The 72,089-nt window shown below is 45.7% G+C and overlaps 1 protein-coding gene across 1 annotated transcript; it reads left to right on the forward strand.

Annotated features, from left to right (window-relative positions):
- The first annotated feature begins 1,292 nt into the window (after positions 1 to 1,292).
- Positions 1,293 to 39,600, forward strand: GPS1 (G protein pathway suppressor 1). The gene is made up of 14 exons (XM_044297785.1): positions 1,293 to 1,425; positions 1,545 to 1,637; positions 7,153 to 7,334; positions 11,153 to 11,317; positions 11,745 to 11,880; positions 14,269 to 14,346; positions 15,112 to 15,172; positions 28,430 to 28,515; positions 28,594 to 28,688; positions 28,774 to 28,879; positions 32,087 to 32,167; positions 36,381 to 36,518; positions 37,505 to 37,639; positions 38,917 to 39,600. Exons 1-14 carry the CDS (start codon positions 1,366 to 1,368, stop codon positions 38,989 to 38,991), a joined length of 1,491 nt encoding a protein of 496 aa, XP_044153720.1. The 5' UTR covers positions 1,293 to 1,365; the 3' UTR covers positions 38,992 to 39,600.
- The last annotated feature ends 32,489 nt before the right edge of the window (positions 39,601 to 72,089 follow it).

Here is a 72,089-nt window from a genome sequence, read left to right on the forward strand (position 1 = left end):
CTAAATAGGGTTGTCTGGACCCTGAAAAAAAATTGTGGTGGCTGGGCATGCTGTTTAAATATAAAATAAAACACCTTCTCTCATGGCCCAGGAAGTCTGGCTGGAAGGGTGATGTGCTGCGTGTCACCGCTGCTGAGCTATGAATTGCCTCAGCTGTCACGTGTCGTGCCTGCTCACATCAGCTATGAGGTCACTGGCTGTCAGTGCTGACTTGGGGGCGTTGGCACATCACACTTCCGGCCAGGCTGGTACCGGAAGCTGTGGGGATGGAGGTGCTAAGCAGAAATCGGGATGACTTCAAAGGGACAACCCCTTTTGAATAAAGTGATAATCTGATAGCTTAGATTGCTGCCAATTATGTGGACATTATTTACATAATGCATTTTCTTTTCTTTTTTTTAACATTAATTATATTTACTTGTGTTTTTTTTTTTTCCGTTTTTTTGAAGATCCGTCTGGGGGTAAATCACTATTAGGGGACTCAATCACTAGTATAATACACTGCAATACAAATGTATTGCAGTGTATTATGCCTGATAAAGGGCATCTGTCACCAGATTTGTACCTATGACACTGGCTGACCTGTTACATGTGCACTCGGCAGCTGAAGGCATCTGTGTTGGTCCCATGTTCATATGTCTCTGCCTTTGATTGACATGGCCAAGTGTGATAACATTTACAATGTCTGGCCCTGTCAATCAAAGTGGAGAGGACGCAGCAGTTGCAGAGAGAGCTGAGCCTGTAGGTGTAACTGCAACGCCCCCATTGCTCCTAGAGGTTCATTTGCATAGATTAGCAATGCGGGCACATATGAACTTGGGACCAACACAGATGCCTTCAGCTGCCAAGCGCATATGTAACAGGTCAGCCAGTGCCATAGGTACAAAACTGCTGACAGATGCCCTTTATGGGTTGATGAGATGATAGCAGCTTAATCGTTTTATTGGTCAAGACAATCGCTGGCAATGACCTATTCCTCTTCCTTAAAGCAGCTGTAGTGAGAACACCCTGTAGAATCTCAGCTTCTCTCTCACTCCTTTTCTTGCTCCCTTCTTTACATCACCCCATCTTGCGGTCACAGCGTTTAGCTTTAACAGCACAGTTGTGATCAATTAGATAATAGCCTGGACTCCCGGACATTATATGTGATTCTTTAGAAGACTCCCTTAACAGGGCTCCTGTAGTGTGCGGCTATTGTCCAGCCCTGCGCTCTATGTATGCCTTACCTTCACTAGTTTATGTGACAGCTGTGTTTGCTTCCAGCAGGTGAGCGCTATGTCAGGGCCGAGGAGTTCAGACAGTCAGGACAGACTAAAGAACAGCTCCAGTTCAAGCTCCTCAACTTTGTCAGGGACAGATCTCTACATGTCGGGTGCTTCCGGAGAATGGATCCTGAGCCCCGGCCAGTCCAGCCACATGTTTGAGGTATCAGGGAGGGACAGGCTTCAGGACCACCGCAGTATGGCTGTGTGCAGATGTGTATTTTCTACTCACACGTGTGAGCGGACATAACATTGCCTCATTATTCTGTACTGTTCCTCCAGGGAGCCGTGGAGCCCATGCAGATTGATGCTGACCCCCAGGACGACCAACAAAATGTCCCAGACATCAATTATGTGGTGGAAAACCCTACCCTGGTAAGTGTCCGTCTGCCTGTGAACAGCCTCACCATTAATATTGGATTCATTGTATAGATTGGAAGAAATGAAGACTATTTGCCATTTGCAATGATCCAGTAAACATTTATTACTTACATAGTATGGTGCCACCTAGTGTTCAGAGTGTGCACTTCCATTCACTGAGCTGTGTGCTGCTGGTGGTCGCACTTGCTCAGTCCCTCTCCCCACAGCCAGGTCTCCCAATAGTAATAGCTTTTTCCTGCTCATCAGGGAAGGAGCAGGTCCCATGTAGTAGACACAATACATGAGGAGACTCACACAGGGGGAGCAGGAAGAGACTGTATTGTTAGCTTCCAGAGGGGGAAGGAGACTTATTCTGCCGGCAGCACTGAGCTTGACTCTTGGAAGAGAAAGATGATATGGTTATTAAAGTTATGGTGTGAAACCTCAGACATCAGAGGTGGAGCATGTGTGCAGATACACGTAGCTGGCGTGCGCACCTCCCTTCCGAATGGTGAGATCCCGGCCCATGTGAGACGCTGCTTTGGCTGTGGACCGGCTGACTCCCTAAAGTGTACGCTATGTGGCCGCTCTGCTTAATGCCGTGATAACTAAGCAGTTGAGCCCCAGTTGGACTTCTGCCATGTGAGACGCCGTTTGCCCTGGAAGGAGTGTGGGACCGGAGCACTTCGGACAACGCTACTACAAGGATCACGACTCCATCCTGAAATCGGGCCTCCGCCCTCCCACCTCCACCCTCCTGATGAGTACGGGTATAAGGTGAGACGGGCAGCTCCTAGCACAGCGCCGGATCGGAATCTGCAGGCAGCGCAGCTCCTGAACCGCGGTGAGGCAAGCTGTTTTAAGGGGGATACTTGAGGGGGGTCGAGGTTGCCTTTAATGAGATCTCTTAAGGCCTCTTTCAGACGGGCGTTGCGGGAAAATGTGCGGGTGCGTTGCGGGAACACCCGCGATTTTTCTGCGCGAGTGCAACACATTGTAATGCGTTTTGCACTCGCGTGAGAAAAATCGCACGTGTTTGGTACCCAAACCCGAACTTCTTCACAGAAGGTGTTCTGTAGATTGTATTATTTTCCCTTTATAACATGGTTTTAAGGGAAAATAATAGTATTCTGAATACAGAATGCATAGTAAAATAGCGCTGGAGAGGGTTAAAAATAAATACAAAATAATTTAACTCGCCTTAGTCCACAAGCTCGCGTAGCCCGGCATCTCCTTCTGTCTTCATCTTAGCTTTGTGTAGCAACAGGACCTGTGGTGATGTCACTCCAGTCATCACATGATCCATCACCATGGTAAAAGATCCTGTGATGACTGTGACGTCACCACAGGTCCTAGTACTGCACACAGCTAAGATGAAGACAGAAGGAGATGCCGGGCTGCGCGAGCAAGTGGACTAAGGTGAGTTAATTATTTTATTTTTAACCCCTCCAGCGCTATTGTACTATGCATTCTGTATTCAGAATGCTATTATTTTCCCTTATAGCCATGTTATAAGGGAAAATAATAATGATCGGGTCTCCATCCCGATCGTCTCCTATAGGGCTGCAACGATTAATCGATGTAATCGATTATATTCGATAACTGGATTCGTTGTCGACGAATCCAGTTATCGAATAATCGCCGATTCGTTGCTATTCGGGCGGGCGGGCGGGCGGGCGCTGCATCTTTATTTTACCTTTTTACAATGACGCTCCCGCTCCTGTAACAGCCAGGCAGAGCGGACGGCGGCGTAACGTCACTCAATCACGTGACGCGCCTGCTCCGCCTCCTTCATTCATGAAGTGGGCGGAGCAGGCGCGTCACGTGATTGAGTGACGTTACGCCGCCGTCCGCTCTGCCTGGCTGTTACAGGAGCGGGAGCGTCATTGTAAAAAGGTAAAATAAAGATGCAAGCGCCGGGGCTGTTAGGGGGAAGGGGGGTCTGTGTATAGCACTGCTATGGGGAGGGGGGAGGATCTGTGTATAGCACTGCTATGGGGAGGAGGGGGGGTCTGTGTATGGCACTGCTATGGGAAGGGGGGTCTGTGCACTGTTATGAGGAAAGGGATCTGTGCACTGTTATGCCCATAACAGTGCACATATCCCCCTCTCCATAACTACGCCGTCCACAGATCCCCCATAATAGTGTCGTCCACAGATCCCCCATAAGTGTCGTCCACAGATCCCCCATAAGTGTCGTCCACAGATCCCCCATAAGTGTCGTCCACAGATCCCCCATAAACGCCGTCCACAGATCCCCCATAAACGCCGTCCACAGATCCCCCATAAACGCCGTCCACAGATCCCCCATAAACGCCGTCCACAGATCCCCCATAAACGCCGTCCACAGATCCCCCATAAACGCCGTCCACAGATCCCCCATAAACGCCGTCCACAGATCCCCCATAAACGCCGTCCACAGATCCCCCATAAACGCCGTCCACAGATCCCCCATAAACGCCGTCCACAGATCCCCCATAAACGCCGTCCACAGATCCCCCATAAACGCCGTCCACAGATCCCCCATAAACGCCGTCCACAGATCCCCCATAAACGCCGTCCACAGATCCCCCATAAACGCCGTCCACAGATCCCCCATAAACGCCGTCCACAGATCCCCCATAAACGCCGTCCACAGATCCCCCATAAACGCCGTCCACAGATCCCCCATAAACGCCGTCCACAGATCCCCCATAAACGCCGTCCACAGATCCCCCATAAACGCCGTCCACAGATCCCCCATAAACGCCGTCCACAGATCCCCCATAAACGCCGTCCACAGATCCCCCATAAACGCCGTCCACAGATCCCCCATAAACGCCGTCCACAGATCCCCCATAATAGTGTCGTCCACAGATCCCCCATAAACGCCGTCCACAGATCCCCCCATAAGTGTCGTCCACAGATCCCCCCATAAGTGTCGTCCACAGATCCCCCATAAGTGTCGTCCACAGATCCCCCATAAGTGTCGTCCACAGATCCCCCCATAAGTGTCGTCCACAGATCCCCCCCATAAGTGTCGTCCACAGATCCCCCCATAAGTGTCGTCCACAGATCCCCCCCATAAGTGTCGTCCACAGATCCCCCCATAAGTGTCGTCCACAGATCCCCCCATAAGTGTCGTCCACAGATCCCCCCATAAGTGTCGTCCACAGATCCCCCCATAAATGTCGTCCACAGATCCCCCATAAGTGTCGTCCACAGATCCCCCATAAGTGTCGTCCACAGATCCCCCATAATAGTGTCGTCCACAGATCCCCCATAAGTGTCGTCCACAGATCCCCCCATAAGTGTCGTCCACAGATCCCCCATAAGTGTCGTCCACAGATCCCCCATAAGTGTCGTACACAGATCCCCCATAAGTGTCGTCCACAGATCCCCCATAAGTGTCGTCCACAGATCCCCCATAAGTGTCGTCCACAATTTGTTTTAATATGGCCTTTGAACATAATTTTTCAAGTAAGATCATATAAACCTCTGTTTTGTAATTTTGTCGTTTTTCCCGATTAATCGATTAATCGTAGAAATTAATCGGCAACTAATCGATTATTCAAATAATCGTTAGCTGCAGCCCTAGTCTCCTAGCAACCGTGCGTGAAAATCGCACCGCATACTCACTTGCTTGCGGATGCTTGCGATTTTCACGCAACCCCATTCACTTCTATGGGGCCTGCGTTACGTGAAAAACGCACAAAATAGAGCATGCTGCAATTTTCACGCAACGCACAAGTGATGCGTGAAAATCACCGCTCATGTGAATACTCGCCCGTGTGAAAGGGGCCTAAGTGTTAACGTGGGAACCGGTTGGTGGACTCCCTTCTCCCCTGAAGTAAACGAGTAGAAGTCAAGCCTGCATCATTAACTTGGAGGGAGAAGGCGGAGGCTCGAGGGTGAAGGGCAGAAAAACTAGTGAATCAGCGGCATAGCAATCCAAAATCTAATTCCTTAATTCCCAGACTAGAGGGGATGCTAGCCTGGTATTCCTAATTTTGGGACCCCTGCAGGAATTGCAGAGAATGGAGTGAAACGGCCGTCTTTAAAGTGCTAAAGCTAGATATTAATTGCATGACTTTATGTTCCCCCACTAACAGATCTTTGGAGGAACGTGAGTTTCTCTAAATATACTAGCAGATCTGGATGTGTCCTCCCATATAAGCATAAATGTATGGCTCCCTCCCCTCTACTAACAGCACTTTGGATGAACTCGAGCTTCTTTAACTGCATTAATTGACTTTTTTTTTGTTTGTTCTACTAATAGTACTAATAGCACCTTCTATGAACTTGAGTTCCCCTGACTATTTTAACTGTTTTGATTCTGGTTTAAGGGCATTGCTCAGTGAGTAGTTAGGGTCACAGTGCTTTTTTTTAACTTTATTTAAAAGCTAGCTAATTATTTGCATATTTATACTGAAGGGAACTAGTAATGTAAAGAGGAAGAAAAAAAATAAAGTTCCAAGAATGTCTAGACAGGGTGCAGAAAAAAAGGGAAGAGGCCAACCAGAATTAAACACCTCAATATCTCCAATGTTCAAGAGAGTAGAGAGATCTAAACAACAACATATAAGTGGACAGATTACCCCCCCTAGGAGGAAGAAGGAGGAAACATCTCAAGCTCAGGAGGGGGGCTGCGAAACCACCCGTTGAGGATCCCCAGTCTGGGGAGAGCGGCAACAAACAAAAGATGTGGAGAATACTACATCTACCAAAGACGAGCAGTTGCCCAGCTTGCAGGACATATTTTTAGAAATAAAAAAATGCAATGGGGCAATACAGGACCTCTCTTTCCAGACTGGGAATGTTAAGGAGGCGGTGGGGCTCCTTAGGGCGGACTGACAAAAATATAAAGACAGGCTAGTCGAAGTAGAGAAGAGAACATCGGATTCAGAAGATCTTCTGCAGACAATGGTCAAAGAAAAAAGGGGTTTAGAAGCGGAAAACAGGGAACTTTAAAAATAAATTATTAGATCTGGAAAATAGGTCCAGGAGGGCCAATCTGAGATGCGTGGGGTTCCCGGAGGGGGTGGAGGGACAAGATCTCCCTGGCTTAATACAAACTTGGCTAAGGGAACAACTGGGGCAGGATATTTCAGATTATAAACATTTTGTAGAACGTGCCCACAGATTGCCGGCTAGGATATCCGGCAGGATATTTATAAGAGGGATAATCACTAAATATAGGATATATTGACACAGCGCAACACAGCACGAAACAACTGTAGCCTGTTCATTCACCTGTGTTCTGTCCGCGTCCACTATGTGTATTTGAAAAATAAACTGCAAACCGCAACTTTGTGACCAGTGGTGAGTGCCGCGGTGCTTTTTTCTTCTGCTATGATATGTATTGTGATATGTACATTGTAAAAAGAAATGAGACAATGATTGTTGATAAACTGTATGTAAAAAGCAACAACAAAAAAAATGAATAAATAAAAAAAAGTTATGGTGTGAAAATGATGCATGTGCTAACCCCTGAGCCCAGGTTAAGGGTTTTCCACAGTTGCCCCTTATGTCTGTTCTTCCATCTCTTCAGGATCTGGAGCAGTACGCTTCTAGCTACAGTGGCCTCATGCGTATTGAGAGGCTGCAGTTTATTGCTGACCGATGCCCTCAGCTGCGGGTTGAAGCTCTAAAGATGGCGCTATCATTTGTACAGAGGACTTTTAATGTTGATGTGTATGAGGAGATTCATCGGAAGTTGACAGAGGCATCCAGGTGACTGAGAAATGCGTGTGCTCATTTCTGCAATCCTCCTATTCCTCCCTTATATCTACTTAGTGACCAGCCTGTTTTGGGCCTTAATAACCAATTTTTATTTTTTTCATTGTTGCCTTCCATCGGCTCTAACTTATTTTTTTTTAAGTCAATGTAGTTGTATAAGGGCTTGTTTTTTTGAGGTACATAAATAACATAACTTTATTCTCTGGGTCATTACGATTACAGCGATACCAATTACATCTATTTGTATTTTTTTAGCATTTTACATTTTTGCTTAATTTTTATTTTATTTTTATTATTATTTTTTTTTAAATGATGTTTTTGCATTGCCGGAGATGTTTTTCTATTGAGATGTCTGAGGGCTTTATTTTTGAGGGACAACTATGCTAACATAGTTTATAAGGCCGAAAAAAGACTTTCCATCCAGTTCGGCCTGTTATCCTGCAAGTTTATCCAGAGGAAGGCAAAAAAAATAAAGGGAGAAGCCAATTTTCCCTGACTCCACTCAGGCAATCAGAATAACTCCCTGGATAAACGATCTCTCTCTAGTAGCTGTAGCCTGTAATATTATTACACTCCAGAAATACATCCAGGCCCCTCTTGAATTCCTTTATTGTACTCACCATCACCACCTCCTCAGGCAGAGAGTTCCATAGTCTCACTGCTCTTACCGTAAAGAATTCTCTTCTATGTTTGTGTACAAACCTTCTTTCCTCCAGACGCAGAGGATGTCCCCTCGTCACAGTCACCGTCCTGGGGATAAATAGATGATGGGAGAGATCTCTGTACTGACCCCTGATATATTTATACATAGTAATTAGATCTCCCCTCAGTCATCTTTTTTCTAAAGTGAATAACCCTAATGTTGATAATCTATCAGGGTACTGTAGTCCCCCCCCCATTCCAGTTATTACTTTAGTTGCCCTCCTCTGAACCCGCTATGTCTGCCTTGTTCACAGGAGCCCAGAACTGTACAAAGTACTCTGTGTGGTCTGACTAGTGATGTGTAAAGTGGTAGGACTATGTTCTTATCACGGCATCTATGCCCCTGCTGATGCAACCCATTATCTTATTGGCCTTGGCAGCAGCTGCCTGACGCTGGTTTTCTACGGCTTAGTTTGCTGTTCGCTAAAATTCCTAGATCCTTTTCCATGTCAGTGTTACCCAGTGTTTTACCATTTAGTATGTACAGGTGACTTGTGCATGACCTTACATTTGTCAGTGTTAAACCTCATCTGCCACTTCTCTGCCCAAGCCTCCAATCTATCCAGATCGCTCTGTAGTAGTATACTGTCCTCTGCAGTGTAAATTACTTTACACAGTTTAGTGTCATTTGCAAAAATGTATATTTTACAGTGCAAGCCTTCTACAAGATCATTCATAAATATATTGAAGAGAATAGGGCCCAATACTGACCCCTGAGGTACCCCACTAGTGACAGTGACCCAATATGAGTATTTACCATTAATACCCACCCTCTGTTTTCTGTCACTGAGCCAGTTACTTACCCACTTACAGACATTTTCTCCCAGTCCAAGCATTCTCATTTTAGATACAAACCTTTCATGCGGTACAGTGTCAAATGCTTTGGTGAAGACCGCATAGAAACTGTTAAAATTAGTTTGACATGACTGATCCCTTATGAAGCCATGCTGATATGGCGTTATTTGCTTATTTTCATTGAGGTACTCCAAGATAGCATCTCTTAGAAAACCTTCAAACAGTTTACCCACGACAGATGTTAAAGGGATTCTGTCACCAGGTTTGGGGCTATAGAGATACGGACATGCACGGCTAGATCGCCGCTAGCATGTCCGCAATATATGTGTCCTATAGGGCTGTGTGGCTTTAATTTCTTTAAAAAAGGATTTTATAGATATGTAAATGAGTTTTAAATGTGTCCAAGGGGCTATACGTAACTTACTTGTGCCCAGCCATGCACGCCTGGGAAGGAGCCCAGCACCGCCTATGTCTCCTCCTTTCATCCACGATAGATAGCCGTAATCTCGCGAAGCACGAGCTCATGCATGCGCAGTGCCGGTATAGTGTTCCTTCCCTGTGCTGGCATCAGCCTCAGGGAAAGAACTGCGCATGCGCGAGTTCGCGCATCACGAGATTACGGCTATCTGTCGTTGATAAAAGGAGGAGACATAGGCGGCGCTGGGCTCCTTCACAGGCGGGCACGGCTGGGCACAAGTAAGTTACGTATAGCCCCTTGGACACATTTAAAACTCATTTACAATATCTATAAAATCCTTTTTTTAAAGAAATTTAAAGCCACACAGCCCTATAGGACAGATATATTGCAGACATGCTAGCGGCGATCTAGCCGTGCATGTCCGTATCTCTATAGCCCCAAACCTGGTGACAGAATCCTTTTAAACTTACCGGCCTATAGTTTCCGGGCTCTGTTTTTTTACTTTTTTTGAATAGTCACCACATTTGCTACTCGCCAATCCTGTGGAACACCCGCTGTCAGTATAGAGTCCTTAAATATCAGAAATAAGGGTCTGGCTATCACATTACTTAATTATCTTAGGAAACAGGAACAGGGGTGTTTGCCATCTGGTCCTGGCGATTTGTCTATTTTAATCAGACAGGGCACTTTTAATGGGGAATTCACTTTTACATTCTGCATTTCATCTGACATTTTATTTGATTCCTTTGCTTTCTCCTCATCGCTCTCTGCAACTCCCCCTCATTACTCTGTAGAGGGCCGACACCTTCAGCTTTATACTTTTTACCATTTATATAACTGAAGAACATTTTAGGGTTAGTTTTGCTCTCTTTGGCAATTAATCTCTCGGTCTCTAGTTTGGCTGCTTTTTTAGTTTTTTACATATTTGTTTTAGTGATTTAAATGCTTTCTTTTTGTCATTTATTGCTTTCTTTACCTTTCTATTTATCCACATTGGTTTTTTTTCTTGTTCTTTAACCTTTTATTACCATAAGGTATGTACCTCTCACAATTAGATTTTAGGGAACATAACACTTTTTGATCACTTTTTATGTTTATATTTTGGTGGTAAATAAGCAAAAAAACAGCAGTTCTGGCATAGTTTTTTACGGCATTCCTTGTATGGTATAAATAAATTATATGATAATTGTGTAGTGCAGATTGTTACAGATGTGCCAATACTAAATATGTGGGTGGAAATTTTATTTTAGCTATATTTTCAATAGAGAAAAGGTGTGTGTGTGTGGTTTTTTTTTTTTTTAAACTATTTATTAGTCCCACAAGGGGACTTTGTTAGACAACCTTTTCTTTGCTTCTTTAATACATTGCATTGCTTATACAATGCACTGTATTATTCTGTTAGTGCTATACTGACATCTACCAGCAGGCTGCGCCAGCAAGGCACAGCCTGCTAGAAATACACTGAAGGCAGGCCTTGCCTGGGCTACCATGCCAGGACGTTGGCACCCCAATGGGAGTCAGCTCCTTCTGTAACGGTTTAGATGCTGTGGTCGCTATTCATGTGAGAGCTGAGCCCCCTCTCTCTGCTGCACAGGCCACCCATGCAGCATTTCGACTGGGCCACTGTGGAAAGACGGCAGCCCAGCCTAAGACCCATAGTGACCACCGTAAAATGGTGTATTGGTGGTTACTAAGGGGATCACTTCCACCTCCTGTAATACCTGCTCTTCTGATTCTGCTGCATTTCTTTACCTTTGTCCTCTATCTATAATCTCTGTTGTTGTCGTACACACTCTAGCTGCATGTTCTGCCCCGTTTGTAGACTTTCACCTTCCACTCTGAATCCACCCATACTATCCTCCTCTCTCCAGACCACTGACTCGTTGTATTTGTACAGGGAGCTGCAAAATGCACCCGATGCTTTGCCCGAAGGCTCTCTGGACCCTCCGCCACTGGACACAGCCTGGGTGGAGGCAACTCGTAAAAAAGCACTTCTGAAACTGGAAAAATTGGACACGGACCTGAAGAATTACAAAGGAAATTCCATTAAAGAAAGCATCAGGTACCAAGAAGTCTTCTAATAACATAGAGAAAGACGTTGAGGTAGATCAGTGAGGGAGCACGGCCATTAAAGGGGTTCTCTGGGTTTCAGATACTGATAACCTATCCTCAGCCTCTGTGTACACTGTGTAGTTTGTGGAACTGGCATACTGAAGCCCAGCTGCCATTCACCTGAATGGGACTTGAGCTAAAGTACCCCGGCACGGTGTATAGAGCCCTCTCTGTAGTGGCCAGAGCACTGGCAGCCCAACAGCTGATCGGTGGGGATGCCAGGTGTTAGACCCCCCACCCACCTGATACTGATGACCTATCATGAGAATAGGTCATCAATATCTGTAGCTTGGAGAACCCCTTTAACTACTATTAAAGGCTAGAGGTAGGTAGCTACTGAAAGATGCTTTTTATTGAATTTATAATTTTTTTTACAGGAGAGGCCATGATGATTTGGGGGATCATTATCTGGATTGTGGAGACCTGAGCAATGCACTGAAATGCTATTCCCGCGCTAGAGACTACTGCACCAGTGCTAAGCACGTCATCAACATGTGCTTGAATGTCATCAAGGTGAAGATCTACCATCATCGTACCTGCTTTTGTCACAACCACATGCTGACACCCTAGAGTTACTTTCCTAGAGCTTGTCTGGCGGTTGTCTTTTCCTATCATCCACCATGACAGCACTCTGCTGAGCTGACCCTCCTCCAACCAGGTAGGGACAGGAAGAATAAATTTGACCCTCCTCCAGCTCATCCTCAGGGTCTTCCTGTCCCTTCCAGGTGGAGAGAGGATCACCACCACCACAGCATTTGACGGTTTGTATTCCTGCAGTAAAAGACCACTATGGGGCCATATTGTCTCCCTGGTCAGACAATTCTTCTGACTCGGAATACAAAAAATACATTTTTTTCATCATTTGACACAAAAGAATTAATCAAAGCTCGCCCGGCAACTATGAACTTATCTGATGAAAAAGGCTGAATTTCTGCTTGTTGCATATTCGCCCCCAAAAAATAAATAAAAACCGGATTAAAAAAAACTTCAAAAATGTTTTCAATACCCCAAAGAAAACAAAGTCGTCCCACATAAATCAAGTCTTCATGGGATGCGGCGATGCAAAAAGGTTTTCTTCATAAAAAAAAAGGGGGGGAGGGGGGTTTATTGTGCAAAAGTAGCAAAACCTAAAAAAATATATATATTTGTTGTTGCTGTAATCATACTGGCCCATAGAATAAAATTAGCTCTAGGAAGTCGACAATAAATTATTATTATTATTTTTTTTTAATTGCTTGATTATTAAGGCCCACGACAGGTCGGTCACTACGGGGTTAAAACTATATTTTTAGTGGCTATTGTTTCAGCTGAAAGGGTAGGTGAGATTCAGGAGAGCTATGGGGTATGTATGTTATGTCTGTTAAAGGGCTTCTGTCACCCCACTAAAGTGATATTTTTTTTTTGGGCTGGTGAAATTAGTTATATTGCGATATATGACAATATAATTGTGTTACTTACTTTGATCCAGCAGTTTCTGCAAAAAACGAAGTTTTATAATATGTAAATTCGGTCTCTACCAGCAAGTAGGGCGTCTACTTGCTGGTAGCTGCTGCAGAAATCCGCCCCCTCGTCGTGTTGATTGACAGGGCCAGCCGGGATCTCCTCCTCCGGCCGGCCCTGTCGGCATTTCAAAAATCGCGCGCCTGTGTTGATTCGGCGCAGGCGCTCTGAGATGAGGAGGCTCGTCTCCTCAGCACTCCCTCAGTGCGCCTGCGCCGATGACGTCTTCTATTTCGGTGATGTCATCGGCGCAGGCGCACTGAGGGAGTGCTGAGGAGACGAGCCTCCTCATCTCAGAGCGCCTGCGCCGAATCAACACAGGCGCGCGATTTTTGAAATGCCGACAGGGCCGGCCGGAGGAGGAGATCCCGGCTGGCCCTGTCAATCAACACGACGAGGGGGCGGATTTCTGCAGCAGCTACCAGCAAGTAGACGCCCTACTTGCTGGTAGAGACCGAATTTACATATTATAAAACTTCGTTTTTTGCAGAAACTGCTGGATCAAAGTAAGTAACACAATTATATTGTCATATATCGCAATATAACTAATTTCACTAGCCCAAAAAAAATAAATCACTTTAGTGGGGTGACAGAAGCCCTTTAAATTAGCAAAATGTTAATAAAAAAGACAATATAAAAAAAAAAGCCCATAGGCTCGGTGGATCAGATTAGCAATTTGTGAAGCCTATAGGGTCATGGATGGGATAGGCCAGAGAAAATGAGGGCTCATTCAGCAAGGGCTATTTCAGAATCCTACAGAGAGAGAGCAGAGGCTTCTATGGGACAGATTTGCTGGTCAGCCATGTGGGCTAGTTCACATATCTTTGTGAAACATCATAGGATTGATGTAATTTGGAGGCAGGACTGCAGGCTGTGGTCCTACCCCAAGTCATTTATCTGGTATATCTCAATGTAGTGCTGTCCTAAAGGACGATAGGAAAAATTGTATTACACTTATCCATCATTTCTTTTTGACGGCACAGCATAAATGCCTACCCAAAACAAGATTGATTTAGAATTGTTTATGGATTTATTAGAGGTTAGACATATAAGAGAGTGCGTGGTGGTGTCAACTCTCTAGGACAGCGATCAGCAACCTTCGGCACTCCAGCTGTGGTGAAACTACAAATCCCAGCATGCACACTTGCTTGGCTGTTCTCGGAACTCCCATAGAAAGTAAATGGAGCATGCTGGGAGTTGTAGTTTCACAACAGCTGGAGTGCCGTAGGCTGCTGACCTCTGCTCTAGGATGTCCGGATCCAGTAAGACACTGAGGAGGAGCTGGAAGGGGCTCACATTTATTCTTCCTGTCCCTCCCTAGTTGGAGGAGGGTCATCTGAGGGTAGTGCCCTTATGTCTTTTCTTACTGTTTATGTTCTTGTCTCTTCCATGTCTCCACAGGTCAGTGTGTATCTCCAGAACTGGTCTCATGTTCTCAGCTATGTCAGTAAAGCCGAGTCAACTCCTGAAATTGCTGAGGTGAGCCTTTTTAGCTGCATACATCCAGAGAGAAACTCAATGGGGTTGTCTTATGAAGGCCACCAAGGCCCATGTGCCCCACTAGAGCCAGTGGAGAGCAGCTGCTATGTATGAGGGACTCCAGTTTTGGTAGACTCGAGCTGTCTTTTCTTTCCAAGGACAGCCATTTCTCTGAATGTCCGCCATGTACTACTACATTTCCCCTGCAGCAATTGCTGCTTTCCCAGGCAAAATCACTTGTTTGATTGGGTTGCCAGGGGTGGGACCCAGGACGGTTTGCCCAGGGGACCTGATTCTGAATAGGGTTATGACTAATGAGACAAGCCCTTGGTAATCTATGTATAACATTAAAGGCAATGATTGCATTCTCAAAAATTGCCTATTTCTGTCAATGCTCGCGAACTAAAAAGTGAAAGAACTTTGCAATAGGTGCGGAGGTTTCCTACCACTTTGTTTCTACAGGTCCTGTTCAGACTGTGCATCTCCATGGTAACAGACTACAAGCGCACTCTTTGCAGTCTGAGCCGTCATAACTCTTTCTAGCTGTTCTCTGCTTCTGGCTAACCTGCCAAATGTGTGTTCGCACAAAGCTAGGTCTTCCATATCTGTAGCCCAGAGAATCCAGTATACAGTAATTACAGCTTTTTTCCCAGTTCTCAAGAGCGAAAGCCATCAATGTTTTAAAGAGGATTTTTATGGGCTGTTGGGTCCACCGTAGACCAGTCATTTCCCATGTCTGACTCTTGTTTCTTTTGGCTTCCACAGCAACGAGGAGAAAGAGACAACCAGACCCAGGCTGTGCTAACCAAACTAAAGTGTGCTGCAGGTTAGTATTACCAGATCTACTGGAAATAAGGGCCAATAAACACTGGGGAAAGGGCGGATGCAAAGGAAAACTGGCTTAGTCGCCCATCGCAACCAATCACATTCCAACTTTTATTTTTCAGAGCTCATTTGGAAAATGAAAGGCTCAATACGATTGGTTGCACTAGGCAACTAAGACCGTTTTCCTTTATACTAGTTTTGATAAATCTCCCCCATTGTGGCTGACTCCTCCTGACTGGCCTGTCTGAGTAAATACTTGTATTCTTCATGAATATATCTGCAGTTTCTTTTCATGGAAGTCTTTATGTAGGAATAAGATGATGGCACCAGAAAACGATGCTTCAGAATTGTTTTATAGAGAATGCAAGTATTTATTGATGCAGACATGTCAGGAGAGCGGGCTGGTCCTCTTTAGTTAGGCATGGATCCTCCACTGTGACTAGGATGAGACACTAATACAGGGTTTGCCCACTTTGGAAACTTGCCTTAAAGGGGTTTTGTAGGTTTTTTAAACTGATGATCTATCCTCTGGATAGATCATCAGCATCTGATCGGCGGTAGTCCGACACCCGGGACCCCTGCCGATCAGCTGTTTGAGAAGGCAGTAGCGCCGCGGCCTTCTCACTGTTTACCGCAGGCCCAGTGACGTCACGACTAGTATCAATGGCCTGGGCGGGGCTAAACTCTGTTCACTTGAATGTAGCTTAGCCGCGCTCAGGCCAGTGATACTAGTTGTGACATCACTGGGCCGGCGGTAAACAGCGAGAAGGTCGCGGCACTACTGTCAGCGCCGCTGCCTTCTCAAACAGCTGATCGGCGGGGGTCCCAGGTGTCGGACTACCGCCGATCAGATGCTGATGATCTATCCAGAGGATAGATCATCAGTTTAAAATAAAATAAAAATGCAGAACCCCTTTTAAAGTTGTTGTTGTTTCTTTTTTTTTTTTCTTTTACTGATAACCTATCTGCTGGATAGGTCATCGGTATCTGGTTGGTGGGGGTCTGACACCTGGGACCCCCGCCGATCAGCTGTTTGAACAGGCACCATCTCTCGCATAGTGCCCCGGCCTTCTCCAGCTTTTCCTAGGCCATATGACGTTGCATTCACCATTCACATGGTGTAGTCTCAGCTCAACCCCATTCAAGTGAATGGAGATGAGCTGCAATACCAAGTACAGCCACTTCCCATTGTACAGCGCTGAGCTTGTTGAGCACGGAGATGGCGCGGTGCTACCGCAAGTTGATCGGTGGGGGTCCGACACCCGGGACGCAGAATTAATGTTTGTTTCAACATGCCCCATCCTTTCAGTGGAGACACGCTGCGCCAGAGGTGTCTGTCAGCATCTTGCTTCCCTCTCCCCATTTAGAATACATGCATGCTCAGCCAGGCCCAGCATAGATGTGTATTGGGGTTCTGGGGCAATAGTTGTCGGACCATTTAGTTCACAGCTGTTGAATGTCTGTGACCCGCTTAAAGAGAACCTGACACAGAAAATGCTGGTAGTCTGCAGGCAGCATGTTATAGAGACAGAGATGATTGATTTTATATTTTTTGGGGGAAAAGATTCATCAAAATTTGTAATTCATACATTTTGCATTTCAGTTCTTTCTGAGCTCACTAGCCAAGTGGGTCATCTCATCAGTGTACATAGCTATCAGACCCACTTGGGTAACTAAGTTCAGAAATAGCTGAGATTTTAATAAATAAAATGCAAGTTTTACTGAATCTTTTCCCATTAAACTATAATCCTTATTTTTAGAGCGACAGGTCCCCCTCTTTAAAAGAGCTTGGTCATCTGCAGAGCTATTATACTGTGTGTTTCTTGCGGTTTTTGTGAATGTTCAGTTAGCGGTTCCAAATTTTGAGGATTTAGTTCTATCAGTAAAAGATAAGAGAATCGTCCAAGTTACACAATGTTCCTGAGCCTCTGAGGCTTTAGAGGAATTGTGTCCGCTTGTCCTCACTCCTTGTGACACTTGAATTAACGCCCACCGCCACCATAATGACGGACACGTCTGGAATGTGCTAGCTACTGTCCTCTCCTCCCCGGTCCTCCTCCTATTCATCTCCAGGACTGGTCTCATTAACTGCTGCAGCTCCTATCTCTGCAGTACATCTTATCGCTCAGATCTTACCTTCCTGAAGTCTTTAAATGAAATCCTCCTCACAAAGTGTGGATTTAGCCGAAGCTTGTCTGTTGGTACTGAGGAAATGACATGAGGCTTTCAGTGTGCGTATGTTGCGTTATCCGGGGAATGTAATATGGCTAGCACTAGTGTTGAGCGAATTTGGGTTTTAAGTTTGGCGTCCAAAGTTCAGGGTATCGAAGAATCTCATTATGGATTCTGAATTCCGTTACCGCCTGTGGTAGCGGAATCCATAACGGTATTCTTCGATAACCCAAACTTTGGACGCCCAACTTAAAACAGAAGTTTGCTCAACACTAGCTAGCACATATCTCATTATTTTACGTCCTGAATGTTTTGGGTATGTTCACACATGTCAGATTTGCCATTGGCTGCCATGTTATTTGCTACAGGATTCACAGAAGAAATGTGAGGCTGATGCTTTGGTTTCTTCTGTGAATGTGCAGTTTGATGTCCCGTTGATGTATAACAAACCACTGAGATACAGAATATATGGGAGTTCAGGAGCACGGCACAATTTTTGGCACTGTATGACCCTGTACTATGGACCGTATTGGACTAGCACTGTAATATTGTGTAAAGGGGTTCCTCCAGCAAATAACACCCATGACCTTATCCACAGGCTGGAACCACACCTGTCACTTGAAGGAGGTTCCCCGATCCCCCATTTTACTTTACCTGCCCATCTGCAACAAGGATGAGTTTTTGTGCTGAGGCTGTGTACAAATCTCATGGGCCTAGGGCCTCCTGCACTTTACCTTATCCGTTTTGCTGTCCGCAGATACAAAAATCGGCAAAATGCGGATGCAGTCCATGTGCATCCAGTACTTTTTACTGGCCTATTATAGAGATGCCTATTCTTTTACACAAAAAGGCCAAGAATAGGGCATGTTCTGTCATTTGCAGCATAGCCACGGTGATGCGGACAGCACACAGATGACATCCTTGTTCTGTCTGCATTTTTGGCGGCCCAATAGAAATGAATGGATCTGCAATCAAGCTGCAAAAAATGTGGATCTGACTGAATCACGGTCGTGTGCATGAGGCCTTACAGAGAGATCGGCATCTTTTTGACAGAAGCAGTAAGACATTAAACCTATGAGACAAGGAAAGTTTCTGCTGATTGCCTTTTTAACTCCATCTTTTTTGTCAAGATGGAGTTAAAAGGGTTTTCCAAGACTTAAATACTGATGACCTATCCTTAGGATAGGTTAACAATCGGTATCTGATCGGTGGGGCTCCGACACCTGGGACCTCTGCCGTTTTAGAAGGCACCTGCACTTGTATAGTGGCTGTGCTTGGTATCTCAGCTCAGCCCCATTCACTTCAATGAGGCTGAGCTGCACCTAGGCCATGTGATCGATGAATGTGTACTTGGCCTAGGGAAAGCTGGAGAAGACCGCAATGCTACTGCGAGCGCTGGTGCCTTCTGAAATGGGTGTCGGACCCCCCACCGATCAGATACTGATGACCTATCCAGAAAATAGGTCATCAGATGTATAAAAGTCTTGGAAAACCCTTACATTCATACTTGTATCATTAGGTTTAAAGACAACATCCAAGTTTCTCTTTAAGCCTCTCTTAATTCTTTCATCTTTTTTGCCATTTTATCCCGTGTTGCTCGTTAGCAGTGATCTCTACTGTAGGAAAATCAAAAATCTCCCCTGCCATTTACTAATTATCTTTAAAGGTGCAGTTTCTTCTATGAAAGCTTCCATCTGAGCGCAGCATTTTCTTTTTTTTTTTATTATTATTTTTTAATCAAATCGTTTTTATTGATCACTTATAGTGAGCATTTTCTGTAATCTTATCCACATTGCACTATAGTACAAAACACAGTAATGTAAAATAACATAGTACATCTACAGGCATCAGACCATTGCGACAATGGACAACGTACATGATCCAGAATAACTGCAATGGTATACCTGACATGGTACAAATTTTTTTTTTTTTAACCACCTCCCGACCGCCGTACGCGTATATGCGTCCGGGAGGTGGTTGCTTTACTCCTCCTGGACGCATATACGCGTCTTCTCGCGAGACGCGAGATTTCCTGTGAACAGGCGCGCGCGCTCACAGGAACAGAAGGTAAGCGAGTGGATCTCCAGCCTGCCAGCGGCGATCCGAATTTTTTAACCCCTAACAGGTATATTAGACGCTGTTTTCATAACAGCGTCTAATATACCTCCTACCTGGTCCTCTGGTGGTCCCTTTTGTTAGGATCGACCACCAGAGGACTCAGGTAGGTCAGTACAGTCCCACCAAACACTACACTACACTACACCCCCCCCCCCCCCCGTCACTTATTAACCCCTTATAAACCCCTGATCACCCCATATAAACTCCCTGATCACCCCCCTGTCATTGATCACCGCCCTGTCATTGATCACCCCCCTGTCAGGCTCCGTTCAGACGTCCGCATGATTTTTACGGATCCGATCCATGTATCCATGGATCCGTAAAAATCATGCGGACGTCTGAATGGAGCCTTACAGGGGGGTGATCAATGACAGGCGGGTGATCACCCATATACACTCCCTGATCACCCCCCTGTCATTGATCACCCCCCTGTCATTGATCACCCCCCTGTCAGGCTCCATTCAGACGTCCGCATGATTTTTACGGATCCGATCCATGTATCCATGGATCTGAAAAAATTATGCGGACGTCTGAATGGAGCCTTACAGGGGGGGGGTGATCAGTGACAGGGGGGTGATTACCCTGATCACCCCCTGTCATTGATAACCCCCCTGTAAGGCTCCATTCAGACGTCCGCATGCGTTCTGTGGATCCGATCCATGTATCCATGGATCCGTAAAAAATCATGCGGACGTCTGAATGGAGCCTTACAGGGGGGGTGATCAATGACAGGGGGGTGATCAGGGAGTCTATATGGGTGATCACCCCCCTGTCATTGATCACCCCCCTGTCATTGATCACCCCCCTGTCATTGATCACCCCCCTGTCATTGATCACTCCCCTGTCATTGATCACCCCCCCCCTGGTAAGGCTCCATTCAGCCATTTTTTTTGGCACAAGTTAGCGGACATTTTTTGTTTGTTTTTGTTTTTTCTTACAAAGTCTCATATTCCACTAACTTGTGTCAAAAAATAAAATCTCACATGGACGCACCATACCCCTCACGGAATCCAAATGCGTAAACATTTTTAGACATTTATATTCCAGACTTCTTCTCACGCTTTAGGGCCCCTAAAAAGCCAGGGCAGTATAAATACCCCACATGTGACCCCATTTCGGAAAGAAGACACCCCAAGGTATTCCGTGAGGGGCATATTGAGTCCATGAAAGATTGAAATTTTTGTCCTAAGTTAGCGGAAAGTGAGACTTTGTGAGAAAAAAAAACAAAAAAAATCAATATCCGCTAACTTATGCAAAAAAAAAAAAATTTCTAGGAACTCGCCATGCCCCTCATTGAATACCTTGGGGTGTCTTCTTTCCAAAGTGGGGTCACATGTGGGGTATTTATACTGCCCTGGCTTTTTAGGGGCCCGAAAGCGTGAGATGAAGTCTGGGATCCAAATGTCTAAAAATGCCTTCCTAAAAGGAATTTGGGCCCCTTTGCGCATCTAGGCTGCAAAAAAGTGTGACACATCTGGTATCGCCGTACTCAGGAGAAGTTGGGCAATGTGTTTTGGGGTGTCATTTTACATATACCCATGCTGGGTGAGAAAAATATCTTGGTCAAATGCCAACTTTGTATAAAAAAATTGGAAAAGTTGTCTTTTGCCAAGATATTTCTCTCACCCAGCATGGGTATATGTAAAATGACAGCCCAAAACACATTCCCCAACTTCTCCTGAGTACGGCGATACCAGATGTGTCACACTTTTTTGATGCCAAGGTGGGCAAAGGGGCACATATTCCAAAGTGCACCTTTCGGATTTTGCAGGGCATTTTTTACACATTTTGATTGCAAAGTTCTTCTCACACATTTGGGCCCCTAAATTGCCAGGGCAGTATAACTACGCCACAAGTGACCCCATTTTGGAAAGAAGACACCCCAAGGTATTCCGTGAGGGGCATGGTGAGTTCCTAGAATTTTTTATTTTTTGTCGCAAGTTAGTGGAATATGAGACTTTGTAAGGAAAAAAGAGAAAGAAAAAAAAATCATCATTTTCCGCTAACTTGTGACAAAAAATAAAAAATTCTAGGAACTCGCAGTGCCCATCACGGAATACCTTAGGCTGTCTTCTTTCCAAAATGGGGTCACTTGTGGCGTAGTTATACTGCCCTGGCAATTTAGGGGCCCAAATGTGTGAGAAGAACTTTGCAATAAAAATGTGTAAAAAAATGCCCTGCAAAATCCGAAAGGTGCACTTTGGAATATGTGCCCCTTTGCCCACCTTGGCAGCAAAAAAGTGTGACACATCTGGTATCGCCGTACTCAGGAAGAGTTGGGGAATGTGTTTTGGGGTGTCATTTTACATATACCCATGCTGGGTGAGAAAAATATCTTGGTCAAATGCCAACTTTGTATAAAAAAATTGGAAAAGTTGTCTTTTGCCAAGATATTTCTCTCACCCAGCATGGGTATATGTAAAATGACAGCCCAAAACACATTCCCCAACTTCTCCTGAGTACGGCGATACCACATGTGTGACACTTTTTTGCTGCCAAGGTGGGCAAAGGGGCACATATTCCAAAGTGCACCTTTCGGATTTCACCGGTCATTTCTTACACATTTTGATTGCAAAGTTCTTCTCACACATTTGGGCCCCTAAATTGCCAGGGCAGTATAACTACCCCACAAGTGACCCCATTTTGGAAAGAAGACACCCCAAGGTATTCTGTGAGGGGCATGGTGAGTTCCTAGAATTTTTTATTTTTTGTCGCAAGTTAGTGGAATATGAGACTTTGTAAGAAAAAAAAAAAAAAAATCATCATCATTTTCCGCTAACTTGTGACAAAAAATAAAAAGTTCTATGAACTCACTATGCCCATCAGCGAATACCTTAGGGTGTCTACTTTCCGAAATGGGGTCATTTGTGGGGTTTTTCTACTGTTTGGGCATTGTAGAACCTCAGGAAACATGACAGGTGCTCAGAAAATCAGAGCCGTTTCAAAAAGCGGAAATTCACATTTTTGTACCATAGTTTGTAAATGCTATAACTTTTACCCAAACCATTTTTTTTTTGCCCAAACATTTTTTTTTTATCAGACATGTAGAACTATAAATTTAGCGAAAAATTTATATATGGATGTCGTTTTTTTTTGCAAAATTTCACAGCTGAAAGTGAAAAATGTCATTTTTTTGCAAAAAAATCGTTACATTTTGATTAATAACAAAAAAAGTAAAAATGTCAGCAGCAATAAAATACCACCAAATGAAAGCTCTATTAGTGAGAAGAAAAGGAGGTAAAATTCATTTGGGTGGTAAGTTGCATGACCGAGCGATAAACGGTGAAAGGAGTGTCGTGCCGAAGTGTAAAAAGTGGCCTGGTCATGAAGGGGGTTTCACCTAGCGGGGCTGAAGTGGTTAAAGGCACAAACCAAATCAAGTCAAAGCCTATTCTCCTGAACCTATCTAGAGGGATCCACACAGGAGCATTATTAAGTACATATAGCAGTTGAGGCATCATTACCATTTTTAAAAGGTTCACTCTACCCACTACAGATAGTAAGAGCCTACACAAAGTCCTTACCTTAAGTCTGAAAGTAACAAGCAAGGGGGTCAGATTTAGTTCTTCAAAATCCAGCAATCTAGGCATTATGTACAACCCTAAATACTTAAACTTTCCCACCCAGGGAATACTACTATCAACTCGCTCAGCTGACAAGGCCTGCCCATCCACCGGCATCAGAGCAGACTTCTCCCAATTAATCCTAAGTCCAGAGAAGTACCCAAACCTATCTGTGACATGGCTGCATCCAGAGATGACCCAGTGTCGCCCCAAAAAAGCAGGGTATCATCAGCGTACATAGCCACCTTGTTCTGTATCGCACCATATCTAAACCCCACAATATGAGGTGACAGGCGTATTAGAGCTGCAAGCGGCTCGATGGCCAGAGCAAATAATAAAGGTGACAATGGGCATCCCTGCCTGGTGCCCCTAGCCAAAGGAAAGTTGTCTGACAGCCCCCCATTGGCTCTAATGCGGGCCCTAGGACTCAAATACAACACCTGCACCCACTGTATAAATCGAGCACCAAAACCCATAGCTTTCAAGACTCCCCACAAGTAATTCCACTCTACACTATCAAATGCCTTAGCGGCATCAAGGGCAAGTAGGGCCCTGTCTCCACAATTATCTGCTGGAATATTCAAACTAGCATATAGTCTGCGGATGTTTATAGCAGTCGACTTCCCAGGCATAAAGCCTGTCTGATCTGAGTGTACAATAGTCAGTATCACCCTGGACAACCTGTTCGCCAGCACCTTAGCTAGGAGCTTTACATCGGCTGTTAGAAGCGAAATCGGCCTATAAGAGTCAGGTAATTTGGGATCCTTCCCAGGTTTGGGAATAACTACAATTATAGCCTCCTGCATAGAGTGTGGTAGCGAACCCGTTTACAGTGAGTGTTCCAGCACCTTAAGCAATTCAGGGAGAAGGACCCCCAGCAATTTCTTGTAAGCCATCTGCCCCCGGAGCCTTACCATTTGCCATACCCCCAAGTGCGGCCTCCAGTTCCTCAAGTGATATCGGTTCTTCCAGTCTCTCCCTATCCTCATCTGACAGCACTGATAACTGCGCCCCCTCTAAAAATTCAGTCAGAGCATCCCCAGAACAGAGGACAGTGGACTCATATAGTGACACATAAAAACCTTTAAGTATGTCCAATATTCCTTTTGTGTCTTGCCTACTGTTCCCAGTTCTATCCCTCAGTTCCTGTATACAAGAGGATCCCCGTTGAGCCTGAGAGACGACAGACAGCAGATGACCTACCTTCTCTCCCTCCTCAAACAATCTTTGTCGGTAGAAACTACTCTTCCGCTCCGCAGCCTGACATCTCAACTGTTCCTGAGCAACCGCCAACTCCTCACTATTTACCAGGGAAGGCGCTTTGCCAAACACCCGTTCGGCCTCCGCCACTTGTAGATGCGCCTTAACATCCGCCTCTCTAGACTTGGATTTGTGCTTACTAATTTCTTTTATCAATACTCCCCTCAAAAACGCTTTCATAGCATCCCAGACCCCATGAATTTAAGCCGTCCCGACATTGATAGTAAAGTATTCCCTGACCGCCATTAAAATCTCAGATAGATCACCCAGAACATTAAGCCAATGCGGGTTGCATTTCCACAACCTCGGTCCCTGCCTGAGCACCCCCAAGCACAAGTCAATCTGCACCAAGGAATGGTCAGACAACGACCGAGGGTGATAGACAACACCCCCAACCAGAGGCAACAGAGTCATTTACAAGCGCCAAATCTATGCGCGACAATGAATGATGCGTAGCGGATCTGCACGAATATTCGCGCCTCTTAGGGTGGCGTAATCTCCACACATCTAACAGACCAGTTTCAGTCATAATATTCCTCAAAGCAGCACTTCCTGGCGATCCACCCGATCCTTCCACCCGACATCTATCCAAAGAGTCATCCGGCGTGCAGTTGAAATCCCCCACTTGTAGCCATGGTAACCCAGGGAAGTCCGCCACAAAGGACATAATCGCACGCACCAAAGGAGAGGCAAACGGCGGGGGCACATAGACTGACACTAACACCGCCTGGATCCCATCAATCTTACATACAATACATACCTGCCCTCAGCATCCACACACTGCTGCACGTGTTCAAATCTAATACTCTTATGCACTAACACACATACACCCCTGGAATGTGAGGAATGCGTCGCATGTACCACGTGTCCCACCCAGTTCTTGCTCAGCCATTGTACAGTATCCCTAGTCAAATGCGTTTCCTGCAGGCAACAGATGGCAGGCTGAAAACGCCTCAAATAGTGAAAAATACTCTGTCTTTTTTGTGCGTCAGCCATACCCCTCACATTCCAGCTCAAAACTTTAATCACCTGTGTCATGGTAAAATACATTGACATACCTGCATCTCACACCCCCCTCAAACCTTATCCATATAGAGTTCTCATCCCAAACCCAACTCCTACCTATCCCCATTCCCCCCCCCCCCCCCCATTAGCAGAATACCACAAATGTGAACAGCTGTCCCCACCTTTTCAACTCTAAACCCACAAACCGGGCACTCTATGAGCAACTTGCCCACTAATGAACAAAAACCATCATTGATGCTATCAAAACACTCTCTCAGGCAGAGAATCCTCTCCACACTTGGGAAACACATTATTGTTCCCTAACCGCCTACTCCCACCTCAGAATCTAACATGTGGTAGCATTGTAAAGTACACTTCTTAACTGCTGCAACATTATAGTGACATCAAAGTGCAAACATATATGGACATTAAGCCAAACTACATATCTGCTTCCTTCAAGTGTCCAGGGCCCCATTTCTCAATTGACGTTCGTGGACGTCCAGCCACTGAGCTGCCTCCTCTGTATCTTCAAAAAATCTAGTGGATCCCAACGCCACCACACGTAATTTAGCTGGGAACAACATGGCATATGGAACCTGCATCCCTCTAAACCTCTTCTTGACATCCATAAAACGGCTCCTCCGCCGCTGCACCTCATTCGAGTAATCCGGAAAAATTGACTATTTGACCCCGTTCAGGACCATTTCTCTATTATCTCTGGACTGGCGTAAAATAGTGTCCCGATCCTTAAAATGCAATATTTTCGCAAGAATAGGGTGCGGGAGTCTGCCTGGCGGCAGCGGCCGTGTAGGCACTCTGTGAGCCCGCTCCAGCGCATTCAGGGAGGACAGATCTTTCTCATGAAACAATTGGTACAGCCACTTCTCCACAAATTCAGTGGCATTAGCCCCCTCTGTCTTTTCCGGCATTCCTACAATTCTCAGATTGTTCCTTCTCGATCTGTTCTCTAAATCATCCGTCTTGGCATATAAGGATATAAGGCAGCAATGTCCCTCAGGGACGTCTTGGACGCCATTTGCAAAGGCTGAACTGCATCCTCCAATGATGACACCCTCTTTTCCAACTCAGAGGTATGTTCAGATATCTTGTGCAGATCATGTCTTATTATGGAGACCGCAGACTGCCGACTTGTACTGTTAGCACTTTAAGTGGGCTATTACAACTTGCCACCGCCACCATTATGTCCTTCAGAGTGGGCTCCTCTGTAGACACGGCCCGACGGCCCCCAGTCTCATTTGCAGGGACTACAGGAGCTAGCAGAGGCTGATCTGCCACATCCAGGCCGTCGCCATCTATGGAACCGTCCTCTTGATCAGAAGAGATAAGTATATCAGTCCCTTTATCAGCGGCCCAGTCTCCCACACTGCTATCTAGACGGGCGAACTTGCTAAGCTTTGCAGCCGCACTCTGGCTCACCACCTCCTGCAGCGCCGTCACCTCACCACCATCGGCGCCATATTGGCCCGCCTCCATCCTGTCTTGTTTAGTGGCTTTACTCGATTTCCTCGGCATGTTCAGGCTTCCAGCTTCAGCACAGCAGCCACCGGATACTCTCCTCCCACCAGGTAAGGTTATTTCAAGAAACCGGAGTGTGCTACCGACAGTTTAGTACAGGATACTGGCAGGAGCGTCTCACTCCATGCGCTCACAGGCCACGCCCCCGCAGCATTTGCTTTTACCTACCCTGCTGACTGCCCTTACATTGGCATTAGAGCTCTCAGCTGGTGGCTCTGCTGCTACCAAGGAGAAGACCTAGCTGTCTCTGTGATGCTGTGCCGTCGGCTCAATGCAGAAATAAACGTCAAGGCGTACAGAGAATATGTTCATTCATAGCCGTCATTCTAGTGAAGAACCCTGACCAAAATATCTGGAGATTTAGACATACTGCAAGTCGTTTTCTCTTATGGCATTGCACAACTATTATTCTTGGTAAGCAGAGGGTATGGAGTTAACCTTAAATGGTCACTAACTTCTCATAACTCAATGGTAGAAAAGGCCACAAGAAACTTTGTAATATGTTTGATAAGAGAGAAATGTATTCTACCCACTACTTTCTTTTTACTTTGAAAAATGCCTTTATTCCTGTCCAAGATGGATCATCCTCTCCCCTGCAGGAGGATCATATTGCACTTTCCGATACAAGACTATGCAAAGGGTAGGGGGGAGGAGTGAGCAGGAGCTGAGGAGACAGGCACAAACGGACTGCACATCTACATAGGAAGTGCTTAATTCACAGTAATACAGGTCAATACATCTTCTGTAATGTCCTTCATTATCCATTGTCCTGGGGCTGCTTCTGAGTGACTGTGAGACAGTTAGAAAGGAGATTCTCCTCTACGTTGTGTGCAAGGGACGGCAGCTAGTCTCCACCCACTATGTCTTAAAGAACTGCAAACTAGATATTCCACAAGCACAGAGAAAAAGTTCTAAAAAATGCCAGGAACATGTGATATAACGGCCAGAAATAGTGTCACTCTACATGTACACACAAGGTACTATTGATTAATGCAAAGTTTGTTGAAAGCTTGGTGACACTTTGACCCTGGAGGAGTCAGGGAAGAATCCTGACAACCATCGGCCAGTATGGCCATACACCTTCAATGGCTATTCCTTCCGCCATACATGTGCACGCTGGGCTTGGCTAATGGACGTGTTCTTAATAATGATAGGGGAATAAGATGCTGTCTGACACCTTTGGAGGTGACATCTCCCGTAGGAATGAAGAATTAAGTTTGTTGGAATCCAACATGCCTGATCCTTCTTTTTCTTGGCAATGGGGGTCAGGACTCCCCTATTCACATTAGATGGTCTGACGGTCCCACTGAAATCATAGAGTTTGGCAGACATTCATCTAGTGTGTATGGTCAGCATAATATGAATTCCTTGCCTTGCAGGCACCATCACCAGAGTATATGTACTGTTTTGCAACAACCTGTATTCTGTCAAGGCGCAGTTGGCAGATGCCGCTGTGATGCCTGGCAGCAGCAGAATTGCTATGTTGGTTGGCATTTCTAGGCATCAAGGGAAGGTAGAAAGTAAAATTCCTTGCCCAGTATGCTGCTGTAGTCTTGTCATGTTATTTGGGGCAGAGATCTTGAAATCACTTGCTGTTTTTTCAGGGTTGGCAGAACTCGCTGCTCGGAAATACAAGCAGGCGGCAAAATGCTTTCTGCTGGCATCGTTTGATCACTGTGATTTTCCAGAGGTAAGCTCCAGGTTCATTCCTTGAACCCCTCATGATACCTTCACATCAGTTTTTCCTCATTTTGCCTCCTCTCCGCAGCTTCTTTCCTCTAGTAATGTTGCGGTATACGGGGGGCTTTGTGCCCTGGCCACTTTTGATCGGCAGGAGCTTCAGAGGAACGTCATCTCTAGCAGGTGAGTGGTGGGCGGCGTGTGGAGCGAAGGCTGGGAGGGTAGCGCCATTGTCTGACTACAAAATACTATTGTGTTTTATCTTCAGTTCATTCAAATTGTTCCTGGAGCTGGAGCCTCAAGTCCGCGATATAATCTTCAAATTCTATGAGTCCAAGTACGCGTCCTGTCTAAAGATGTTGGATGAAATGAAGGTGAGTGGAAGGACAAGCTTTTTTTTACACGCTCGATACTTAAGAACTAGAGCATAACAGAAGAACAATCGCTGAACTGGTGTCCTGGACGCCCCAGGCTCGGTGATGTGGGGAGCGAAGGCTATGCCCATCTGGTCCAGTCCAACAGAAGAGCTGCTGTAGCAAAAAGTGCTGAAAAAAGTTACTGCTAGCTGAGATAGAAAGGCGTCTGGAGCCAGCCCTGTACCTACATGGATCCAGAGATCTCCCTATTCATTGCTCCATTTGTTTTGCTACAGTTATATCAAGCTGGCAGCTCAGGGGCGTGTCCTTTCTGCTGCAGCGCTCTCCTTAGCTCAGGAGGCAGTTAAAGGGTGGAACTGAACATGTATGTCCACCTCAGAGAGGTGGGCAGAGAAATAAGAAAAAAAAACAGCAGGTGGCTCTATACAGATACATTTTATTGAATAGCTCAGTAGCTATGCTAAATCTTTCATTGCATGCAATGACAGAAGTATTCAGAGGGAGGTGCTGGTTTGAAAACTGCAGAATATTTTTCGTGGGACAACCCCTTTAAAAAGATCTGCTGCCAATTACTTGCTACCAGATTCTAGAGGACACCTTAAGACGCTTTGCGCAGTCCATCCCTCAGTGGGTCAGAATATATATAGAGTATTAATATATAGAGACAAATAGGTCTGCATGAGAGCTGTATGTTTTCTTGTAATTGGCATGACCCCACGCCCTCTGGTATAGTGCCATATTGCACCATCTGCCTCTGCTGTGATGAATTGTACAGTGGGCCTTCTTGGTTCTTACTGCTTTAACTTAGTTTACGGAAATCCCAAGACAGGTTATTTTAAAACTGCTATGAATGGGGCCTTAAAGAAGGTTCTTGCAGGACTCCTCAACCCACCTTAATTGATCCTAACTTGCCTGCAGAAGAACATTTCCAATTTGCATGGATCTGCTACTCGTGAACCCAGAAACAACTTCTCTCCAGAAATCCTACATCCACAGACATGACCTCATGCAGGCCGAATGCCAGGCTTTTGGTCTGGTCAGTGGACGGGCACGTCTCTTCTGCAGCCCAGGATGTGGGGGTGCTGTGTATGGGGCCTGAGTTATTCATCTCTCCGGCGCCTGAGCAGATGAGGTGAATTCAGGAAGTTGTATGTGCACCAGGGAAACCAATATTCTGACCCTGTCCACAGCACCTCCTCCATCCTGGCCTGCCAAATTTACGTACCCGTACATCGACCAAACCAGAAACCCGGTATTCTGACTAATACATATGACGGCGGATGTAGTATTTCCAAAGAGAGCCGCACCACTCGACCAGGTTCGAGCCACACAACTTTGAGATAAGTATATTGGACACTTACTTCCTCAGGCAAGTTAAGATACCTCAGTCTTAGGCTACATGCCCACGACCGTTGTGTGTTTTGCGGTCCACAAATCGCGGATGCGCAAAACAAGGATGTCGTCCGTGTGCGCTCCTCAATTTGCCGGACAGCCTTTAATATAACTGCCCATTCTTGTCCGCAAAGCGCAGACAAGAATAGGACAGGTTATATTTTTTTTGCGGACCACGGAACGGAGCAACGAATGCGGACACCACACAGAGTGCTGTCCGTAGCTCTGTTCAAAAATAGAACATGTCCTATTATTGTCCGCATAACGGACAAAGATAGTACTGTTCTGTCAGGGGCCAGCTGTTCCATTCCGCTAAAAACGGAATGCACACGGATGTCATCCGTATTTTTTGCGGACTGCAAAATGCTGAAAAAGCCATACGGTCGTGTGGAAGAGGCCTTAGCCTCTAGGAGCAGGGAGGGCATTGAACCTGCTTCTAGAGGCTCTGTTTGCCCACCTCTTTTCACGCCCTTCTCTTGATTGACAGGGCCAGGGCAGCGCTGCTCTCTGTGTCTGTAGAGTAAGGCTAGGTCTACACGATGACATTTGTCGCGCGACAGATAGGGCACAACTACACTGCAACATTTTGTTGCACCAATGTTGCGCATCAATTTTTATAATGGCAGTCTATGGTGTCGCACAGCAACATGCGACTGCGACGCAACAGTCGCAGAAAAATCCATCTCAAATGGATTTTCTGCGACTGTTGTGTCGCAGGCGCAGCATGTTGCAGTGCGACACCATAGACTGCCATTATAAAAATTGGCGCGCGACATTGGTGCAACAAAACATCACGCAACAAATGTAGTCGTGTAGACCTAGCCTAAATCTTGCGCCATTCAGTATTCAGCGTAGGCGCAGTGAGGAAGCCAGCAGCCACCGAGTGTCCTTCCCTCACTGCGCCTGCGCCGAGATTTACACTGCAGACACGGCCGGCAGGAGGAGAGCAGCGCTGCCTGGCCCTGTCAATCAAATGAAGAAGGACCTAAAAAGAGGTGGGCAAACTGAGCCTCTATATATTAGCGCCATCTCATTGCCTAAAGCTTTTATTGAGAAAAAGAAACTTTTATAATATGCTAATTAGTCTTCTAGGAGCAGGGGGGGCGTTGAACCGGCTCCTAGAGGCTAATTAGTATATTATAAAAGTTAGTTTTTCTCAATAAAGGCTTCAGGCAGTGAGATGGCGCTAATATAGTTATGTTCAGCTGACATTAGCACATTGTTAATGTTAGCCAGCTTTAATACCCATTTTTCAGGTGACAAAAACCCTTTAAGGTCCCCAGAAAACCCCTTTAAATCAAAGCTGTCGGGTGATTTATTCTGGACTATCAGCAAGATATGCTAGAGGGGGATGTCTTTGTTTTGCAGCAGGATTCCTGAGTAAAAAGCAGAGTAAACCCTGACAGGACTCAAACGAGAGTCCAGATTACCCCAGCCACACAGGATGATTGGCAGCCTTCTAACAGGAGAGTGGTCAATCATCCTGTGCGGGGGACACCGTCTCTCTTAGGAGTCCCGTCAGGCGTTACTTTGCATGTTGCACAGAAATGCTGTTCCAAATTATATAAATGCCTATATATCACAGAGCTCAGCTTCTCTCTGTAAGATAGCAGAAATCACCCCATAGGTCTACTTCCCATATGACACGTATGACATATCCACAATATGTGAAATAAAAGCCTGATAGGTATGTGTGTGTGTCCCCATCCCATGACCCCCATTTACCTATTCATGCCAATTTCCCCATAGAAGTTAATTTGAACTGCGTGGATCTTGCTGGATAACCTCATTATTTGACTTATGTCCCATCAGGATAACCTTCTTCTGGACATGTATCTGGCTCCTCACGTCCGGACACTATACACTCAGATCCGGAACCGTGCCCTCATACAGGTACCTTCCACGTACTGCTCTGGTTGATTGCTGTTGTGATGCTCTCTGCTGGGTCTCCGCTGCCCGCTGTGCCTGCTCTTGTGTTACGTCTCATTAAGCTCGCCTGCTGCGGCTTTGTATTTCTCTTCCTGCCATCCTGTGTCTGCCCTACCCTTGTCGTTATTCTATGTCAGTCCTCTGCAGTTCAGTGATTCAATTTCAGCTGACGGTTATCGCTATATTTAGTCTCAAAGTCTCTTCACTATCGGACAGTGTTTTTAGTTTGTTTTTTCATTGCTTTTAGTGTCCAATTTTGTGTTTTTGATAAGTTAAGAAATACAAATTGATGTTTTCCCATGTGGTAACATATAGGAACCAATCAGGCTGCACTATAGATTGGTTTAAAAAATATATATATATTTTCCATGGTAGGCCAATGGTCAATCAGGGGATGACAGGTCAGCTGTGCTGCGGGAACCAAGATAAGCAGTCTTCACATGAACAATTATGGAAAGAACATGCAGGGCTCTCAGGACCGGCTTCTTCTCTACATGTGCTCCCGCAGCTAATGTGCAAATACCTTCACTTATAGGAAGATACTATTGTATTTCCTTCTTTTTACAATCCCAGAGCTGGTTGTTGGCTGCACTTGGGAGATCCATCACCCTTGCCAGTCCCAGACATTATCGATGAGAGAGATCTGGTGATCTAGCTGGCCAGGGAAGACCCTGAAGAGCACGTTGTGTAGTGCGGGCAGTGTGTGGGGAGTGTTATCTTGTTAGAACACCACGTCTCCCGAGTCAAAAAAGCCAGTAGGACTGGATCCATAATGTCCTGGAGATACTGAAGGCTGGTCAGTGTTCCCTCCACAAGTACCAGATGGAAAAGCCATTGTAGCTAATGGCATCCCACACCATGACACTTGGGGTACATTCACATGTCCGCAACTGTTTTGCGGTCCTCAAATTGCGGATCTACAAAACCCGGACACCGGCCATGTGCAGTCCACATTTTGCGGACCGCACATGGCTGGCACTATAATAGAAATGCCTTTTCTTGTCCGTGAGCTCTCCAGTGATCACTGATGTAGCTATCAATGGCAAACAATAGTGTTCAGTGATGAAAGCAGGTTCTGCCTTGGTACTAATGATGGCCGCATCAGAGTCCGCTAGGGAGCGTGTACTGCCATCATGATTAGTGTGGAGACATACAGGACAAACACCAAGTGGGGTGCCATTAGTATGCCCAATCACATCTGGTATTCATGATGGGGACACTGACCAGCCTTCGGTATGTCCAGGACATGATGGATCCAGTCCTACTGCTTTTTTTTATTTTTTTTACCCAGTTAGGAGATGTGGTGCTCAAACATGATAACATCCCCCACATGCTGCCGCCGAGTTCGTGTATATATAAATATACATCTTAGCTACATCAACAGTGTGTATGTATGTGTGTGTGTGTATATATATACATACATACATACATACATACATACATATACACACGATATAAAAAGTCTACACACCCCTGTTAAAATGTCAGGATGTAAAAAAATGAGACAAAGATAAATAATTTCAGAACTTTTTCCACCTTTTAATGTGACCTATAAACTGTACAACTCAATTGAAAAACAAACTGAAATCTTTTAGGTAGGGGAAAGAAAACTAAAATAATGTGGCTGCATAAGTGTGCACACCCTCTTATAACTGGGGATGTAGCTGTGTTCACAATTAAGCAATCACATTAACAATCCTGTTAAATAGGAGTCCGCATACACCTGCCATCATTTAAAGTGCCTCTGATTAACCCCAAATAAAGTTCAGCTGCTCTAGTTGGTCTTTCCTGCAATTTTCTTAGTCACATCCCACAGCAAAAGCCATGGTCCACAGAGAGCTTCCAAAGTATCAGTCAGGAAAAGGGTACAAAAGAATTTCCAAGGCATTAGATATACCATGGAACACAGTGAAGACAGTCGTCATCAAGTGGAGAAAACAGGCACAACAGTGACATTACCAAGAACTGGACGTCCCTCCAAAATCGATGAAAAGACGAGAATAAAACTGGTCTGGGAGGCTACCAAGAGGCCTACAGCAACATTAAAGGAGCTGCAGGAATATCTGGCAAGTACTGGCTGTGTGGTACATGTGACAACAATCTCCCGTATTCTTCATATGTTTGGGCTATGGGGTAGAGTGGCAAGACGAAAGCCCTTTCTTATGAATAAAAACATCCAAGCCAGGCTACATTTTGCAAAAACAAATCTGAAGTCTCCCAAAATCATGTGGGAAAAGGTGTTATGGTCTGATGAAACCAAGGTTGAACTTTTTGCCCATAATTCCAAAAGATATGTTTGGTGCATAAACAACTCTGCACATCATCAAAAGAACACCATACCCACAGTGAAGCTTGGTGGTGGCAGCATCATGCCAAGGGGCTGTTTTTCTTCAGCTGGAACTGGGGCCTTAGTTAAACTAAAGGGAATTATGAACAGTTCCAAATACCAGTCAATATTGGCACAAAACCTTCAGGCTTCTGCTAGAAAGCTGAACATGAAGAGGAACTTCATTGCTTGACAATGACCCAAAGCATACATCCAAATCAACAAAGGAATGGCTTCACCAGAAGAAGATTAAAGTTTTAGAATGGCCCAGCCAGAGCCCAGACCTGAATCCGATTAGAAAATCTGTGGGGTGATCTGAAGAGGGCTGTGCGCAGGAGATGCCCTCGCAATCTCACAGATTTGGAGTGTTTTTGCAAAGAAGAGTGGGCAAATCTTGCCAAGTCAAAATGTGCCATGCTGATAGACTCATACCCAAAAAGACTGAGTGCTGTAATAAAATCAAAAGGTGCTTCAACAAAGTATTAGTCTAAGGCCTCTTTCACACGTGTGTGTGCGCCCCGCGGCCTGCAAAATGCGGGCCGTTATGCACGAGCACAGTCCGTGGGGCAGCCGCAGCGGATCGCAAAAAGATAGATGTTCTATCTTTTTGTGGAATGGAAGTACAGGACGAAAACCTCGTAGTGCTTGAGTAGGGTTCCAGTCCGCATCTCCGGATTTACGGACCCATTGAAGTGAATGGGTCCGCATCCGAGATGCGCAATGCCCACGGAACGGCACCCGTGTATTGCGGATCCGCAAATGTGGTCCGCAATACGGCAACGGGGCGCACACGTCTGTGTGAAAGAGGCCTAAGGGTGTGCAGACATAAGCAACCATATTATTTTATTTGAAATATTTTTAGGTAGAGGGAAGAAAAAATATAAAGTTTGTTTTTCAATTCAGTGGTACAGTTTATAGATCACATTAAAGGTGGAAAAGGTTTTTTTTTTTTTTTACAATACAGAAACCTGACATTTTAACAGGGGTGTGTAGACTTTTTATATCCACTGCATATGGGTTAAAATGCTGCTGCTGAGAAACAATAGAAATGCATTGGGGGGGGGCTGAGAGATCTGTCCGGCCTTGTCTGAGTACATGATGGCTTTGAGGTTTGAAGATAATGTGCTCTATATTGATTTCTGTACAAGGAGCTCAGTTCTGACAGTCTGAAGCAAGAAGGTGGTATGACAGATTTCTCCAGCTCGTCATCCTCATATCTCTGTCATTGCGGTAGTAGTAAACCTGTACATTTTGATAATCTGACATGTTTGGGGCCCCCTAGGTGGGGGATTATCAAACTCTGTGTACAAACATGCACAATGTCTTCTGTGCTCTAAATATTTTTGTATATAAAGTAACCTACATTGCCCGGCCCGTAGGGTCCCATTGTAAAAAAAAATATAAATGTACAAAACAAGGTATAGGAATTCTTCTGAGGACCCACTATATAAGAAAATAGTCGGGTGCTCCTTCAGTAAAAAAAAACTGACAACCCAAGAGTACACTATTTTGGCCTCCGATGGGTAAATCAAGCCCTGTCATTGGAGGCAGCAGTCCTGGGAAGGAACATGTATAAAAGTTTTTATTTATTATAATTTGAGCCATCAGAGATTGTTAAATGGAGGATATTACATGACTGATATAATAGCGATCTACTTTTGGCCTTTTCTTGTTATTTTCTTCCAATTCTGAGATGTGTATGTGTGTGTGTGTGTGTGTGTGTGTGTGTATATATATATATATATATATATATATATATATATATACTCACTCACTCACTCGTTATAGTGCTTTTATAGCTCTGTAGTGTATTTCTCTGACCTGTTTACTGATTTCTCATATATGTTTCAGTATTTCAGTCCATATGTATCGGCAGACATGTGCAAAATGGCGACTGCGTTTAACACAACGGTGTCTGCGCTCGAGGACGAACTGACTCAACTCATCCTGGAAGGCTTAATAAACGCTCGCATTGATTCTCATAGCAAGGTAGGCACTCTGGAACTTAAAGGGGTTATCCCATGATTATTGTTAAAAATTAAAATCGGACATCATATAGTACATGGCAATCTCTTTCTAACAAAGCTAGAACCAGCCCTGGACCTCACATGGATCCAGAGATCTCCACATTCATTGCTCCAATTGTTCTGCTAGATTTATTTCAAGATGGCAGCTCAGGGGGCGTGTCCTGTTTCAGGAGATTCATCTTTTCAGCTGAGCTGTGTCCGTCACAGCTCAGTGGGTGTGTCATTTCTGAAGCAGCTCTCTCCCAGTAAGTGCCACAGTTCTGACCATAGATGGGGCTGGTGGCAGTTGAAGAAGGGAGCTGAGCCTGTGCGACCACCTCAGAGTGGTGGACAGAGAAATAAAAAAAAAAAAAACTGTAGGTGGCGCCATACAGATATGTTTTATTGAATTAACTCTGGCTATAGTAAATTTGTAATTACGTGCAGTTGCAAAAGTATTCAGATCCAGGGGCTGGTTTAAAAAATGGAAAGTATTTTTTGTGGAACAAAGCCTTATGCCTCTTTCACACGAGCGTGACGGATTAGGTCCGGATGCCTTCAGTGAAACTCGCACCATTTTGCAAGCAAGTTCAGTCAGTTTTGTCTGCAATTGCATTCAGTTGTTCAGTTTTTTCCGCGCGGGTGCAATGCGTTTTGATGCGTTTTTCATCTGCGTGATAAAAAACTGAAGGTTTACAAACAACATCTCTTGGCAACCGTCAGTGAAAAACACATCGCATCAGCACTTGCTTCCGGATGCAATGCGTTTTTCACTGAAGCCCCATTCACTTCTAGGGGGCCGGGGCTGTGTGAAAAACTCAGAATATAAAACATGCTGCGATTTTCACGCAACGCAGAAGTAATGCACAGACACCGCACGGAAAACTTGCTTGTGTGAAAGGGGCCTTAAAAGTCATAGTTCTGGGGTCTCCAGCCGTCGCTTTTATGACATTGCCTGTTTACCTGCAGATCCTATATGCACGAGACGTTGACCAGCGCAGCACCACATTTGAGAAGTCATTACAGATGGGGAGAGAGTTTCAGAGAAGAGCTAAAGCAATGATTTTACGAGCTGCTGTCCTGCGTAACCAGATCCATGTCAAGGTAAGGCTGTTTGAGAATGTATGACTAAATATGACTTATAGGGTTTACCCGGGAGCAGAAAATTGCTGGCCAATAGGCAAGGTTCCATAGTTTGGGAGTAGGTGAATAAAACACAATGAACAATGAGTAGGACACTGCCTTCGCTGCTGGGACTCGGACCCACAAAACACTTACCAGTGAAGGCTAACCTCCAGCACTCCCGTTGTGGTGAAACTACGATTTCCAGCATGTTCCATTTATTTCTATGCAAGCCAAGCAAGTGTGCATCTTGGGAGTTGTAGTTTTACCACAGCTGGCGTGCTGGAGGTTAGCATCACAGGCCTATATAGAGGCCATCAGTTTTGTAGTCCTAGATATCCACTTTAAGATGTCTCTGGCCCAGGTCCTTGGTTAACCATGGTAGCTTTTAGGTTAGTTTCAGACGAGCAAGTTCAATCACGTGGCTGCATGATTTCCCATTCTGACCTCTACTCCTCTCACAGCATTGCATGGCATTATAATGATTTACAGTGCTGTGTCCCTGGGACACCTCAGATCTTCTGAATGGTTCTGACATAATGCCGTAATTCAGTAGATACAAGTCTGGCAAGGACACACAGCATTATAAATCATTATAATGCTGTTTGATCCTGTCCGAGGAGCAGAGGTCAGAACGGAAAATCACGCTTGTCTGAGTCTGGCCTTAGGCTTCAGTGGTAGTGCATAGCCCCACTAATGAGATCTTCTGGCTTGGTTCTATATTTTTTTAGAAGTTCATAGAAAGATGAAGTACACTTTAAGGGGAACCTGCCAGGAGCTTTATGCTGGCCCTGCTTACGGGTAGCTTGAAATACCGCCAGACTCCCTGTAACAAACAACTATGTTTTATTCTGAAATGCTGCAGCATGGGAGAGAAAACGTGATTTGAAGATGAGCCAGGATTGGAGAGAAGAGTCAAGAGGGCAGCCTCTCTACCCTCGTGTCTTGATCTGTCTCTCCTCAAGCTTAGCGGGGCGGCAGGCTGACCCATGATTCTTATCTACATGCAACAGGGAGCCTGTTGGGATTTCATACTACCTGCGATTGTAGACAGGTTCCCTTTAAGAATTTTTTTCTTTGAGCTATTTGTAAGTTACTTAGATGTCTAGTAAAGCTGGAGGACCGCTAGTAAGGCTGCCATTTCAGCTCCCATGCATGGTTGACATAGCAAAGTGTATTGTGCTCCTGTTTGTATTAGATGCATTTATTAGTAGGTCCATTGGCACGCATTTACCAGACTTCTGTCTCTCCCCATTTAGTCTCCTCCCAGGGAAGGAAGCCAAGGAGAACTGACACCAGCTAACAGTCAGTCCCGACTCAGCACCAATATGTGACCACCCCGCTCTTCTGCATTGGCCCTGTCATCTGCACAGAACTACGCAGAGCGATCAGCGAATACTGCAGAGACATTCACCACCTGCTTACGTTACCTTCCCATAGGCTGCCTCAGCTTTGTTTGTGTGAGAGCTTGACAGGAGCTGCATGGTTTGTCTCAGTGGTCTCCGTGTATTGGACATGATCGCCTTGCTCTCTCTCGGTGGATTAGAGGAGTAGTGATGTCATGCTGTGTCTGGAGGTAGTGGCCGCACAGGGGCAGAACAAAAGTCATTGTGATGTAGGTGGTGGATCGGCTTCTTTGTGAATGTTATGGATTCAGCAGCTTATATGTTAGACACTACCATGTTCTCAGGTGCTCACTTCTCCCCCCACATATGGCTTCCCAAATCCACCTCTCACCCGACTCATGTTCTGAACCAGGCTGCCCCCTCCGTAGCCCCAGAGACATTAACACTGCAGTCAATCTACAGACAAAATGCCGGCTCTTTCCATGTTTCCTTTGTGAAGACAGGACATATGACTGCATTATAATCCCATAGCATAAAGCATTGCAAGTTCCTTGTTTCCTTGGTTTGGAATTAAACATGTTCCTGTTTTTGCGTTTTTCTCACTGTGACCTGTTTTTCTTGCTTTTCAGGGTTTATTACTTCAATATTTAACTTTAAAGGGGTTGTCCAGCTTTTATTAAATGATGGCCTATCCTCAGGATAGACCATCACTAGCTGACCGGCGGGGGTCCAACACCCACACCCCAGCTGTTCAGGTGTAGCTGGCTCCAGTGCCAGAAGTCGCCACTGGAGCTACACTGTGTAGTGGAGGGAGCAGCACTGAGACATGCGCTCTATGCGCCACACCATTAAAGGGTTTTTTTTCTGGGATTTTCATATTGATGGCCTATCCTCAGGATCGGTCATCAATATGAGATCAGTGGGCGTCTTTCTACCGTCACCCTCGCTGATCATTTGTTTGGGAAACCTGCGGTGCTCGCTGGGGCTCTGGTGAGCGCCTTGGCCTCCTCACTGCTTACCAAGCACAGCCATTGTATAGCAGCTGTGCTTGGTATTGCAGCTCAGCCCCATTCACTTGACCGATGTAAGTGACGTCACATGAGCTAGGAAGAGGCCTAAGAGTTCACATTCTCTTCATACGGTGCTGGGAGTCAGAGCCCCACCGATCTGATATTGATGACCTAAGGGTAGTTCATCAGTATTTTGAGCCTGGGCAACCCTTTATAAACCATGAGGGCTCAAGGAGAAAATGTGATTCATTAACAAAAACATAGGTGCCTATAGCACATTTATAGGTGCTTTGGTTAATTAGACATTAGGAATGTCTAGGCCTCCTGCGGAAGAAATAATAAAATAAATAATAAAATTTATTTATTTAGCGCCACCATATTCCACAGCACGTTAGAAATTCATAGGGTTCAGAGGTCGCGCTCCATTTTTTCTGGAAGAGTAAAAATACTCCTCTTACTAGTTTTGAGGAGTATTTTCAGCCGATGAGGAGTACGAAAGTTACAGTAATTCAAATAGTTAATACGAAGGCCTACTTATCATTAAGGGGTTGCTATTTATGCATGAAAACCATTACTAGTATCTAGAACTGTCTTCCATGCATAAATAGCAAATTTAGACAATTTTACCTTTAGCTGAGGTCCCTGTTGCTCTGAGGGGGTTGGCACCGCTGAGGTCCCTGTTGCTCTGAGGGGGTCGGCACCGCTGAGGTCCCTGTTGCTCTGAGGGGGTCTGATACTGGTAAATTTACACCTCTGGCTGGAGGGAAGGGGTTAGGTTAATAATTTGGTATGAGGGGGTGCCCTTTCAATGTTTGACTCGGGCAGCAGGAAGGCTATGTGCTCCCTTGCCAACAAGCACTGAGTGACGGGGGCTCAAGTGCTGTCAACTGGTAACATCCAGCTGGAACTTTATTGCAGACTACTAGCAATTAGTTCATAAGTTCTAGTAGGAATAATAGAGGAATGGTTACAATATAGAGTCACAAGAATTGACTCCCCAGAATTATTGCATGGGAAATGCAAGTCGTTACTAAAACAGACATGTCCCTTTCAAGTACATTATCGCTGGGGGCCCCACCTTGGTTACTATGTTCTAGTGTTCTCTGGGTCAAGTATGGATAGGTAAACAGTGTTGATCTTGGGACAATCCCTTTAATTTTTGCTGCTGGTCACTGGGAGTTTGTCATCCATCACGTGGCCATTGCTGCCCACCAAAGTTACGTCCTTGTAGATGAGCTCTCAGGTGAGTATGTCGTGCCACCGGGGCTGTTTGTAGACTCTGAAGAGACCTGAGGCACTGGCAGAGCAGGACACAGGCACAATAGATGGTGGTGCATGCTGGTGCCAAGGGCAAAAGCTAAAGACCCGGGCACATACCTTGCAGCGCCACAGTCACATGTTGTGGATCTGGATGATGACATCGCGCAGTGATAACCACTGATCTAGGGTGCAGCAACCTTTGGCACTCCAGCGCTGCTGTGAAACTACAACTACCAGCATGCACACTTGCTCAGCTGTTCTTGTAACTCCCAAAGAAGTGAAAGGAGTTGTAGTTTCAGAACAGCTGGAGTGCTGGAGGTTGCTGATCCCTGATCTAGAGTCTGTAATTTTGTGTTATGCTTGATTTTGCTATAAAGGGGAGTTTGTCTTCCATGACCCATTGCCCTATCTCATTCCACAAAAAAGCCACCACCGCTGTGGTTACTGGATTTATACAGTTTTACAGCGAAGTACTTCATGTGCTTGGCAGAGGGACTGTATGTCCTGGAGGCTGTAAATGGCCACATGCGGCGCTGCATTACAGAAGAAATCCTTATAAGCATCTGATGGAACATGCTGCAATGAATCCTTGATGGATTCATAGGAAAGCTGACAGGTGACATATAGGTCTACAGGTGACAGGTCTGTCGTTATGGAGGTCTCCTGTTGGCGTGTCCAGCGATGGGACCCCCACTGACTTCTGTAAGCAGGAGTCTGAAGCGCTCCGCCACTTTTCCTCACTGTTGACCGCGGTAGTGAAGACGGTCCCCCTAGACCTTCTATTGAGGCCGTCTTCACTATCGCGCTCCGCAGGGAGGAGAGACCGTGCTTGGCTGAGCGGTTCAGACTCATCACTATAGGGTAAAAACAAGGCGCTCAGATCCCCACTAAATTTCACAGATCCCCACTTACCCTGCCAGTGAGGATCGCGTGCCTCCTTCCTCCCTGCCATAAGCTCCGGCAGCCCGCTCAAACTGACGAATAACAAAGCTTACTGTAAGGAGCCTTGTTATTGGTTGTTTCAGGCAGCAGCAGAATCACTGCGCTGCCTGTGCCGTTCACAGCGCTCACTGCGCTGTTGAATGGCAGGGAAAAGTCTAAGGCGTATCAGTACACCTTAGACTTTTTCCAGGGAGTAAAATGGCCTGAACAGGCGTCTATGATGCTTGTACAGGTGTTATTGCGACCTCTGATAGGGTTCATGTACAAAACAAAAGTAACTTGCTTATATGCAACTGAAACACTAGGAGTCAGGGTCCTACTCGCAAGAGTTTACAATCTATGAAATGCATTATTATGTTGGGGCTGCTCAGTGTGGCTCTAAATTCTGGGTCATGGGGGGAGCTGAGCATGGGGCCACTGTCTATGGCTTCCATAGGGCCATAGTAGGCCGGGCTAGTACAAAAAACATTTATCCAATTACATATTTCAAATTCCTGACCACTTTCCTACCAATTATGGCCTCCTATGCACATGATTAGACTACCCGGGATTGTCTCACTGTCATGGTACACCTAGCATCTGCCCGAGAATGGGGTTCCCATGTCCTACTATGAATGGAGTGGCAGGTCAAGCATGTTTGTGCTGCTCATTCATTCTCTGTGGGAATACCAGAAATGGCAAAGCATATGCTTGACCTAGCACTATGTTCATATGATTGTGGAGGTCTCAGTAGTAGAACCATCACTGCTCAGATACTTGCCCACTTTTTTGGCTGTATAAGTTTGTATGTTGACATAACCCCTTTAAAGTGTACCTGAGCTTTTAAAAAAAGGTTGTATAATGGCTGTGCTCCTTTGGGCTTCCCTAATTTATTTTTCAGCCTAATTATTCCCTCCTTCAGCTGCACCGCTAGATACATGTCTCTCACAATCAGGGAAGGCTCCCTTATGTGGAAACTTCCAGCACTGTACAGCTGTGACTTCTTTTCCCTTACTTTCCACTATGTTTTTCAGCTCCAGAACTCACTGAACAGATAAGGGGAGATCACACTTACAGGAGGTTCCTGTGATTTCAGAAGCAGAGTAGAAGAAGTTCTTTTATTAGAATCTCAGCTAGCTCTGACACGGCCCCACTTTCTCTCTGCCGTTTTCTGTGTCTCTGTTACTATGGACGGATCTTTCTTGACAACAGGCAGTGGACTGCAAATTAAGTAGAAGTGAGACCCCTTGTGGGCATTACTTTACAGCTTTTTTTTTTTTCTGGTGGATGCAGTTTTTTTTTTTTTTATGAAGTTATTTCGAATTTTTTTTATTCGCACCTTTCTCTATTAAATAAAATTGTGTGAGTACAGCGACTCTTTAACCTCTTCAGGACACAGGGCGTACCGGTACGCCCTGATGTCCTGGTACTTAAGGACACAGGGCTTACGGGTACGTCCTGTGTATTTCCGATCACCGGCGGGCGGTGATCGGAACCCGGTGCCTGCTCAAATCGTTGAGCAGGCGCCTTGGCTAAATGCAAGGGAGGGGTCCCGTGACCCCCCGTGTCGGCGATCGCCGCAAACCGCAGGTCAATTCAGGTTTGCGGCGGCGATCGGCGGTGCCATCGGGTCCCCATGCGGCTGTAGGGGGGACCCGATGGCATGGAAGGCAGCGCGATGCCTAAGGAAGGAATTGCGTTCCCTTCCGGTGACGACCCTGTGAGATCCAGCCCCCTGGATCTCACAGGCCAGAAGCTGTATGAGTAATACACACAGTATTACTCATATAGCCAATGCATTCCAATACAGAAGTATTGAACTTTTGGAGGTCTAATCCTTTACAATGCATTCCAAGTCCCAAAGTGGGACAAAAATAAAGTTTTCCCCCCAAAAAATTAAGTTTCAAGTAAAAATAAACAAAAACATAATTTTCCCCAAATAAAGTTAAAAAAAATAGGGAAAAAAGTATACATATTAGGTATCACCGCGTCCGTATCGACCGGTTCTATAAACATATCACATGACCTAACCCCTCAGATGAACACTATAAAAAAATTTAAATAAAAACTGTGCTAAATAAACCATTTTTTTGTCACCTTACATCACAAAAAGTACATCAGCAAGCGATCAAAAAGGCGTTTGCCCACCAAAATAGTACCAATCTAACCATCACCTCATCCTGCAAAAAATGAGCCCTCTACCTGAGACAATGGGCCCCCCCCCCCCCCCCCAAAAAAAAAAAAAAAACACTATGGCTCAGAATATGGAGACACTAAAACATATTTTTTTTTGTTTTAAAAAAGTTATTGTGTAAAACTTACATAAAAAAAAAAAAAGTATACATATTAGGTATCGCCGCGTCCGTATCCACCGGCTCTATAAAAATATCATATAACCTAACCCCTCAGCTGAACACCGTAAAAAATAAAAACTGTGCTAAATAAACAATTTTTTGTCACCTTACATCACAAAAAGTGTAATAGCAAGCGATCAAAACATCATATGCACCCCAAAATAGTGCCAATCAAACCGTCATCTCATCCCACAAAAAAAAAAGAGACCCTACCTAAGATAATCGCCCAAAAACTGAAAAAACTATGGCTCTCAGAATATGGAGACACTAAAACATGATTTATTTATTTTTTGTTTCAAAAACGATATTATTGTGTAAAACTTATATAAATAAATAAAAAGTATACAGGTATCGCCGCGTCGATATCGACCGGCTCTATAAAAATATCACATGACCTAACCCCTCAGATGAACACCGTAAAAAATGTAAAATAAAAACTGCTAAATAAACCATTTTTTGTCACCTTACATCACAAAAAGTGTAATAGCAAGCGATCAAAAAGCCACACGCACCCCAAAATAGTGCCAATAAAACTGTCATCTCATCCCGCAAAAATCATACCCTACCCAAAGTAATCGCCCAAAAACTGAAAAAATTATGGCTCTCAGACTATGGAAACACTAAAACATTATTTTTTGTTGTTTAAAAAAAAGAAATCATTGTGTAAAACTTACATACATTTAAAAAAAAAAGTATACATATTAGGTATCGCCGCATCTGTGACAACCTGTTCTATAAAAATATCACATTATCTAACATGTCAGATGTATGTTGTAAATAACGCTGGCCCTGTCTATCAAGAGGAGATGGGGCGTGTCTAGAAGCGGCAGATGCGGCGGCTAACAGGAAGTACACGCCCAACTTGCTGGTAGTGAAGAAATTTGCATATGATATAAGTATGATTTTTACAAGAAATAAGCCACAGACAAAGGTAGGACATGTATGATTGCACTCAGCTAACATTAGCAAATAGCGAATGTCGGCTAATGAAAATTGCACAATGGTGGGTGACAGAAGCCCTTTAAGGTGTATGGTGCCAACTAGTGTTCAAAGTATATAGCAAAGTGCACCGTCTGTCTACAGAGCTGGGTACTCGTGAACACACGTTCCTCACAGCCAGGTCGCTGAACAGTGATCCTCTATTTACTGCAGGACAGCCACTAGAGATAGCTTTCTGCTTGTCAGGAGCAGAGCCTTTGTGTAGTATGCCAGTATAGCAGAAAAGACACCTTCAGGGAAAAAAAAAAGAAAGGGCTGTACTGTCAGCTGCCAGAGGGGGAAGGAGACTGATTCATTCCAAAGCCTGCCACTCACAGCACAGATTATCAGCAGCACAAATGAGGAGGGGACAGACTAAAGCAAACAATGATAAAAAAAAAAAAATTATGCTGCAAACACTACAAATTACTGTACAACAGCCATTAATCCTTTTCCCACAGCCCAGCGTAAATATACACTCACCTAAATAATTATTAGGAACACCATACTAATACGGTGTTGGACCCCCTTTTGCCTTCAGAACTGCCTTAATTCTACGTGGCATTGATTCAACAAGGTGCTGATAGCATTCTTTAGAAATGTTGGCCCATATTGATAGGATAGCATCTTGCAGTTGATGGAGATTTGAGGGATGCACATCCAGGGCACGAAGCTCCCGTTCCACCACATCCCAAAGATGCTCTATTGTGTTGAGATCTGGTGACTGTGGGGGCCATTTTAGTACAGTGAACTCATTGTCATGTTCAAGAAACCAATTTTAAATGATTTGCGCTTTGTGACATGGTGCATTATCCTGCTGGAAGTAGCCATCAGAGGATGGGTACATGGTGGTCATGAAGGGATGGACATGGTCAGAAACAATGCTCAGGTAGCTTGTGGCATTTAAACGATGGCCAATTGGCACTAAGGGGCCTAAAGTGTGCCCAGAAAACATCCCCCACACTATTACACCACCACCACCAGCCTGCACAGTGGTAACAAGTCATGATGGATGCATGTTCTCATTCTGTTTACGCCAAATTCGGACTCTACCATTTGAATGTCTCAACAGAAATCGAGACTCATCAGACCAGGCAACATTTTTCCAGTCTTCAACAGTCCAATTTTGGTGAGCTTGTGCAAATTGTAGCCTCTTTTTCCTATTTGTAGTGGAGATGAATGGTACCCGGTGGGGTCTTCTGCTGTTGTAGCCCATCCGCCTCAAGGTTGTGCGTGTTGTGGCTTCACAAATGCTTTGCTGCATACCTCGGTTGTAACATGTGGTTATTTCAGTCAACGTTGCTCTTCTATCAGCTTGAATCAGTCGGCCCATTCTCCTCTGACCTCTAGCATCCACAAGGCATTTTTGCCCACAGGACTGCCGCATACTGGACGTTTTTCCCTTTTCACACCATTCTTTGTAAACCCTAGAAATGGTTGTGCGTGAAAATCCCAGTAACTGAGCAGATTGTGAAATACTCAGACCGGCCCGCCTGGCACCAACAACCATGCCACGCTCAAAATTGCTTAAATCACCTTTCTTTCCCATTCTGACATTCAGTTTGGAGTTCAGGAGATTGTCTTGACCAGGACCACAACCCTACATGCATTGAAGCAACTGCCATGTGATTGGCTGACTAGATAATCACATTAATGAGAAATAGAACAGGTGTTCCTAATAATTCTTTAGGTGAGTGTATGTAGATGGTTGGTTATTTAAAGATGGCGCCTGAATGCAAACACAGTGGCCACAATTGCCGACAGATGTCTGCTGTTTTAAACAGCAGCTACCTGGGGTTAATTTATGCAATCAACGATAACGTTGATTGCACACATTTAACCCTGCAGATGCTATGGTCAAATGTGACCACAGCATTCTGGTAGCTCACAACTAGGGAAGCATCCGAAGTCGATTCATTCATACCTACTTATAACCGCTCCCAGCCATGCAATGGCTTCCCCTCTTGGGGATCGAGAGAGACGGACGTTGTATGTGTCAGCCTTGAATGGTCCGAGGCTGCCGCAGCTATGTTCCTGTGAAGGCTCTGCCTGTGGCAGAACTCCATAGGAACATGGTGAAATTTTCAGAGACTCCTATGCTAATGCAAAATAAATATAAAAATTCTAATCATAAAATATAAAAAGCAAATGGCGTAATGGAAAAAACACCAAATTCACGATTCGTCATTTATTTTTTGTCACTTAACCTTTCCGTATAATGTAATAAAAAGTGATCATTCGTACACACTTCAAAATAGCATCAATAAAAACTACAAAAAATTAGCCCTAACACAACTACGTACATACAAAAATAAAAAAATTATGGAGACCAGAATTTTTATTTTTTTATTTTTCAAAATGCAAGAAAATCTGTATAGTTGTAATTGTACTGACCGGGAGAATGAAGGTACCAGGTCCGTTTTACTGCATAGGAAAAACTGTAAAAACAAAACCCATAAAACTGGTGAAATTGTGTATTTTTATTTTTATTTTTTTATTCATTTCATCCAATTTGAAGTTTTTTTGTTTTTTTTTTTAGGGCCCCCTTCCCACTATATTGTATGCATCTGTAAATCAACAACTTCGACCAAAATAGCCCTGACATGGCTATGTGAATGGAAAAATAAAAAAGTTATTGCTTTGGGAAGGCTGGGAGTAGAAAATGGCCTGGTCCTGAAAGGAATAATGGGTGATTCAGGACTTCGGATATGAAAATGATTTATGGGATAACCCCTTTAACACTGCCTTCAACCTACTCAATAAATGTTACATACAAATAGTGCAATTTCCTAATGCAGTCAATCGGGGCTTTTAAGTTTTTCGGAAACTTTGCGGCACTCCTCGCGCACCTTGCTATTTGCTGTAACAATCCCTCCAGATGGACGCGATAAAGGTAAAAATAACCCTCCTTTCTGCTCGCTTTAGAATTAAGCCTCTGGGGGTTCCAGTTGGTTTCCTAATCAAACGATCACCTCCTGCCGTCTGTTCTGTACATTTTTAGACGCCGCTCTCGTTACCGTGGAGACGTTATACGCACAGTTGCCTCGTCTGTGTCAGAGTTGCGCGCTTGTGTGTATGCTCGCCCGCTCCCCGTACTCCTCACACCATGCCTAAATTTACCAGCCCTGCAATGGGTCGCTCCGGTTTTCACCTCAGTCCATCCCTTGTGGAGTTTTAGATGGAATGAAAAGCCGAAGCTGAAACGCCTGGCGCCACGAGTCAATCGCGCCTATTCACTCCTCTTGCTACGTGAAATTGACTGTAATGATTTAGAACAGTGGGACTGAAAGCCGTTGAAAAAGTCTAGTAACAATTTCTTGGGACTGTTTAACTCTTTAAGTGTCAGGATAGGAATTTCTTATGGACGCGCTGAGTGAATGTCTCCTGCAGGACCTCGGGGTGGAGCCTGAGTCTATGAAACCCTGTGTCGTGCCCTGGCCTCTCCATCCTTACACTAGACATATCTCCCCTAAAGGGTTCTTTTAAAGGACATCTGTCAGCATCTGTGACACTGGCTGACCTGCAAACTGACGAAACAAGTTCATTCCAGCCACTGGATAAAACAATGGAATCCTTTACTGAAGAATAGTTCTAAAATCCACGTATGCCAAACATGTAGGGGGAGATTTATCAAGCTGGTGGCAAGTAGAACTGGCTTAGTTGCCCATAGCAACCAATCAGATTCCTTCTTTCATTTTTCACAGCTTCTTTGGAAAATGAAAGGTGGAATCTGATTGGTTGCTATGGGTAACTAAGATAGTTCTACTTTACACCAGTTTGATAAATGACCCCAGTAGTGCACAGAAAAACACACCTCCTGTGATGTCTTTCTGATGTATATAACACCCTTAACCCCTTAAGGACTTGGCCATTTTTTGCAAATCTGACCAGTGTCACTTTAAGTGTTCATAACTTTGAAACACTTTGACTTATCCAGGCCATTCTGAGACTGTTTTTTCGTCACATATTTTACTTCATGACACTGGTAAAATGAAGTAAAATAAATAAATTTTTGGGCATAAAAAAAGACCTAATTTACCAAAAATGTGGAAAAATTTGCAAATTTCAAAGTTTCAGTTTCTCTACTTCTGTAATACATAGTAATACCCCCCAAAATTGTGATGAATTTACATTCCCCATATGTCGACTTCATGTTTGAATAATTTTGGGAATGATATTTTATTTTTTGGGGATGTTACAAGGCTTAGAAGTTTAGAAGCAAATCTTGAAATTTTTCAGAAATTAGCAAAAACCCAATTTTTAGGGACCACTACAGGTCTGAAGTCACTTTGCGAGGCTTACTGTAATGACCGGCAACACGCACAGGGAGGAAAAAGGGAAAGTCCTGCCCAAGGGAGAGGGAAAGGTGGTGACCCCTAACTCTCCTTGCGGCTCGCACCTGACTGCCCTGACGTCCCTAGACGGGTTCCTCACCCGTGCGGCGATCACGTGCCTAAACCCTGGCTTTCCCTGAAATGAAAGCTAGATAATGAACGGGCCGGTGGGATCGCTAGTCCTCACCACTGCACTAAGAGGGAAACACCAGGGAGAGGACAGACAAACACAAACACCCAGGTGGACGACGACAACTGTCCACAAAGGTCCAACAGGGATCCGGAGGGTAGCGTTCTAAAGCAACAATCAGAGAACGCAGCAACACAGCTCCAGTGGGTCAGAATAGAAGTCCAGGCAGGAAGCTCTATATCTGGCAACCAGAGAAGTGTGAGAGGGGAATATAAGGAGGATTGGGAGTGCTGGACAAGGAACAGCTGAGAGAAGGAGCTACGGATCCCTGAGTGAGCCAAAAGGGTTTGCAAAGCAAACCCAGAAAGCTACAATAAGGAAACATCCCTATCTTACATAGAGCGTCCAGCCAACCGCTGCGACCTCCTGACCCCGGGTACACCGGAGTCAGGCGTGGCTCTTGACACCCTCGTGACAGTACCCCCGTCTCTACGAGGGGCCTCCGGACACTCAGGACCAGGTCTCTCAGGATGAGAGGCATGAAAAATCCGAACTAGCCTGTCGGCGTTTACCTCAGATGCAGGAACCCACATTCTTTCCTCGGGACCGTAACCTCTCCAGTGCACCAGATATTGGAGAGAGCGGCGGACTCGACGAGAATTTATAATTTTGGATATCTGAAATTCTAAATTACCATTCCACGACAACAGGAGGGGGTGGCAGCGGTGACGGTTCTAGAGGTGGAACATATTTTTTGAGTAACGACTTATGAAAGACATTATGGATTTTAAAAGTCTGAGGTAACTCCAGGCGAAAAGCCACGGGGTTGATGATGGCTACAATCTTGTAAGGACCAATAAACCTAGGACCCAGTTTCCAAGAGGGAACCTTCAATTTGATATTCCTAGTAGATAACCACACATAGTCATTCACTCCTAGGTCCGGACCTGGCGACCGTCTCTTATCAGCCATGCATTTGTATTTACCTCCCATATTTTTCAAGTTAGCTTGCACCTTCTGCCATACCGATGAAAGAGATGACAAAAACCGTTCCTCTTCGGGAACCCCAGAAGACCCCCCCTCTTTGAAAGTACAGAATTGGGGATGAAAACCATATGCACCAAGAAATGGTGACTTGCCAGTGGATTCCTGACGGCGATTATTTATGGCAAACTCAGCTAACGGTAAATATGACGACCACAACTCTTGGTTTTCAGACACAAAACATCTTAGACATGTCTCCAGGTTTTGGTTGGTACGCTCAGTCTGTCCATTCGACTGAGGATGGAAAGCTGAGGAAAAGGACAAGTGAACCCCCAAACGGGAACAAAAAGCTTTCCAAAATTTTGAAATAAACTGGGTTCCCCGATCCGAAACAACATCGGAGGGGACCCCGTGAAGCTTCACGATCTCACTGACGAATACCTGAGCAAGAGTTTTAGCATTAGGTAGTGCGGGTAACGCAATGAAGTGTGCCATTTCGCTAAACCTGTCCACTACTACCAAAATAACTGTTTTACCCGCAGACAAAGGTAAGTCAGTGATAAAATCCATAGACAGATGTGTCCATGGTCTTTTGGGAATGACGAGTGGTAATAGAGACCCTGCAGGACGTGTATGTGAAACTTTTGCGCGCGCACAGGTAGAACAAGAAGACACAAAATCCAATACATCCTGACGCAACCTTGGCCACCAAAAACGACGAGACAATAGCTCTAAGGTTGCTTTACTACCCGGGTGCTCAGCAAGTGCCGAATTATGATGTTCCTTTAATAATTCGAGATGTAGGTTCAACGGTACAAACAATTTCTCTGAGGGGCAAGAGACCGGGGCGTCCCCCTGGGCCTCTAACACCTTCCCCTCCAAAGCAGAGTGTACCGCAGAGACAACCACTCCTCTTTGTAGAATGGGCACCGGATCACTCACATTACCCCCTCCAGGGAAACAACGAGATAGTGCATCAGCCTTGGTATTCTTTACCCCAGGACGATAGGTAATCACAAAGTTAAACCTAGTAAAAAATAGCGACCACCTAGCCTGTCTAGGGGTGAGACGCTTAGCTGATTCGAGGTACAGCAGATTTTTGTGGTCCGTAAACACAGTGACGGGGTGGACTGCCCCCTCTAAAAAGTGACGCCACTCCTCAAACGCAAGTTTATTAGCTAACAGTTCCCTATTGCCAATATCGTAGTTCTGTTCTGCTGCAGATAGTTTTTTTAGAAAAGAAAGCACAAGGACGCCACTTGCCAGGAGACGGACCCTGAGACAGTACAGCCCCCACTCCCACCTCTGATGCATCGACTTCAACAATAAAAGGCTGAGAGACATCAGGTTGGACTAGTACAGGTGCTGAGGTAAACCTCTCTTTTAGAGAGGAAAAAGCAACTTTAGCGGCGTCAGACCATTTAGAAAAATCAGTCCCCTTCCTAGTCATGTCAGTAAGGGGTTTTACGATCACCGAATAATTTTTTATGAATTTCCTATAGAAATTCGCGAAGCCCAAGAACCGTTGTAGTGCTTTGAGGTTCTCAGGAAGATCCCAATCCAAAATTGCCTGGACCTTCCTAGGATCCATACGGAAACCTGACGCAGATAAATAATAACCTAGGAATTGTATCTCCTGAACGGCAAAAACACATTTTTCAATTTTAGCATATAATTCATTCGTCCGTAGGACCTGTAGTACTTGTCTGACATGCTCCTCATGTGTTCTCAGATCAGACGAATAAATTAAGATATCATCTAGGTATATTACCACAAACCTGCCGATTAGATGACTAAAAATGTCATTAACGAAATGTTGAAAGACGGCAGGAGCATTGGTCAGGCCGAAAGGCATAACTAGATTTTCATAATGCCCCTCAGGGGTGTTAAAAGCTGTTTTCCACTCATCTCCCTCTTTAATACGAATCAGATTGTAGGCCCCCCTAAGATCGAGTTTGGAGAACCACCTAGCACCCGCAATCTGGTTAAACAGGTCAGGAATGAGAGGAAGAGGGTATGGGTCTCGGATGGTTATCCGATTTAATTCACGAAAATCTAGGCAAGGACGCAGGCCCCTATCTTTCTTTTTAACGAAGAAAAACCCTGCAGCCACGGGTGAAGAAGAGGGTCTGATGTGTCCCTTAGCCAAACTCTCGGAGATATAATCCTTCATGGCTTGTCTCTCTGGACCTGAAAGATTATATAACCTGGTCTTGGGTAATTTTGCGCCGGGAATAAGGTTAACCGGGCAATCATAAGGACGATGAGGTGGTAACTTCTGACAACCCTTTTCAGAAAAAACGTCCTCAAAGTCCGAAACCAATCTAGGTAGGGTAGCTATGGAGGCGACTAAGCAATTGCTATTTAAGCAATTTTCTCTGCACGGCTCACTCCACTCCAATATCTCCCTGGCCTGCCAATCCACCACTGGATTGTGCGCTACCAACCAGGGAAGACCCAGCACTACCGGAGCGGGAAGCCCCAGCACTACCGGAGCGGGAAGCCCCTCCAGAACAAAACATGAGAGCATCTCGTTATGGTGATCCCCTACCCAAAGGTGTAAATTATGAACAATGTGGGTGAGATTTCTCTGAGACAGAGGAGCAGAATCAATAGCAAATATGGGAATAGTTCTCTGTAGTGTACAGAGAGACAAACCCATAGTGCGGGCAAAATGGGCATCTATCAAATTTACCCCTGCTCCACTGTCTAGAAAGAAAGAAATAGTCTCTGTCTTATCACCAAAAACAATAACCGCTGGCAACACAAATTGCGATGTACGTATGGAGGAAACGTATACCCCCCGGCTGACATCCTCCACACAGCCTGGGGTTAGTAGTTTTCCGACGTTTTTTTGTTTCTGAGGAAAGAAGGACAGACATTAATGAAATGACCCCTCTCCCCACAAAAAAAACCAAACCCCACACCTACGGCGAACCTCAGGAGGACGGACCTGACGAGTAGTTCCTCCTAGCTGCATAGGCTCGTCTAAGTCCGTACAGACTAACTGCTGCTTGGGAGGGGTTACCAATGGCTCCGGTTTTTTCAACCTGTCCCTAAGGCGTCTATCTATACGGATAGAAAGGGACATAACTGCATCAAGGGAAAAGGGGGTCTCATACAATGCAAGCGCATCCTTAACCCTTTCGGATAACCCAGAGCAGAACTGACTCCTGAGAGCCGGGTCGTTCCATTGGGTATCCATAGCCCACCTACGGAAGTCAGAGCAATACTCCTCTACCGGCCGCTCTCCTTGTAGGAGTCTCCGTAATTTTGATTCAGCCAGTGCGACTGAATCAAACTGGTGCAGAGCTTTTCACCATCTGTCAAAAAATATATGTTTAGATGGATATGAGGTCTCTGCTTGCTGTATGTGAATAGAAATGTTCTTTATTATACTGGAAGCTGAAAATCTTCACAAAACTAATACTTCTCACAGCTGAGAGTCTGCTATTATTGTATCCATTCTAGACCAGGGATGCCAAACCTGTGGCCCTCCAGCTGTTGCAATACTAGCCCTGATAGCTTTAGGCCAGGCATGCCCAACCTGCGGCCCTCCAGCTGTTGCAAAACTACAGCTCCCAACATGCCCTGATAGCTTTAGGCCAGGCATCCCCAAGATGCGGCCCTCCAGCTGTTGCAAAACTACAACTCCCAGCATGCTTAGATGGACAACAGCTGGAGGGTCGCAGGTTGAGCATCCCTGCTTTAGGCTATCCAGGCATGCTGGGAGTTGTAGTTTTGCAACAGCTGGAGGGCTGCAGGTTGGGCATGCCTGTTCTAGACATTCTGGTGGTGGTTTCCATATGGATGTTACACAGGGAGGTCCAGATAAGGAATCCTCTCCATAAAGCCTCATGCACACGTTTGTGTCTGTACTGCAGTCCGCAAAATACGTACGCCTTCCATGTGCAATCCGCATTTTTTCACTCCCATTACTACAAATGACTATACCTCTCTGCGACAAGAATGACTTGTTCAATTATTTGTGTAACGGACACACGGGTGCGGATAGCACATGGAATCTGTGTCCGTGTGGAATCTGCAAAAAATATGTCTCGGACCAGGCTACTAAATACAATTATGTGCATGAGGCCTAAGGGATCCTGCTGTAGTGGACCATGCGCGTCCGTGCATTACATGGTTGGAAATTGAGGCTGGGGCTACAAAGGGTGACTTTGTGCAACCAAATATTACTGTGCAGCCACACAACATGATGGAAGTGAATGGGGTCATGAGTTGTCGCCACCCCACAACTGGGTGATAACCTTGCACGTAGCAGTCACAGGTCCTAGTGTCCATCTTGTCCCCTATACATGAGCTCCAACCTGAACCTTTTTAGAATAAGTTGGACGTCATGGATGTGGAATTTGTATTTCCGTCTGTAAACAGCTGTGGGAGCCGGGGTTCTCTTTTATCCCTGTAGTTATGTAACGGCTCCCGGCAGGAGGTGTTATTTGTCCGTGTTGCCCATACTTCTTACATAACAGACATCTTTTATGCTGCGGCCGTTATTTCTACAAGAGCATAGGACGCTCTCCCTTAGTGTGGTATTGTGATGGATGAAAGGTCCCTGGTGACTTTTATTCTTCGGAGGTTTAAATGGAAGATGACATCAGGAAATCTGCTTGGCTTGTCTTGCTTTTAACCACCTCAGCTACCCTAGCTTAACCACTTCAGCCCCGCTAGCTGAAACCCCCTTCATGACCAGAGCACTTTTTACAATTCTGCACTACACTACTTTCACGGTGTATTGCTCGGTCATACAACTTACCACCCAAATGAATTGTACCTCCTTTTCTTCTCACTAATAGAGCTTTCATTTGGTGGTATTTCATTGCTGCTGACATTTTTACTTTTTTTGATATTAATCGAAATTTACCGAAATGTTTGCAAAAAAATGACATTTTTCAGTTGTAAATGTTTTTTAAAAAAAAGACATCTATATATAAATTTTTCTCAAAATTTATTGTTCTACATGTCTTCGATAAAAAAAACTGTTTGGGTAAAAAAAAAATTGTTTGGGTAAAAGTTATAGCGTTTACAAACTATGGTACAAAAATGTGAATTTCCGCTTTTTGAAGCAGCTCTGACTTTCTGAGCACCTGTCATGTTTTTCTGAGGTTCTACAATGCCCAGACAGTAGAAGAACCCCACAAATGACCCCATTTCGGAAAGTAGACACCCTAAGGTATTCACTGATGGGCATAGTGAGTTCATAGAACTTTTTATTTTTTGTCACAAGTTAGCGGAAAATTATGATTTTTTATTTTATTTATTTTTTCCTTACAAAGTCTCATATTTCACTAACTTGTGACAAAAATTTTTAAACTTCCATGAACTCACTATGCCCATCATGAAATACCTTGGGGTGTCTTCTTTCCAAAATGGGGTCACTTGTGGGGTAGTTATACTGCCCTGGCATTTTAGGGGCCCTAATGTGTGAGAAGTAGTTTAAAATCAAAATGTGTAAAAAATGCCCTGTGAAATCCTAAAGGTGCTCTTTGGAATGTGGGCCCCTTTGCCCACCTAGGCTGCAAAAAAGTGTGGTATTGCCGTACTCAGGAGAATTTGGGCAATGTGTTTTGGGGTGTCATTTTACATATACCCATGCTGGGTGAGATAAATATCTCGGCAAAAGACAACTTTTCCAATTTTTTTTATACAAAGTTGGCATTTGACCAAGATATTTATCTCACCCAGCATGGGTATATATAAAATGACACCCCAAAACACTTTGCCCAACTTCTCCTGAGTACGGCGATACCACATGTGTGACACTTTTTTGCAGCCTAGATGTGCAAAGGGGCCCAAATTCCTTTTAAGAGGGCATTTTTAGACATTTGGATCCCAGACTTCTTCTCACGCTTTAGGGCCCCTAAAATGCCAGGGCAGCATAAATACCCCACATGTGACCCCATTTTGGAAAGAAGACACCACAAGGTATTCAATGAAGGGCATGGCGAGTTCATAGAATTTTTTTTTTGGGCACAAGTTAGCGGAATTTTATTTTTATTTTTTTTCCTCACAAAGTCTCCCTTTCCGCTAACTTGGGACAAAAATTTCAATCTTTCATGGACTCAATATGCCCCTTAGCGAATACCTTGGGGTGTCTTCTTTCCAAAATGGGGTCATTTGTGGGGTGTTTGTACTGCCCTGGCATTTGACGGTCTCCGCAATCATTACATGTATGGCCAGCATTAGGAGTTTCTGCTATTCTCCTTATATTGAGCATACAGGTAATGAGATTTTTTTTTTCCGTTCAGCCTCTGGGCTGAAAGAAAAAATGAACGGCACAGATTTCTTCATTCGCATTGATCAATGTGGATGAAAAAATCTCGATGTGGATGAAAAAATCATTGCCGGGATTTTTTATATATTTTTTATATACAAAGTGTTTGCCAAAGCATATGTACACCGCCGCCTCCTCAGCTCATATGCCTCGGCAAATGTATCTTTTACTGCAGAGGAGAAATATCGTCTTGCAGCGCCGCATACACCGACTTTTGTGTAATCTGACAACAGCGCAATGCTTCTGTCAGAATGCACATCAGTGCTGCAGCTAGTTGATCGGTTTGTCCACCTAGAAGGTAAAAAAAAATAAAAAAAAAATGGTCGCAACGCAATAAATTTATTAACTTTATAATAACATTTGAACGGAACATATAAACTTTATTTAACTTTTTGAACAGAACTTTAACTTTTTTGCTTACAGGTGATTTTATTTTTTATTTTTTTTACCTTTATAGGACAAACCTCTCCTTCCCCATGGGACAATTTGCAAAGCGCAAATCGCCCAGAGATGTGGCGAAGTACATTATGCACTTTGTCCCAGGTGAAAGGAGAGGTTTGCAGCAGCTGTGAGTGAAAGGGCCCTAATAGCCCTGTGTGACTGTCCTGTGTAACGCAATCCCTATGCTAAGTGTACCTGTGTGTGGTACTTCCGGAAACACTCCCCAAAGCATAGGGCAGGGTGGTCAGGGCAGTCAGGACAGAAATAGCGGGTGTCACGCCTTATTCCACTCCTGCTACAGACACGACATCTTTTTCGGGGTGACGGTTGGGTTAAGGTACCAGCAACGACATTGGGGAAATGTCGCTCGTGTAGACGGCTCACTACACTGGTGGTTGGGACCACGGATTCTCCTGGATACAGGAGGCTCTCGATGATCTCTTCCTGAAATTTGAGGAAGGATCCTGTTCTCCCAGCCTTACTGTAGAGAACAAAACTATTGTACATAGCCAATTGAATCAAATATACAGACACCTTCTTATACCAGCGTCTGGTGCTTCGGGAAACTAAATTAGGAGCCAACATCTGGTCATTGAAGTCCACCCCTCCCATGAGCGAATTATAGTCGTGGACACAGAGGGGCTTTTCAATGACACTGGTTGCTCGTTCTATTTGTATTGTCGTGTCGGCGCGAATGGAGGAGAGCATGTAAACGTCACGCTTGTCTCTCCATTTCACCGCGGGCAGTTCTTCATTACACAAGGCAGCCCTCTCCCCCCTTGCAAGATGGGTGGTAACGAGCCGTTGGGGGAAGCCCCGGCGACTAGGTCGCGCGGTGCCACAGCAGCCAATCTGTTCTAGGAACAAATGCCTGAAGAGGGGCACACTTGTGTAGAAATTGTCCACATAAAGATGGTACCCTTTGCCAAATAAGGGTGACACCAAGTCCCAGACTGTCTTCCCACTGCTCCCCAGGTAGTCAGGGCAACCGACCGGCTCCAGGGTCTGATCTTTACCCTGATAGATCTGAAATTTGTGGGTATAGCCTGTGGCCCTTTCACAGAGCTTATACAATTTGACCCCATACCGGGCGCGCTTGCTTGGGATGTATTGTTTGAAGCCAAGGCGCCCGGTAAAATGTATAAGGGACTCGTCTACGCAGATGTTTTGCTCAGGGGTATACAAATCTTCAAATTTGTTGTTGAAGTGGTCTATGAGGGGCCGAATTTTGTGGAGCCGGTCAAAAGCTGGGGGGCCTCTGGGACGAGAGATGCTGTTGTCGCTAAAGTGCAGGAAATGCAGGATGGCCTCAAATCGTGCCCTGGACATGGCAGCAGAGAACTGTCACGAGGGTGTCAAGAGCCACGTCTGACTCCGTTATACCCGGGGTCAGGAAGTCGCAGCGGGTGGCTGCGCGCTCTATGTCTAAAGATCACGGTGTTTCTTAGTGTTTGTTTTCTGTGTTTGCCTTGCTATCCTTTTTGTCTCACTCAGGGATCCGTAGCTTCTCCTCCTCAGCTGTTTCTTGTCTGCCACTCCCAAACTCCTTATATTCTCCTCTCACACTTCTCTTGTTGCCAGTTATAGAGCTTCCTGCCTGGACATCTATGGTGACCCACTGGAGCTGAGAATCTGGTTGTTGTTCCAGAGTGCTACCCTCCGGATCCCTGTTGGGCTTTTTGTTGTCTCCTGTTGTTGCCCACCTGGGATTATATGTTTAGTTTGTATTGTCTGTCCTCCCCTTGGTGTTTTCCTTTAGAGCTAGTGGTGCGGACTAGTGTTCCCACCGCCCTGTTCACTATCTAGGGCTCATCCTAGGGAAAGCCAGGGTTTTAGGCACGTGATCGGCGTACGGGTGAGGAACCCGTCTAGGGACGACAGGGCAGCCAGGCGCCAGCCGCAAGGTGAGTCAGGGGTCACCACCTTCCCTCTCACTAGGGCAGGGCCTCCCTCTTTTCCTCCCTCCGTGTCACGTATGTGACAGTTACGCCGATCGTGATAAGAACATGGGCATGTGATGAATTGGGTTCGTGGACCAATATGACCGCAATTCATGCTTTTTGGTTAGACCCATGTTGAGGAGAAGGCCCAGAAAATGTTTGAATTCGGAAACTTGGACGGGTTTCCACCGGAAAGTCTAGGCATAATAGCTTCCCGGGTTGGCGGCTATAAATTGAGTGGCATATCGATTTGTTTCTGCCACGACTATGTCCAAGAGCTTTCGCAGTCAAGAACAGCTCAAAAAATCCCAGTGCCGAACTGATCTGAGCTGTCTCAACCCAAACTCCAGACTGGGCGGTGAAAGGGGGAACTAATGGTCCGGCTGAAGTTGGGGACTGCCAATCAGGGTTTGCCAGCACCTTAGGGACTCTAGGGGCTCTACGGACCTGTCTGTGCGGTGGCTGCGACGGGGTAACTATTGCACGTGCCACCGTACCAGCTTCAACTGCCCTTCTGGTGCTCGCCACTTCACCATGTTGTACAGCAGTGCTGGTACTAGGTCCAGGGTGGGCTGCGCTGAGCTGCTGGTGTATGCCTCACCACGTAATCCGACAGCGCCAGCCCCACTCTGCTGCCCTTGAAGCGGATCCTGCGCAACCTGTGGTGTAGCAACACGGGGCCGGGTATGCCTGGTGGTATCAGGAACCTCAACCTCCTCGTCCGAACTTTGGGTCAGACTGCCACTGCTTTCTACAGGTTGATATTCTGACCCGCTGGATTCGTCAGATGAGGGTTCCCATTCCTCATCCGACTGGGTCAGAAGCCTGTAGGCCTCTTCAGAAGAATACCCCTTGTTTGCCATTTGGTCAACTAAATTTAGGCGGTATTCCCTGAGACTACCCAAGAAAAAAAGCAAGCCTGTCTTACAAATGGGAGGCTAGCGAAGTACCGGAAGCCGCTGCGATTGATAAAAAATATCAAAACAGATTTTTTTATCGCCGCAGCGCTTGTGAAGTGATTGTGCAGTGATCAAAAATAAACATTTTGTCACTGCGGCGGGGCGGGCGAGGGTGAACGCACGTGTGGGCGACCGATCAGGCCTGATCGGGCAAACACTGCGTTTTGGGTGGAGGGCGAACTAAGGTGACACTAATACTATTATAGATCTGACTGTGATCAGTTTTGATCGCTTACAGATACTATAAAAGTACAAATTCTGATTAGCGATACGCTAATCAGCGAATCAGTGACTGCGGTGCGGTGGGCTGGGCGCTAAACGATCGTTAACTACCTAATCAAGGTGCCTAAACTATTATAAAACCTAACAGTCGATACTAGTGAAAAAAAAAAGTGACAGTTTACACTGATCACTTTTTTCCCTTTCACTAGGTGATTGACAGGGGCGATCAAGGGGTGATCAAGGGGTTAATTGGGGTGATTGAGGGTGATCTGGGGCTAAGTGTAGTGTTTGGTGTGTACTAACTGTGATGTCTGCTCCTCTGCTGGAACCAACCGATGAAAAGGACCAGCAGAGGAGCAGAGGAGCAGAGAAGCCATTTAAAGGGACACTGACAGGCCTTCTGAGCATAATTAGCTCTTTATATGCCCCCCTAGGTCTTACAATAAGTTCCCAATTCATATAAGTATTATCCCTGTGCGCATTATAAAACGTTAAAAATAATCTTTAAAATCACCTGTCCTTTCTGCCCAAGGGGCGTTCTTTGTGCCGCATTTGTGCCCAGCCGCGTCCCAACTGCCGGATCCTTAGACACTCCCATCTAATTAGTATTCACTTGGCGCAATGTGATCCCGGCGAGCGAGGGTGCCGGGCGCATGCGCAGGATCTTCGAATGTCGGGGACTGGAAAATACCGCCCAGCGAAGTGAATACTAATTGGGAACTTTTATATTTATAAATATAAAGTGTTAACTGGCTTCGGATTCGATTTTTTTTAAAAATCACCAGGCTGGTCGCGTCTCGCGAGATTACGCATAGATGCGTGACTCTGCCTGAGACAGCCGCCTCCGGAACGCGATCCTGCGTTAGTCGGTCCGGAGGCAGTTAAAGAACTCCACCATGGAATAAGGGGGTCTTCCTGTTCTAGGGTCAGGACTAGGGATGAGCGAACTCGAACTGTATAGTTCGGGTTCGTACCGAATTTTGGGGTGTCCGTGACACGGACCCGAACCCGGACATTTTCGTAAAAGTCCGGGTTCGGGTTCGGTGTTCGTCGCTTTCTTCGCGCTTTTGTGACGCTTTCTTGGCGCTTTTTGAAAGGCTGCAAAGCAGCCAATCAACAAGCGTCATACTACTTGCCCCAAGAGGCCATCACAGCCATGCCTACTATTGGCATGGCTGTGATTGGCCAGAGCACCATGTGACCCAGCCTCTATTTAAGCTGGAGTCACATAGCGCCGCCCGTCACTCTGCTCTGATTAGCGTAGGGAGAGGTTGCGGCTGCGACAGTAGGGCGAGATTAGGCAGATTAACTCCTCCAAAGGACTTGATTAACTGATCGATCTGCAGCTGTGGATCATTGAGCTGCTGATCCTCAATTGCTCACTGTTTTTAGGCTGCCCAGACCGTTTGTCAGTCACATTTTTCTGGGGTGATCGGCGGCCATTTTGTCTTGTGGTGCGCCAGCACAAGCTGCGACCAAGTGCATTTAACCCTCAATGGTGTGGTTGTTTTTTGGCTAAAGCCTACATCAGGGTGAAGCTGTCACACCAAGTGCATTTAACCAGCAATAGTCTGTTTATTTTTTGGCCATATACTACATCAGGGGCAAGCTGCGCCTGTCACCAAGTGCATTTAACCCTCAATGGTGCGTTTGTTTTTTGGCTAAAGCCTACATCAGGGTGAAGCTGTCACACCAAGTGCATTTAACCAGCAATAGTCTGTTTATTTTTTGGCCATATACTACATCAGGGGCAAGCTGCGCCCGTCACCAAGTGCATTTAACCCTCAGTAGTGTGGTTGGTCAAGCTGTCACACCAAGTGCATTTAACCAGCAATAGTCTGTTCATTTTTTGGCCATATACTAAATCAGGGGCAAGCTGCGCCCGTCACCAAGTGCATTTAACCAGCAATAGTCTGTTCATTTTTTGGCCATATACTACATCAGGGGCAAGCTGCGCCCGTCACCAAGTGCATTTAACCCTCAGTAGTGTGGTTGGTCAAGCTGTGACACCAAGTGCATTTAACCAGCAATAGTCTGTTCATTTTTTGGCCATATACTACATCAGGGGCAAGCTGCGCCCATCACCAAGTGCATTTAACCAGCAATAGTGTGGTTATTTTTTGGCCATATCCCAGTCTAATTCTGTCACTAAATCCATACCGGTCACCCAGCGCCTAAATACTAGGCCTCAAATTTATATCCCGCTAAATCTCTCGTTACCGCTGTCCTGTTGTGGCTGGGAAAGTTATTTAGTGTCCGTCAAAGCACATTTTTTGTTCTGGGTTGAAATACAATTCCCAATTTAGCAATTTAAAAATTTAGTGGTTTCTGCTGTATCAGAGCTATTTGAAATCTATCCCTAAAAGGGTATATAATATTCAAGGTGCACATAGGGACATTCAGAATAACTTCACACACCCGCTACTGTGCATTTCCAAGTCTAATTCTGTCACTAAACCCATACCTGTCACCCAGCGCCTAAATACTAGGCCTCAAATTCATATCCAGCTAAATCTGTCGTTAGTGCTGTAGCTGGGCGAGTTATTTAGTGTCCGTTCAAGCACATTTCTTGTTCTGGGTTGAAATACAATTCCCAATTTAGCAATTTCATAATTTAGTGGTTTCTGCTATATCAGAGCTATTTGAAATCTATCCCTAAAAGGGTAGATCATATTGAAGGTGCACATAGGGACATTCAGAATAACTTCACACACCCGCTACTGTGCATTTCCAAGTCTAATTCTGTCACTAAACCCATACCTGTCACCCAGCGCCTAAATACTAGGCCTCAAATTTATATCCAGCTAAATCTGTCCTTAGTGCTGTAGCTGGGCGAGTTATTTAGTGTCCGTTCAAGCACATTTCTTGTTCTGGGTTGAAATACAATTCCCAATTTAGCAATTTCATAATTTAGTGGTTTCTGCTATATCAGAGCTATTTGAAATCTATCCCTAAAAGGGTATATAATATTCAAGGTGCACATTGGGTCATTCAGAATAACTTCACACACACCCGCTACTGTGTATTTCCAAGTCTAATTCTGTCACTAAACCCATACCTGTCACCCAGCGCCTAAATACTAGGCCTCAAATTTATATCCAGCTAAATCTGTCCTTAGTGCTGTAGCTGGGCGAGTTATTTAGTGTCCGTTCAAGCACATTTCTTGTTCTGGGTTGAAATACAATTCCCAATTTAGCAATTTCATAATTTAGTGGTTTCTGCTATATCAAAGCTATTTGAAATCTATCCCTAAAAGGGTAGATCATATTGAAGGTGCACATAGGGACATTCAGAATAACTTCACACACCCGCTACTGTGCATTTCCAAGTCTAATTCTGTCACTAAACCCATACCTGTCACCCAGCGCCTAAATACTAGGCCTCAAATTTATATCCAGCTAAATCTGTCCTTAGTGCTGTAGCTGGGCGAGTTATTTAGTGTCCGTTCAAGCACATTTCTTGTTCTGGGTTGAAATACAATTCCCAATTTAGCAATTTCATAATTTAGTGGTTTCTGCTATATCAGAGCTATTTGAAATCTATCCCTAAAAGGGTATATAATATTCAAGGTGCACATTGGGTCATTCAGAATAACTTCAAACACACACCCGCTACTGTGTATTTCCAAGTCTAATTCTGTCACTAAACCCATACCTGTCACCCAGCGCCTAAATACTAGGCCTCAAATTTATATCCAGCTAAATCTGTCCTTAGTGCTGTAGCTGGGCGAGTTATTTAGTGTCCGTTCAAGCACATTTCTTGTTCTGGGTTGAAATACAATTCCCAATTTAGCAATTTCATAATTTAGTGGTTTCTGCTATATCAGAGCTATTTGAAATCTATCCCTAAAAGGGTAGATCATATTGAAGGTGCACATAGGGACATTCAGAATAACTTCACACACCCGCTACTGTGCATTTCCAAGTCTAATTCTGTCACTAAACCCATACCTGTCACCCAGCGCCTAAATACTAGGCCTCAAATTTATATCCAGCTAAATCTGTCCTTAGTGCTGTAGCTGGGCGAGTTATTTAGTGTCCGTTCAAGCACATTTCTTGTTCTGGGTTGAAATACAATTCCCAATTTAGCAATTTCATAATTTAGTGGTTTCTGCTATATCAGAGCTATTTGAAATCTATCCCTAAAAGGGTATATAATATTCAAGGTGCACATTGGGTCATTCAGAATAACTTCACACACACCCGCTACTGTGTATTTCCAAGTCTAATTCTGTCACTAAACCCATACCTGTCACCCAGCGCCTAAATACTAGGCCTCAAATTTATATCCAGCTAAATCTGTCCTTAGTGCTGTAGCTGGGCGAGTTATTTAGTGTCCGTTCAAGCACATTTCTTGTTCTGGGTTGAAATACAATTCCCAATTTAGCAATTTCATAATTTAGTGGTTTCTGCTATATCAGAGCTATTTGAAATCTATCCCTAAAAGGGTATATAATATTCAAGGTGCACATTGGGTCATTCAGAATAACTTCACACACACCCGCTACTGTGTATTTCTAAGTCTAATTCTGTCACTAAACCCATACCTGTCACCCAGCGCCTAAATACTAGGCCTCAAATTTATATCCTGCTAAATCTCTCGTTAACGCTGTCCTGTTGTGGCTGGGAAAGTTATTTAGTGTCCGTCAAAGCACATTTTTTGTTCTGGGTTTAAATACAATTCCCCATTTAACAATTTCATAATTTAGTGGTTTCTGCTATATCAGAGCTATTTGAAATCTATCCCTAAAAGGGTATATAATATTCAAGGTGCACATTGGGTCATTCAGAATAACTTCACACACACCCGCTACTGTGTATTTCCAAGTCTAATTCTGTCACTAAACCCATACCTGTCACCCAGCGCCTAAATACTAGGCCTCAAATTTATATCCTGCTAAATCTCTCGTTAACGCTGTCCTGTTGTGGCTGGGAAAGTTATTTAGTGTCCGTCAAAGCACATTTTTTGTTCTGGGTTGAAATACAATTCCCAATTTAGCAATTTCATAATTTAGTGGTTTCTGCTATATCAGAGCTATTTGAAATCTATCCCTAAAAGGGTATATAATATTCAAGGTGCACATTGGGTCATTCAGAATAACTTCACACACACACGCTTCTGTGCATTTCCAAGTCTAATTCTGTCACTAAATCCATACCGGTCACCCAGCGCCTAAATACTAGGCCTCAAATTTATATCCCGCTGAATTTGAATACAATACATTGGGCCAAATAATATATTTGTTGTTGTGGTGAACCATAACAATGAGAAAAACATCTAGTAAGGGACGCGGACGTGGACATGGTCGTGGTGGTGTTAGTGGACCCTCTGGTGCTGGGAGAGGACGTGGCCGTTCTGCCACATCCACACGTCCTAGTGTACCAACTACCTCAGGTCCCAGTAGCCGCCAGAATTTACAGCGATATATGGTGGGGCCCAATGCCGTTCTAAGGATGGTAAGGCCTGAGCAGGTACAGGCATTAGTCAATTGGGTGGCCGACAGTGGATCCAGCACGTTCACATTATCTCCCACCCAGTCTTCTGCAGAAAGCGCACAGATGGCGCCTGAAAACCAACCCCATCAGTCTGTCACATCACCCCCATGCATACCAGGGAAACTGTCTCAGCCTCAAGTTATGCAGCAGTCTCTTATGCTGTTTGAAGACTCCGCTGGCAGGGTTTCCCAAGGGCATCCACCTAGCCCTTCCCCAGCGGTGAAAGACATAGAATGCACTGACGCACAACCACTTATGTTTCCTGATGATGAGGACATGGGAATACCACCTCAGCATGTCTCTGATGATGACGAAACACAGGTGCCAACTGCTGCGTCTTTCTGCAGTGTGCAGACTGAACAGGAGGTCAGGGATCAAGACTGGGTGGAAGACGATGCAGGGGACGATGAGGTCCTAGACCCCACATGGAATGAAGGTCGTGCCACTGACTTTCACAGTTCGGAGGAAGAGGCAGTGGTGAGACCGAGCCAACAGCGTAGCAAAAGAGGGAGCAGTGGGCAAAAGCAGAACACCCGCCGCCAAGAGACTCCGCCTGCTACTGACCGCCGCCATCTGGGACCGAGCACCCCAAAGGCAGCTTCAAGGAGTTCCCTGGCATGGCACTTCTTCAAACAATGTGCTGACGACAAGACCCGAGTGGTTTGCACGCTGTGCCATCAGAGCCTGAAGCGAGGCATTAACGTTCTGAACCTGAGCACAACCTGCATGACCAGGCACCTGCATGCAAAGCATGAACTGCAGTGGAGTAAACACCTTAAAACCAAGGAAGTCACTCAGGCTCCCCCTGCTACCTCTTCTGCTGCTGCCGCCTCGGCCTATTCTGCTGCTGCCGCCTCGGCCTCTTCCTCCGCCTCTGGAGGAACGTTGGCACCTGCCGCCCAGCAAACAGGGGATGTACCACCAACACCACCACCACCACCTCCGTCACCAAGCGTCTCAACCATGTCACACGCCAGCGTTCAGCTCTCCATCTCACAAACATTTGATAGAAAGCGTAAATTCCCACCTAGCCACCCTCGATCCCTGGCCCTGAATGCCAGCATTTCTAAACTACTGGCCTATGAAATGCTGTCATTTAGGCTGGTGGACACAGACAGCTTCAAACAGCTCATGTCGCTTGCTGTCCCACAGTATGTTGTTCCCAGCCGGCACTACTTCTCCAAGAGAGCCGTGCCTTCCCTGCACAACCAAGTATCCGATAAAATCAAGTGTGCACTGCGCAACGCCATCTGTAGCAAGGTCCACCTAACCACAGATACGTGGACCAGTAAGCACGGCCAGGGACGCTATATCTCCCTAACTGCACACTGGGTAAATGTAGTGGCAGCTGGGCCCCAGGCGGAGAGCTGTTTGGCGCACGTCCTTCCGCCGCCAAGGATCGCAGGGCAACATTCTTTGCCTCCTGTTGCCTCCTCCTCCTACTCGACTTCCTCCTCCTCTTCTTCCACCTGCTCATCCAGTCAGCCACACACCTTCACCACCAACTTCAGCACAGCCCGGGGTAAACGTCAGCAGGCCATTCTGAAACTCATATGTTTGGGGGACAGGCCCCACACCGCACAGGAGTTGTGGCGGGGTATTGAACAACAGACCGACGAGTGGTTGCTGCCGGTGAGCCTCAAGCCCGGCCTGGTGGTGTGTGATAATGGGCGAAATCTCGTTGCAGCTCTGGGACTAGCCAATTTGACGCACATCCCTTGCTTGGCGCATGTGCTGAATTTGGTGGTGCAGAAGTTCATTCACAACTACCCCGACATGTCAGAGCTGCTGCATAAAGTGCGGGCCGTCTGTTCGCGCTTCCGGCGTTCACATCCTGCTGCTGCTCGCCTGTCTGCGCTACAGCGTAACTTCGGCCTTCCCGCTCACCGCCTCATATGCGACGTGCCCACCAGGTGGAACTCCACCTTGCACATGCTGGACAGACTGTGCGAGCAGCAGCAGGCCATAGTGGAGTTTCAGCTGCAGCACGCACGGGTCAGTCGCACTACAGAACAGCACCACTTCACCACCAATGACTGGGCCTCCATGCGAGACCTGTGTGCCCTGTTGCGCTGTTTCGAGTACTCCACCAACATGGCCAGTGGCGATGACACCGTTATCAGCGTTACAATACCACTTCTATGTCTCCTTGAGAAAACACTTAGGGCGATGATGGAAGAGGAGGTGGCCCAGGAGGAGGAGGAGGAGGAAGAGGGGTCATTTTTAGCACTTTCAGGCCAGTCTCTTCGAAGTGACTCAGAGGGAGGTTTTTGGCAACAGCAGAGGCCAGGTACAAATGTGGCCAGCCAGGGCCCACTACTGGAGGACGAGGAGGACGAGGATGAGGAGGAGGTGGAGGAGGATGAGGATGAAGCATGGTCACAGCGGGGTGGCACCCAACGCAGCTCGGGTCCATCACTGGTGCGTGGCTGGGGGGAAAGGCAGGACGATGACGATACGCCTCCCACAGAGGACAGCTTGTCCTTACCCCTGGGCAGCCTGGCACACATGAGCGACTACATGCTGCAGTGCCTGCGCAACGACAGCAGAGTTGCCCACATTTTAACCTGTGCGGACTACTGGGTTGCCACCCTGCTGGATCCACGCTACAAAGACAATGTGCCCACCTTACTTCCTGCACTGGAGCGTGATAGGAAGATGCGCGAGTACAAGCGCACGTTGGTAGACGCGCTACTGAGAGCATTCCCAAATGTCACAGGGGAACAAGTGGAAGCCCAAGGCCAAGGCAGAGGAGGAGCAAGAGGTCGCCAAGGCAGCTGTGTCACGGCCAGCTCCTCTGAGGGCAGGGTTAGCATGGCAGAGATGTGGAAAACTTTTGTCAACACGCCACAGCTAACTGCACCACCACCTGATACGCAACGTGTTAGCAGGAGGCAACATTTCACTAACATGGTGGAACAGTACGTGTGCACACCCCTCCACGTACTGACTGATGGTTCGGCCCCATTCAACTTCTGGGTCTCTAAATTGTCCACGTGGCCAGAGCTAGCCTTTTATGCCTTGGAGGTGCTGGCCTGCCCGGCAGCCAGCGTTTTGTCTGAACGTGTATTCAGCACGGCAGGGGGCGTCATTACAGACAAACGCAGCCGCCTGTCTACAGCCAATGTGGACAAGCTGACGTTCATAAAAATGAACCAGGCATGGATCCCACAGGACCTGTCCGTCCCTTGTCCAGATTAGACATTAACTACCTCCCCATAACCATATATTATTGGACTCCAGGGCACTTCCTCATTCAATCCTATTTTTATTTTCATTTTACCATTATATTGCGAGGCTACCCAAAGTTGAATGAACCTCTCCTCTGCCTGTGTGCTAGGCCTAAATATATGCCAATGGACTGTTGCAGTGGTGGGTGACGTGAAGCCTCATTCTCTGCTATGACATGCAGACTGATTCTCTGCTGACATGAAGCCAGATCGTCTGTTACGGGACCTCTCTGCTCTGCCTGTGTGCTAGGCCTAAATATATGCCAATGGACTGTTGCAGTGGTGGGTGACGTGAAGCCTCATTCTCTGCTATGACATGCAGACTGATTCTCTGCTGACATGAAGCCAGATCGTCTGTTACGGGACCTCTCTGCTCTGCCTGTGTGCTAGGCCTAAATATATGCCAATGGACTGTTGCAGTGGTGGGTGACGTGAAGCCTCATTCTCTGCTATGACATGCAGACTGATTCTCTGCTGACATGAAGCCAGATCGTCTGTTACGGGACCTCTCTGCTCTGCCTGTGTGCTAGGCCTAAATATATGCCAATGGACTGTTGCAGTGGTGGGTGACGTGAAGCCTCATTCTCTGCTATGACATGCAGACTGATTCTCTGCTGACATGAAGCCAGATCGTCTGTTACGGGACCTCTCTGCTCTGCCTGTGTGCTAGGCCTAAATATATGCCAATGGACTGTTGCAGTGGTGGGTGACGTGAAGCCTCATTCTCTGCTATGACATGCAGACTGATTCTCTGCTGACATGAAGCCAGATCGTCTGTTACGGGACCTCTCTGCTCTGCCTGTGTGCTAGGCCTAAATATATGCCAATGGACTGTTGCAGTGGTGGGTGACGTGAAGCCTCATTCTCTGCTATGACATGCAGACTGATTCTCTGCTGACATGAAGCCAGATTGTCTGTTACGGGACCTCTCTGCTCTGCCTGTGTGCTAGGCCTAAATATATGCCAATGGACTGTTGCAGTGGTGGGTGACGTGAAGCCTCATTCTCTGCTATGACATGCAGACTGATTCTCTGCTGTCATGAAGCCAGATTGTCTGTTACGGGACCTCTCTGCTCTGCCTGTGTGCTAGGCCTAAATATATGCCAATGGACTGTTGCAGTGGTGGGTGACGTGAAGCCTCATTCTCTGCTATGACATGCAGACTGATTCTCTGCTGACATGAAGCCAGATCGTCTGTTACGGGACCTCTCTGCTCTGCCTGTGTGCTAGGCCTAAATATATGCCAATGGACTGTTGCAGTGGTGGGTGACGTGAAGCCTCATTCTCTGCTATGACATGCAGACTGATTCTCTGCTGACATGAAGCCAGATCGTCTGTTACGGGACCTCTCTGCTCTGCCTGTGTGCTAGGCCTAAATATATGCCAATGGACTGTTGCAGTGGTGGGTGACGTGAAGCCTCATTCTCTGCTATGACATGCAGACTGATTCTCTGCTGACATGAAGCCAGATCGTCTGTTACGGGACCTCTCTGCTCTGCCTGTGTGCTAGGCCTAAATATATGCCAATGGACTGTTGCAGTGGTGGGTGACGTGAAGCCTCATTCTCTGCTATGACATGCAGACTGATTCTCTGCTGACATGAAGCCAGATTCTCTGTTACGGGACCTCTCTCCTCTGCCTGTGTGTGTGCTGGGCCTAAATATATGCCAATGGACTGTTGCAGTGGTGGCTGACGTGAAGCCTCATTCTCTGCTATGACATGCAGACTAATTCTCTGCTGACATGAAGACAGATTCTCTGTTACGGGACCTCCCTCCTCTGCCTGGGTGCTGGGCCTAAATATATGCCAATGGACTGTTGCAGTGGTGGCTGACGTGAAGCCTCATTCTCTGCTATGACATGCAGACTAATTCTCTGCTGACATGAAGACAGATTCTCTGTTACGGGACCTCTCTCCTCTGCCTGGGTGCCGGGGCCTAAATATCTGAGAATGGACTGTTCCAGTGGTGGGTGACGGGAAGCCAGATTCTCTGCTATGGAACCTCTCTCCAATTGATTTTGGTTAATTTTTATTTATTTAATTTTTATTTTAATTCATTTCCCTATCCACATTTGTTTGCAGGGGATTTACCTACATGTTGCTGCCTTTTGCAGCCCTCTAGCTCTTTCCTGGGCTGTTTTACAGCCTTTTTAGTGCCGAAAAGTTCGGGTCCCCATTGACTTCAATGGGGTTCGGGTTCGGGACGAAGTTCGGATCGGGTTCGGATCCCGAACCCGAACATTTCCGGGATGTTCGGCCGAACTTCTCGAACCCGAACATCCAGGTGTTCGCTCAACTCTAGTCAGGACAGTATGTGCTGATACATGCTCTATGTGTGTATACCTTCCCCTTGTTCTGGCCCTGGACCAATATAGAGAGGGCCACCCAGAACAGCACCCCATGGGAGCCAGCCAGTGCCAGCCCAGGTTTATACGTATATTCGCACTATGCTCATCATAGAGCTAGAGGCTACTGGATGCCAAGCGGATGATAGGAGACTTGTAGGCTGTCTGCAGGCGGCCTTAGTGAGTGACC

This window comes from Bufo gargarizans, chromosome 6 (assembly GCF_014858855.1).
Source record: "Bufo gargarizans isolate SCDJY-AF-19 chromosome 6, ASM1485885v1, whole genome shotgun sequence".
NCBI classification, from domain to species: Eukaryota; Metazoa; Chordata; class Amphibia; order Anura; family Bufonidae; genus Bufo; species Bufo gargarizans.

Coding starts and splice junctions, on each gene's coding strand:
- GPS1 (XM_044297785.1), top strand. CDS start 1,366: ATGTCGGGTGCTTCCGGAGAATGGATCCTGAGCCCCGGCCAGTCCAGC. Junction 1,426..1,544: donor AGTCCAGCCACATGTTTGAG/GTATCAGGGAGG, acceptor CTGTTCCTCCAG/GGAGCCGTGGAGCCCATGCA. Junction 37,640..38,916: donor GTAACCAGATCCATGTCAAG/GTAAGGCTGTTT, acceptor CTCCCCATTTAG/TCTCCTCCCAGGGAAGGAAG.